Source organism: Mytilus edulis, chromosome 11 (assembly GCF_963676685.1).
Source record: "Mytilus edulis chromosome 11, xbMytEdul2.2, whole genome shotgun sequence".
Taxonomy (NCBI): Eukaryota; Metazoa; Mollusca; class Bivalvia; order Mytilida; family Mytilidae; genus Mytilus; species Mytilus edulis.
Genome location: NC_092354.1, coordinates 51,806,614 through 51,878,702, shown reverse-complemented (window position 1 = coordinate 51,878,702; position 72,089 = coordinate 51,806,614). Strand labels below are relative to the sequence as shown.

The 72,089-nt window shown below is 32.9% G+C and overlaps 3 protein-coding genes and 1 long non-coding RNA gene across 4 annotated transcripts; 2 read left to right on the top strand and 2 right to left on the bottom strand.

Moving 5' to 3' along the window:
* Nucleotides 1-16,264: 16,264 nt before the first annotated feature.
* Nucleotides 16,265-18,850, top strand: LOC139495788 (uncharacterized). The gene is made up of 2 exons (XM_071284161.1): nt 16,265-16,961; nt 17,662-18,850. Exons 1-2 carry the CDS (start codon nt 16,811-16,813, stop codon nt 18,666-18,668), a joined length of 1,158 nt encoding a protein of 385 aa, XP_071140262.1. The 5' UTR covers nt 16,265-16,810; the 3' UTR covers nt 18,669-18,850.
* On the bottom strand, nt 18,761-21,573 carry LOC139495789 (uncharacterized). The gene is made up of 3 exons (XM_071284162.1): nt 21,445-21,573; nt 20,990-21,116; nt 18,761-20,466 (listed from the first exon to the last, which is right to left on the bottom strand). Exons 1-3 carry the CDS (start codon nt 21,564-21,566, stop codon nt 20,122-20,124), a joined length of 594 nt encoding a protein of 197 aa, XP_071140263.1. The 5' UTR covers nt 21,567-21,573; the 3' UTR covers nt 18,761-20,121.
* Nucleotides 21,574-37,752: 16,179 nt separating this feature from the next.
* Nucleotides 37,753-51,160, bottom strand: LOC139495787 (uncharacterized). The gene is made up of 4 exons (XR_011657466.1): nt 50,877-51,160; nt 40,521-40,635; nt 39,800-39,877; nt 37,753-39,428 (listed from the first exon to the last, which is right to left on the bottom strand). It is a non-coding gene; the product is annotated as an uncharacterized lncRNA (long non-coding RNA).
* Nucleotides 39,821-45,588, top strand: LOC139495786 (uncharacterized). The gene is made up of 9 exons (XM_071284159.1): nt 39,821-39,898; nt 40,562-40,666; nt 41,131-41,235; nt 42,171-42,275; nt 42,412-42,477; nt 43,557-43,622; nt 43,975-44,028; nt 44,640-44,744; nt 45,195-45,588. Exons 5-9 carry the CDS (start codon nt 42,414-42,416, stop codon nt 45,452-45,454), a joined length of 549 nt encoding a protein of 182 aa, XP_071140260.1. The 5' UTR covers nt 39,821-39,898; nt 40,562-40,666; nt 41,131-41,235; nt 42,171-42,275; nt 42,412-42,413; the 3' UTR covers nt 45,455-45,588.
* Nucleotides 51,161-72,089: the final 20,929 nt, after the last annotated feature.

Here is a 72,089-nt window from a genome sequence, read left to right as displayed (position 1 = left end):
ATCTTAAGAATATAATCGATTTAAGGTACCATCTAAATGAATAATCTTATATGTGGTATAATTTACTAAAAATGTTACAATTTCGTATAATGGTGTCTTTGGTTCTAGGGTTACTTCTAATGCAATTATAAATACATATAAAACAAATTTCTACCCCCAAGGGTGACTGGGTCACAACTCTTTGAGGGGTCCGTAGGTGGCCTGTTGCAAGGCAAAATTTCTGTCCCTATCCACATACCCTCATTTTCTAGTGGCAGTCCAAATTTCCTTGACCATCATCCCAGATGGCCTCTTTTGTATCAACCTACCTATTGTATTTATTGTGAACTTGTTCTCGTCCTGAATATGCATGAAATATTTGCCACTGGACGTTAAGCAACCATCAATCAATCAATCACTTAAAACAAATTTCTTGATCAAATGACCGATTTAAGGTACCACATAGATGAATAATCAATTATGTGGTATAATTTACTAAAAATGTTACAATTTCATATAATGGTGTCTTTGGTTTTAAGTTTACTCCTAATACAATTATAAATACACATAAAACAAATTTCTTGATCAAATGACCGATTTAAGGTAACATCAAATACAATTATCAAAATTGTGGTCAAATTTACAGTGAAATGCAGAAAAATATCAAAATATCGATGGCAGGTTTGGTGTTACATTCCATACAATTATCTTAAGAATATAGTCGATTTAAGGTACCATCTGAATGAATTATTAAATATGTGGTACAATATACTGAAAATGTTGCAATTTCATATTATGGTGTCGTTGGTTCAAGGTTTACTTCTAATATAATTGTCAATACATACGAGACCGATTTCTTGATCAAATGACAAATTTACTACTCTTTGGGTTAAGCGAACCCCAAATTTCAGAGTAATATAAAGAAATAGGTTTGATCATGTGATCAAATAGATGTAGACTGGCAATAATTTTTGGATGTGAACGAGTAACATCTTTGCATAGTTAATAATAGCCTTTTATACTCTTTTTGTTCCATCCTGTCTCCCACGGGAGAAGACCCCTGAACAACAAATGGAAGTTTTTAACGACCTTGACTACCTATACTGGCACGGTCGGTAGAAGACCCCTGAAGCAGAAAATATAAGGCCTAAATACTTGTAGTCTGTACACATTCCAGTTGAACTGGAACTTTTTATATTTTACGAATTAAAAATCAAAGAATATTTGTATAACAATTGTCAATACATAATTACAGGGACGTATATAGTCCTTGATAATTATTAGATTCATTTCTTAAGCAAATGACCGATTTAAGGTAACATCAAATATAATTATCAAAAATGTGGTCAAATTTATCCTAGTACCTTTGATAACTATTTACAGTGAAATGCAGAAATATAGTTAAATACCGATGGCAGTTTGGCGATACATTCCATACAATTATCTTAAGAATATGATCGATTTAAGGTACCATCTAAATGAATAATCAAATATGTGGTATAATTTACTAAAAATGTTGGAATTTCATGTAATGGTGTCTTTGATTCTGAGTTTACCTCTTATACAATTATAAATACACATAAAACAAATTTCTTTTTATATTTTACAAATTAACAATCAATATTTTGATATTTTTCAACAATTATATTATGCTATTTAGCTAACGTCAACAAAAATTTTGTCGACGAGGCAAAAATATTTGCTGGTGCAACACAATATATATTACTTATATATGTATCTGTTTGATTTGTTTTAAACTAGAAAGTATAATGCCATTTATAGTTTGTTGTTCAGTGATTCAAGTGGACTTTTTAAAACTTATTGTTTTCAGCTTATGGCAGTATGAATACAAATTTTTACCTTTTATCCTTATTAGTTTTGTTTTACTAAAACAAAGTTACATATTTAAACCTAACATAATTAAATTGATAATATTTCATAAAAATACGCATTTTTAAAAATTATCTGGAACTATAATATTTTTTATGCAGTGACCCTGCAAATAGGATGGACTTCCGAAAAAGTTTCAATATTCCGTACGTACTTTGACCTGTAGTTGTCTACTTTTACTATACAAATTCTGAATTGAATGGAGAGTTGTCCAATTGGCACTCATACCACATCTTCTTTTTCGAAAATATATATACAGAGAGAGAAATTTGAAATGGATCAATGCAAATTATATGATAGTCAGGAGTAGGCCATTTTGACAAGTAAATTGCTTCAGGGAATTATACAACGTAGTATTTACCTGTTGAACATAACTAGTTGCGAGTTTACAGAATCAATTAACATTTTGAAGCTACTAAATTATTATATTAGTAGGATTTTTAATGTGTCTACTATCGATAATTTTCAGCATGAGCAAATGACTTTTGGAAATTAACGTAATGTATTTTTTGTGCAATTCATTTCTAGTACTCAAAATGTTATTAAAAAACAATACAAGTACAAGTACAAATACTGAATTGGCACAATGACAATGTTGTTTATAGTGTCTGTCTTCTTTGGATTTATGTGTCTAATTGTGTTACCATGCCCAGCAACATGTCAACTATTTTTAAATGCTTTTTTTCCAGTTGCATTTTTAAATATATGTCTTAACTGTTTTACCTGGGAGAATCTCCTCTCAACACCTTTGTTGAATCTTGTCCACGTGCCTTTCCAGTTGTTCTCTGAAAAGCAAATAATATAAAAATATGTAGATCTAAACAGACATATGCAAAGTAACACTTATCCAAGAAAACAGTTATATCGGTGTGTATTTATTTATGAAAGAAAACGCATATAAAATAACAAATAAAAAATAAAAGATAAATGAAAATTATATGATGTTCAGAAGTAAGCCAATTTGACAGGTGAAGTGACTCAGGGAATAATAAATGAATATTGTTTACAAATATTAATCCAGGTTTCGGGATTTTGCGAATTGTCAACTTTAAAATTTTCAATCTTTAAGATGGAAGACATATTAGATATGTTCATACAAGGTATGGATGTCCTTGCTGAGATTTCTAATGCTGCGGTTGTTGCATATGTCATTGAAACTGGTGTAGTAGATGGGTCTGGAACCGTTGTTGCTGATGGCAAAATTTAAATTGCCGTTGCAGTTTTGGCCGAAAAGTGAGACAGTGTCTGAAAAACAGGTATTGGGAAAGTTATTTATGTAACCCTGCAGTAGCAAAGAACTCGGGAGCGGTATCAAACAAACGTCGACTGAGCAGCAAGGTAAAACGACTAGGTCCGATGGAAAGTATTTAATTGGTCGAAACTACAAACATGTTCATATGTATACCATTCTATAAAAATGTGAATTAAAGTTATAATATGAATTGTAATGATCCCATTTACAAATCAAACTCGCCTTTACTTCCGTTATCAGAATTAAATCAGTTAAAGGAAAAGTTCAACTGGACATAATTTAGATAATCACATATTGATTAAAATAAATGTGGTCTTCCGTATTTAACTGGGCATAATTTTTGAATAAGTAGTTAATTGCAACATAAATTTTACATAGTCATTAAATCTCTCGCTGTAGTCTATAATTGTCTATATTTTATTTATATTTAAAATGATTATAATATGTATCATCCTTCTGGAACACGATAGTGTTACACTTACCGTCAACGGAGTACCAAAAATAGAAAAAGATTAACAGTCAAAATGTTCAATTTATAAAAGGCAGTATCTTAATTGTAAAGTAGTGCCTTTTTGCTGTAATACAGAGGTGATTTATAAAAATTTGTTGATTTCCATGTTGGTTGAAACATTTTAACACCATTCAATAATTTCCAGACTTTGGATAATGAAATAGATGGATAGATGATGAGATGGATACATGAACATTCTATGATATTCAGGAGTAGGCCTGTTTGACAAGTTAAATGCCTTGGGGAACAATACAATTATAGCTTACCTGTACGAAGTCCAGAATGTCACTTGGTTGCCGGAACGCTTAAGACATAGTTGATTGCATATTTCCTCTATACTCCGACATTCATAGTTCGTGATAATTAATACACTACGATATTGTACAATGTAATTTGTTTGTGAATATTTGTGAAATAAATTAGGTATGCATATATTTTTTTTGTTTTGGTGTTTTTCTTTAAAACTATATCTAGTTTTTTACTAATAATCCCCATTATATGTCATAAAGTTAAATGAAATTAGATATTATTTACAGGTATAACATTTTATAAAAACTCTTTATATAGCATGTCAAGATAACTTTATTTATATAAAGACATCAAATAATGGAAACTTGTGCATTTTATTACACAAATGTATTAAACAAGATGAATACAACAACAAATGTCTTTAGATATTTCAAAAAACATCCAACAACATAGACAATTCATTTTTTAAACCCATATATATGGTTTCTCAATTTTAAGCTCACCTGGCCCAATGGGCCAAGTGAGCTTTTCCCATCACTTTGCGTCCGGCGTCGTTAACTTTTACAAAAATCTTCTCCTCTGAAACTACTGGACCAAATTAAACCAAACTTGGCCACAATCATCATTAGAGTATCTTGTTTAAAAAATGTGTCTAGTGGCCGCCATGGCTAAAAATAGAACATAGGGGTTAAATGCAGTTTTTGGCTTATAACTCAAAAACCAAAGCATTTAAAGCAAATCTGGCATTGGGGTTTATTGTTAATTAGGTCAATATCTATCCGTCAGATGAATCGGACAACCCTTTGTTGGGTTGCTGCCCCTGGTTTGGTAATTTTAAGGAAATTTTGATGTTTTTGGTTATTTATGGAAGCTTCATTTTGTTCTAATGGTATTGTGCAAGATGTATCTATATCGGAAATGGTTGCTAAAATAGTATTATATCTGATAAAATTTCACTGTCAGTAGGATTACAAAGTTTGAACATAGCTCTTCCTCGTTTAACTTTTACTAAACATTTTGCTGCAATTAAATTCGCATTTTCTAATTGTTTTACTGGTTTCAATAATATAACTTGATTTTCAACACATTTTGAAATTTTTACTGGAATATCAATTTGATTTAAGGCTTTATCTTTAGGTTCTTTTGTGATCTTGCAAAACCTTTGTTTTCATTTATGGTACATACTGTAGCTGTTTCCGCAATATACAAATTTCTTTTTGAAAAATTCAATGAAACATCATATTTTTCCATAAAATCAATTCCTATTATGAATGAATGTTTCAAGCCTTGTACAATGTGAACAGGAAATGTAAACTTTTAATCAGCAATAGCAATTGGTAGAACTATTTTTCCCAGCAAAACTAATTGACGACCTCCTACTCCTCTAATAATATTAAAATCTGGCTTTTCTTACTTGTAATCCGAAAAAATAGTTTTATAAAAGAAATCGGAATGTGCTAATGTTAATTCTGACCCAAAAAGTCTATCAAAGCTGGGGTTTTTGAATTGCCTATTTTAATGTTTATCTTATTCTTTGCCTCAATTGATGATGTAAGATTTATATCCGCGACTCTGCCTTGGTGCCTACCCCGAAAATTATTATCTAGGATAGGCTCGTATCCTTAGCGTGAATTATGCTGATTTTGATAATTCGGGTCATATCAAAATAGCTGGGTATGATTGTTGTTGAATAGGATACGTTTGTGGATAATGATTTTGATTTCTTTTATATGCATTATTTGTATTTCTTGAACTCGTGTATTGTTGACCTCTATTTGATCGTTGCCCTAATCTACATGCCGAATCAAAATGACCTATCTTATTACAATTATAACAAATCTTATTTTTAGCTGGACACCTGCTGAGATCGCAATTTCGTCTATTACATCTAAAGCAAATAAAATTTGAATTGGTATTTCTTGGCTGACTTTGAAAATTATTTTGTCTGTGTGAAGTGCCAGAATCTCCTCTATTAATTGTTGAAATGGCTGCCAAAGATGCCACGCTTAATTTTACAGATAAATTTGCGATTTCAGCTTGCATCCCTACAATAGTTGCTGAAAGTGATTCATCTGGTGATTCAGTACATTTAATAGTTTTTCTCAGCCAACAAAGTCATTTCTCGCAACTCTTCCATTGATTTGGATTTCTGTGGCATTACTATTTTTGCAAGAGGTCCTCGTAAACCTTATATAGCAATAACAACAATCATTTTTGCCGGTATGTCACATTCAGCAGTTTGTTTGGTTACCCTTGGAACATAGTCATCCACATTTTCACCCGGTAATGCTTAATACATAAAACATTTGTATCAAACAACGTTTTGTCAGGAGAAAATCTATTTAAGAAAGCTTGTTTTAAATTATTCAATGATGTCCGAACACTGTCGTCTGAATTTAAATACCATTGTAAAACATTGTCTCCTAACTGAAATGGAAATGCTGCGAGAGTCGCTGCTTCTGTCATTGAATGGTATAAAACCCATTGCATAAACAATGTCCACCATTGCTTGGCTGATTGTTTTTGTTGTAAATTTTGTGAGTGAAATCACATTAGGCATTCTTGCAGCCTGAACTAATGGTTGATAATTAACAACCGGATTTGAATTTATCAATGGTGGGAAATTTGAATAATTAGCAGTAGACGTTGTTGGATGACTTTTAACAGTTGGAAAGTTATAATTCAATTTTGGTGGTACATTGTTAACATTAGGTATAAAATTAAATTGATATTTACTTTGAGTCTTGCTTCCAAACTCTACTCCTGCACCTTCTGTTACTGTTTCTGTTGTTTTCGGCACTGACGCTGCAGCTCCCTGTTCGTCTGGTTGATCCAGGTTTTCACTAGTATCTGGATGTGCTTCCTCCGTTTCTTTTTCTGTTATACTTTTGAGTTCTTTTGCTATCGTCCCTTCTCCAACTTTTGTTCCGGGTGCTGGTGATAGTGGGTGGAATCCTTGGAGGTTATTCATCTTGTTGTTTTTCCGTGATCGTCTGGGTGTCTTGCCACTTCAAAGCTTCATCCACCGGAAATGTTTCTTGTCCTGCACCACTTTTTATAGTTGGTTTCGGTGTTGTTTTGGGGTTTGACTAACTCGACTTGGTTTAGCGAGAGGTTGGATGAAACTTTGTATGATAGGCAGATAACCAGTACTTTTTATGCTGTTCGTGTTTATGACTTTATCATACCACAAGGGTTTCAGAAATAGTACATTTAAATAAAAACACGAAGTTCTGTTCAGCTGGAATTTACAGATCTTGTTTACTTCTTATAATACAATATAAAATATAAAAATAATTTGGGGAAAATGTTACGTAAAATTCTAAATTGTGTTATTTTAAAATCTAAACAGTCAATTATAATTTCATTTAAAGTTTTAAATCCTGCATTTTTAATGATATTTAAATAACCATTTAAATGGGTTAATAAATTTCTTTGCTCCAAAATTTCTCCATTTACGATGTAAATATCTTGTAAAGAAAAACTAAAATCATCCCAAAGTTTTTCAAAAAGATAAGTTGACATTTTTTCTATTATTGGCGTTGTCAACTGTACTAAAACATCTCTAACGCTAACACTATCTAAATCGATACATATGACTACTATTTTTTCTATCGTCATAAGTTCTAAAGTATTTATTGACATCATTTTTTTTTTTTTTTCAAAAGTCACTGTCTTCTTCTTCTGTTTCATCTGATTCTTCTTCTTCGGAGCTCTCCGTCTTTTTTGTTCTACAACCACCCCTCTAAAAAAATATAAGATACAAATAAGCAACTTTCATTTACAGACAAACGTATTATGATATTTTCTTTCATTTATTCAAAACATTTCAACATGAAAAGAAGTGAAGAAAATAATCACATGGATGTATCAGTAACGACGGAAAATGACAGTAACGATGATTTTGTTTTCCTCAATTCACACATGAAACTTATCAAGCGCATAGGCATATTAATGCTTGCATACACTACAGTTATATGTTTCATGGGATTTATACACATGGCAACAATACCATGCATTACATATGTTAAACAAAATGAAAGAGCAAAAAAGGATAGTGCATGTGTTATACAACACAGATTTCCTTAAACGGATAAAATGTACATTGGTGTTTGTTCTGATGATAAGTAAGTAAATCTGTATGCAGAGTGATTGATCATACCATTCAACTTTCACGACTTCAATGGAAATATCTAAAGAGGACTGTGCCATTCATAGATAGTTTGTAAAGATTAAAACGTATGACTTAATGAATACTTACTGTACTTTCTCCTGCTTCGACCCCCCTAGGGTGACTGGGGTATAGAAATATGGTCACTTGGTCTTCTCCCGACCGCCAGTAAAACGCTTGCCGAAGTGGGGCGTCCGTTTGGCTGTGCGGGATGTATCAAGTTTGCAGTCACGTCCGGTCAGAAGGGGGACGTTAAATCCGATGTCTCGTGTAAGGAGCGTGCCACGCTCTTTGCACGTTAAGAACCCTTGCAACAACTCTTTGAGGGGTCCGTAGGTGGCCTGTTGCAAGGCAAAATTTCTGTCCCTATCCAATATACCCTCCTTTTCTGGTGGCAGTCCAAATTTCTCCGACTATCATCCCAGATGGCCTCTATTGTACAGCCTACCTATTGTATTTATTGTGAACCTGTTCTCGTCCTGAATATGCATGAAATATTTGCCACTGGGCGTTAAGCAACCAACAATCAATCAACAATCAATCCTCTGCTTCGTTAGAAATGAAGGGGTTCTTCTTTGTTTTCTGTTAAAGAAACAACTATGTATCATTAACGTTTCATATGATAAAAAAAATATATAATATTTAGTTTTCGTTTTTTTTTTTTTCCATTACAAAAAAAAATATGATCGGTTAAATGAGAAGATGTAGATGTGTTTATTATTTTCGTTAAATCTTTTATTTTTTTCCCTTACCTTTTTAGTCTGTACTTCTTCTCCTTCTCCTGCTTCGTCGGAAATAAATGGGTTCTTCTTTGTTTTCTGTAAAAGAAACAACTATGTATCATTAACGTTTCATATGATAAATAAATATATATAATATTTAGTTTTCGTTTTATTTTATTTTCCATTACAAAAAAAAAAATATGATCGGTTAAATGAGATGATGTAGATGTGTTAATTATTTTCGTTAAATCTTGATTTTTTTTCCTACCTTTTTAGTCTGTACTGCTTCTTCTCTCTCTCTTCAACTTTGCGTTTACCACCTTTTTCTAAAAGGTAAAGAATATATATATATAAATGTCTAAGAATATTACTTAACACGCTAATATATATATATATATATATATATACCAAACAATAACATTCGATAATAAATGATGATAAAATGTTTAGTTTAATACTTTAAATTTTTATTTTAACTATTTATCAGAAAATATAACGGTTTTTTTTGTGGAATTAAAAGTTACACACACACGCAAACACTCACTTTTGATTCTTTCTTTTGTTCTTTATCACTTACTCTGTCCTGAAAACAAAATAGGAATTTATTAACGAATAAAGAATGGAAACGGGGCATATTTTAGTTGGGTAGATGACTCTTTGACATGTGTAAATGTCTTCATTTTAGAAAAAAATATAGAATTCTATCCTGCACAGAAAACTAATGCCAAACTAATTCTAGTAATCAAAATCATGTGTGACAATAAAATACTTTAACCGTATAGGTTTAATCTCTTACTTTAACTACTTTGTGACATAGATGGAGAGCTGTCTCAGATGCACTCATACCACATCTTCTTAATTATATTCCTTCATATTTTAGATTATTTTCATAAAATTAACTTACCCTTTTCTCCAGCTCTTTCTTTATTGTGTCCATTTTTTTCACTATGAGTGAAAGTTTGCTAAATTCATCCACTCCCAGACAAATCTCTCTGCCAAACTCTCCTTTCTTTTCCAGACATATATAAAAAAAATCCTCAAACTTCTTAACTTCTTGTTAAAAAAGGATTATCGAATTTTGATGAGAAGAGATTTTGGACTAATCATATTAAGAGTTATGCTTATGGACATTTCAAAATACGATTAAACTTTGTATGTTTTATTTTATAATTTAGTATGTTATTTTATTGTAAATATAATTTTATGAAGTTTTCTTAAAATTTTTAATGGAACGCCTGAAACAAACTCCTCATACAAAGAGTACAATCATTTGCTTATATCATTCAATAGGCTAATAAGATCACCAGGATAAGAATCTTCTGCTTTTCTTTATTTTTGTGCCGTATATGAAGGTGGGGGAGGCATTTCTGCTGATCCCCTTGAAGATGGAATATAACGTTCTGGTTTATAGGTTGGAGAAACAAAAGGTTCTGGATTAAAGGTTGTAGATCCACTAGCTTCAGTTGAGTTACTGGTTGTTTTATTCTCCTCCTAAAATATTTGTTTTATTTTATTTGTTTTCATTTTTTTTATATTCCTTAAGTGAAAGTTAGTTCTTCGAAAATAAATGTGCTTGGTAGAACAACTTTCAAGTCTGCTAAGTTATATAATAAGATCAACATTTAAAAAAATACCACCCCTCCCCTCTTAGCTGTAAGACAGCATTGACATATTATAAAAAATATTTTTTATTAATTATTAAATAAAAATCCAAAATTTCTTAACTTTATTTTAAAAAAAAATCATTTTCTCACTAGTCAATCACACCACATATTTTTTTTTATAAGTTTTATATATTAAAATATTTTCTCACTGGACAATCATACCACATATTTAATAATGTAAATAGACTTACTTTAAAAAAATTCCTCAGCATTTCCAGCTGGCTAACCAGTTCACTAAATTGGACCGCTTCCTCCAATGCGAGGGACAATCTACCATTAAAATTTGGTCGATTATCGTTTATGTTAATGAAATTCCCCATAGCGGATCGTTGCAAAACACCAGTTTTTTTGGTTTCCAAATCTGTGTGAAAACTCTTTTTTCCATTTCCATAAAGACAAATCTGGATCCATTTTGTGAAGACATGATGAGTGTAAATGTAGAAATTAAAAAAAAAATATGAGAAAATCTTTATATATGTACTCTCTGTTAGATGCAATGAAACCAACCCCTTGTCCAAAAACTCCACCCATCATAAAAAGCTTCATATCATACCATTAGTCCATTTTGAAGAATAAAAAATTGAAAAGTCAATTTGGGAAATTTACCCACCCACAAATTTCCCGCCAAGGTACCACAATTTATTCATACAAAAAAAATTACACTTGCACATAACACAACAAATAGCAATAAAGTATAACATTGACTTCATATCACATGAAATACATACCAGACGGGGAAAAAAGACAACGCAAGAAAAGGGGAACACTTACACAAAGCAGACGGGTGCACTCTGCTGAAAGAATATAATTCACCCCATGGTTTCCGCAAGGAAGAGTAGCCAACAAAAAAAGACGATGTATTCTTCCTGCTTGGTCTGTTTCATAGGCACCGCCGTATATGGCGGTTGTGCTGCCCTCTTTTGGGGTTGTTGTGGCCTATTTTCTTCAAGTGTTGGGGCAAGCAAACTTGGTTTGGATTGAATCTCCTGGGCAAGGAAACTTAGTTGGGATAGAATCTTATGGGCAAGAAAACTTGGTTGGGATTGAATCATCTGGGCATGGAAACTTGGTTGGGATTGAATCTCCTGCTGTTCATCCTCCTAAATTTTTTTTTTTACTTTTTCAATTGATTTTATCTATTTTTATGTAAATTTATTGATTTTTTTTTCTTTTTAACGTTTTATACGAAAATGTGTTCTTCGAAAAAAGAATTAGACTTATATTTAGAATTAGATTCATTTTAGAAGTCCGCTTTAAATCAGATTTTTAACTTGCCACCCCCCATCCCCTTGAATGCATTACTTTAAAAAAAAACCTGTCACGTTATGTATTCACTCTTGTTGAATACCTTATGGTATAGACCTTGTGGTAATATAGAGTGTCATATTCACTCTTGTTGAAAACCTTCTGGTAACAAAAAAAAAACTATCGGTAACCCCCTTTTTTGTCTTATTTTTGTGAATTATTTTATTTCTGAAAAATGTATGTTATAAAAAGACTTACTCGTCTTTTGGCGGCTCCAACCCCCAAGGGTGACTGGGGTATAGAAATATGGTCACTTGGTCTTCTCCCGACCGGCGGTAAAACGCTTGCCGAAGTGGGGCGTCCGTTTGGCTGTGCAGGATGTATCAAGTTCGCAGTCGTCCGGTCAGAAGAGGGACGTTAAATCCGATGCCTCGTGTAAAGAGAGTGCCACGCTCTTTGCACGTTAAGAAACCTTGCAACAACTCATTGTTGCAAGGCTAAATTTCTGTCTCTATCCAATATACCCTTATTTTCCAGTGGCAGTTAAAATTTCCCCGACCATCATACCAGATGGCCTCTATTGTATCAACCTACCTATATTATTAATTGTGAACTTGTTCTCGTCCTAAATATGCATGAAATATTTGCCACTAAACGTTAAGCAACCAACAATCAATCGATCAATTTAGCGGCTCCATTGCCTTCACAATTTCTGCAAATTCAAGACCTTCTTCATATGTCATTAAAATCTCTCCTCCCCCCCCCCCCCCCCAAATCCCCATACTGCGGCCTGTTATCATAAATGTTTAGCTAATATTTTCCAGCTGACGATTTCTGCAACACTACATTTTTTTTATTCCAATATCTTCGGGAAAACTCTACCCTTCCCTTGCGCGTATTTTGTAAAATTAACAGTCGAGATTGTGAGTCCATACTTGTTTGTTTTTGAGACAAGAAATTAATGACGGTTTAGAATACTTGTGCATTTTATAGACTGCACAAGAAATAATTTTTAAGTCCAACCCATCTCTAGGTTAACACCATTTGTTAACATGAATATATAAATTTTGGATGTCATTTTGAGAGATTCCCCGCCCCTAATCTCCCGCCAAAATAACCCACAAATCAAAAAACAAGAGTACATTTGCATAAGGTACGACAATCGCGTGTACATCAACTTCAAATTTAAAAAAATATATAGACAAAAATCAGAACATGGAAACAATTTAGGCTTAAAGAGAACTAAAGGCATATAGTAATAACTTAAAAACAAACACGAAATTATAAATTATATCAATAGATAATATACATGTTCGCAGTTATGAGGGATTTCCTATGGGGAGATGACGAAGAAAAATTACTTAATCAACTTTAATCAGGGTTTCCGTACGGCTACCTTAGCCATTATATACCATCTGATACCTTTGAATAAAATGTTTCAGATTTTCGAATTGTTTTTAAAATATTGTTAAATTCCGGATATTTTTCATTCGCCTATACATCGATTCACATTTAGTATCTCCCCGGCATAATTAACCTAATTTCAACCAATCGTAGTTTAATATTTACCGTTTTGCTACAACTGAATACCAATCTATAAAAAAACTTGGAAGCATGAAATTTAATTCGGACATTCGGACCACCACGACATGTAGTAGTGGTGGGACCTTGTATATTTTTGACGGTCAGGACCGACAGGACCTACGATTTTCATAAACACTTATGTTTTACATGTATATATTTGTTACACACAAGCATAGCATTTTTTTACAACTGTTATAGTTTTATACTTAATTGTTATGTTTTACATGTATATATTTTTCATACACTATAGTCCATTAGCTAGTTCTCAAAAGCGTGCTAGTTAAGGAGTTTGTGATACACCCCAGGGTACTGCGATTTTTTTGGATAGAATTCAACTTCATTTTCGTATTGATAAAATACAAGGTGTTAAGACTAAAATAAAAGTGTCCAAAAGAGGATTAAAAACGTCCCTTTCAATGGTCCCCTCATTTAGCAATCACGACTAAGTAATTTTTAATCAAAATTTTTAATATAAAGCGATTAAAAAAAATATAGGTTTAAACAACTAAAACAGATACAAAACTTTCATATAAAATGTAACTCGGAAGATTTATTGTATAAAAAGAAATGTTTTTTTACATTACAAACAATCCGATTTGTTGGGTTCAAATTAAGGCATATTTTCTTCTTTTATAAAGAAATTCGTTATACAATTACACGTTTTAGTTAATTAAACTTGAGAATTAATCATTATGCAATGTTTAAATCATTTGCAGTATTTACACATTGTCTAAAATATGAATTATTTGATAAAATATATGTACGTGCAAATACTGGTGAAATACCGGAAATCATCAAATTACCGTCTTTGATTCAGTATACAACATGCACAATGTATTCACACATAAGCATTGTGAATGTGAAACGAAATATTTATGAAAAAATGTAAATTAAGGGGATTTTTTTTGCGTTCAGAAAAGGTGCTCTCTATCGAACTCAATAAAGGTGTGCTTGATAACATTTTGTGTTTTAGCTATGTTGTGATTGACTTAAGATTGTTAAGTCATTCAATCCTCAAACATCGCTTTGAACGAATGTCAAATAGTCAGATTTTGGGATTTGGCAATACTTTTTACTTTCTTCGGATTCTTAGAGATAAAAAAAAAATGACTTTGTTGGTTTCAGTTTAAATAAAGATTCTGATAACGTTGGTTGCTAAAATTATGCCCATGAAAGAGCTTCAATATCCTTAATATGTCGAGATTTGGTAGGAATGGTTAACCCTGAAACATCCGCCAAAAAAGAACTCAGAAAAACTCGAATGAAGCGTGACGAAACTGATGTTTTGAAATTGTTTCTGACACTGCAAAGCTGGCCAATTCCACTATAACATCTGAGCAGTTATATGGCCTTGTTCACGGGTTATGTTGCTTCTTCGGAATTAATGTGCGACCTTCTAAACGCGTATGAAAAGGGAAAATTTGCTTCAGAAATTTTCATTACGGAACGGAACTCGCTGGTTATCACTGGACTAGGCTACTCTCAAATTGTGTCATTTACCTAACTAACCTAATATGTCACATGGTCAAATGTGTATTTTTTTTAAACAAATTTTAGATTTAGATTTCAGTCACGGTTATTTCCCCCCTTTTCATATTGAATATCTATACTTATCAGTCGCATTTTAATGACGAAAAGGATTCAGAGGTGATTATGTGACCTCCTTGTTTAAATAACTTTAAATTTGCAATATTAATGAAATAGATACGGACATAACTTTCATAATTAATTTTAACGTTATTTTCAATTAGAGGATTTTTTTTTTGAAAAATCCTCGTTTTTACACCTATTTGAGGCAAGAATTTATGATTCCCATGTCCTTGGTCTATCCTAGACGTAAAATTTCAAAAAGTGCTAATACTTTTTTTAAAGATTTTTTTTTAATTGTTCTCGTTCAAAATATTTTATTTTTTCATTTTTAATATCTATTTAATTTTATTTTTAATAACCATTTTTTTTTTATTAAAGTTGCAACATTTAACAAACAAAAAAAAACAACTGTAATTTAATCATATGCAAGAAAGACTTCCCTTTAATTTCAGTATAAAAAACATGTACATCTTCACTTAACGTAAAATCTAAAATAAAATGCTACTAAAACTCTTTCTAAATATTTTATTTTTAATTATTCTCGTTCAGAATATAAAGCGCATTGTTTACATGAAATCTTATCTCATATCTAGCACAGCTGGTTACATCGTTTGACTAATTAAAATACTACGCATGTAGGTTAATATTAGCAGCTTGTAATCGTGTGCAAGAAAGTATTATATAAATTTCAGATCATACGTAAAATATCTCTATAGCAACTGAAGATGCTAATGCATATTCAACAGATTAGTAAGCTATTGCGCATGCATTTGAAAAGTGGTCATAGCTATTGCGCATGTATTTGAAAGGTGGTCATGGAAAGAACAGAAGTGTTCCGAATAACATCCGGTGTTCCTAAAGACTACATCACTCGTCCAATATATACTGCGTAAACCCTCAGGGGTTTACGCAATAAAAAACGGCCTTATGGTTTAAGCACAGCAGAAGTATAATACATAAATACAGATTCAAATCAAACATATTGTACCTTATTTACACCTCAAAAACCCCTTGATTGATTATAACATGTATTTCATAAATTTACTATTTTATTTAATAATTTTATTAACCAGCAATTGTCGATTGGTTTATAATTCATTAAGAATTAATAATAATCATTGTAACACATTGTTTGTAATAGGGAAGTTCGCCGTGACGTCACGGAAAAGTCACGTGACTTACTGGTGGGCACATAAAATGGATGATTGGAAATCGCCGGTCAATCGATGTTTACGGCTAATTAGACATGGTAGCTTCATGTTGTGTTATCGGGTGTACAAACAGATTTGACAAGGACAATCCAAAAAGCTTTTATCGTATCCCAAAGAAGCCAGAGTCGCGCAAAAAGCTTTGGATTTCAGCAATCAGACGAGATCAGTGGGAACCAAGGGAAAATGACCGTTTTATATGTGGTAAGTCAATATTTCAATTACGAAGCCTTGTTTTTTCTTATATTTCTTGTTGTTCATAAGTATTTTTCTATATATCAAGGCATGTCAACCGGAGTTTCTGCTTTTAAACACCGAAAATGAAAAAAAGGGGGGGGGGGGGTGTCATTGGATCATATTTCTGTAACTTAGTGCAAGATAATCAGACAATGTCAAGGTTTTTTTACATATATTTTCATGATTAAAGATATTGATCTTGATATTTTCAAACTTAGTTTCTTACAATAATTGTTTATTTTTCAATCAAATATGATGACATACAATGTACATCATACAAGTACCACATACATGTATGATACAGTAAAAATGTCAGTATTTGGAAATTATCTATGACTGTGTTGCTCGCCGAGTACTTTCATGTCAGCTATTCGTACAACTTTGGAAATGTTTTTTATTTTCTATAACAAAACAACCTTGGTGTAAATTGAAATATTAATTATATATGTAAATTTCAGGTGTAAAGAGTAATGACGAGCACAACCCAGACTATGTGCCATCAGTTGACATGGGGTATCAAAAGTACAAAGCAAGTGGTGACCAGCGATACGCCCGGTTTCAAAGAGTTGAACAAAGACAAGCAGATAAGGAGAAGGTCCAAGTAGCCTCAGTATTGCTTGACCTCAGTAATGCAGAGAATATTCCAGAACCAAAATCAGGTATTTAATATGCATAAATCATTAGTGTAATAATATATACAAATATAAGAAGATGTGGTATGATTGTCAAGGAGATAACTTACTAATATTAATAATTTTGAATTACTAGAATAAATCTGTAACATTGTGTAATTTTTTGCATATTTTGCTAAATGTTCAGTATTTTATTTCACTTATTAAGAAATTAGAACAAAGTTTTTTTTAATGAATTAAACATTTCAATTATCTATTACTCATACTGTACCTAACAAAACAAGTCCTAATTAGTGAGATATAGAACACTCAATTTAAGTGGAGTGTTTGAATAGCAGTTTCTTTTAAGTTTAAATCAGAAATGATTGAACATGTAATTAATCTTTGGAAAACAATAATTAATAACTCCTTTCATCTTAATCAAGGAGAGGTCAAGGTTAACTTTAGCTGTATGACACATGTATAGATCTACAAACAAAACAATTGATTAACACCCTTGTAAATACACATTCAGCACCTCTTCATGCTCTTGCTTCACAGATTTCATGAACCTAAATCAATACCTGGAGTGACAGCAGAATATTTTTTCTTTAATAAAATGAGGTAAAGAAATGTTAAGGAAATGATTGCACATTTTACTAAGTTTTATTTAATGAAGGCTGTTTAACATGTTGTATAATATAAAAATATTTTTGTTCACATTAATAAATTTTCTCTTTTTTTTTAGTGCAGTCAGCCAAGAACAACCAACATGATGCTTGCATCAACAAGATTGCCACACTGAGACTAGAAAATATGAAAAAACTGTATGCTGAACTAGGTCGCCTTCAAACAGAAAACACTACCTTAAAGGCAAACATCAGTCAGATAAACGTTGAAACCCTTGTTACTGCCAGTGACCGTAAGATACAGTTTTACACAGGTGTACATTCGAAAGCTCTATTTATGTGGTTGTTGTCATTTTGTTCTTGTATATTGCCATCATGTAAAGTTATGTCACCAACAAGTGTTTTGTTATGCCTACTAATGAAGTTAAGACTGAACCTTCAACATGAAGATCTTGCCTATCGCTTTGGTGTGTCAAAAACAACAATATCAGAAATTCTTAATATAGGACTTCCAAAATTAGCCAACAAACTATCCTTTCTGATTCAGTGGCCTGATAAAGAATACCTATTAAGTAACATGCCATCTGTTTTTAAACCATCATATAGAAGGTGCTCCAGTATCATTGACTGTTTCGAAGTGTTTATTCAGCGACCAGGCCAACTAACTGCTAGAGCTCAGACCTGGTCAAACTACAAGCACAACAACACCATTAAATTTTTGGTATCAATAACACCTACAGGAGCTATTTCTTTCGTATCAAAGGCATTTGGTGGTAGGACATCCGACAAAGTTATTACCCAACGTAGTGGTTATTTGGACAAAATTCAGCATGGAGATCAGGTGTTGGCTGACCGTGGGTTTTTGATATCTGAAGAACTTGCCAACAAAAGTGCAACACTTGTTATACCCGCATTCACTAGAGGAAAAAAACAACTAAGTGCCAAAGAAGTAGAACAGACCCGTAAAATAGCCCATGTCAGAATACACGTTGAGAGAGCAATTCAGAGATTAAAAAACTTTAACATTCTAAGTTCAAACATGAGTATGTGTATGGTTCCTCATTCTGATAGCATTGTTATCATTTGTTCAGGAATTTGTAATCTCCAACCCAAACTTGTGTCTTAAGAAACTTTTTTACAGACTTGTATATGCATGTGTTGTTATTTGATAATAGAAAGATTTATTGCAAAATCAACAGGCTGTAGGAAATATAAAAATATGTATCAAAATAATTTATTTCACACAATGATGTACATGTATTACAAAAGAAATTATATCATATAATGTACAAGTCTATTGTTTTCAAACTGAGCATAATACTTTTCATTATTGATGCATTCACAAGATTTTTTGTTTATTCCACATGAACAAAGAAGCCAGTTACAAAATGTATATCTTATAATGTACATATTAAAAGATAAAATATTTTTACCAACTATTCTTTTTAAATTCAAAAAGGCAGAAGTAGCAAAATTGTTTCCAAATTTCCTTTATTATAGATATATATGTTGTTAAGTTTTAATTTTTCAATAATTCTTACATTTATTAGTGTACATTCCAGCTATTGATAATGTGTTGTTTGATTTAACATATACATGTTATGTCCATTTTTATCATCTATACATATATATTGCATAAATACATGAAATACAAGATGTTGATTGCAAATATTTTTCAATATCTCTGAATAAATAAAGTAATTCAATTGGTATTGTTTGTTTGTCTATATTTCACAGCTAGCACAAAACCACTGTCCTCTTGGTTTACGTCGTATGTTGACACATTTATAATGGAACCACTCGTAAGGACACTGGTCACCATCACACCTTATCATTCGGCCATACTCTGGTTCTGAACAAATACACCACGATTTCTCATTGGCATTGTTGTTGTTGTTGTCGACCCTGTCATTGTTGTTTGTTGTTGGCTCATTTTCAAGTTCTCTGGTGAGCAGTTCACGTATAACAAATGATTTAAAAAAGTTCTCACACTTGTGTATCAACTTGTGGCAAAAGTCTAGATCAATTGGGACGCGTACTATTACCATGCTTGCTTCAGGCTGACATTTGGTATATACAACAAAGTCACAATACTGGCAGTTAGTGATGAACATATGCATCTGGACTTGCGTAAAATATCTGTGGCTGGTCTTCAGGGTTAAATTTGCGTCGAGACAGAAGTTTTTATCACTTTTAGCAGCTTGTGGTACAGTTACATCTTTGTGTTTAAAAGGGCATTTGACCTCTATGGTACCTCTGCCACAGCATGTGCAGTTAACAATGCCATCGGGGCAGACTCCTAGGAATGGATGACTTGTGTGTATAAAGAAACCACACGGAGAACATGTTAGGTCTAGGTGGTGGTTCTGTTGGTGATTTGTGTATGCCTGTCTACATTCATCTTCGTGGTCTACGCCCCATTTGACCGACTGTTTTTTTGATAGGTCATATGTTGAATAACCGGCTATTCTTTTGACAAGGTTGGCTGCAGGAGTTGTTTCTTTACGAACTAGTACATCATGAGCTTTTGATGCTGTGATTCTACCCATTCTATGTTGATACCATAAGGAACTGATGGCTTAATTTCTAGTTGCTACCTCTAAATTTTCTGCCTTGTACTGTGAAACAGTATATGAATCTATGGTTTTATTACAAAGGTCATCTATGTCATTGTTATCGGTCTGTTGAAGTGTTGACAGCAATTGAGGGTACTTGTTGTCAGTTGTTTTTGAGGTAGGTGGATTATCTATACTTGGCGTCATAACTGAGGTAAAAAAAGCAGCGTTAGGTGCAATAGCATACAGTTCATTTAGGACTTCTTGGGAAGGGAGAGGTGCTGCCCCGTTGGCTTGGACACTTTCGATATCTTTTGTACGTCTACCCTTTATTTGCTGGAAAATGTCTGTGACAGTAGTTGGAGTAACCTGACAATAAAATAAATCAATTACTTAAAGTGGTGTTGAAAATTAATCATGCATTGAATATACATGTACATATATATATTTCAATAGTAACATACAAAATTAATCATTTTGCTGACATGTCATCTAAATCTTTGGTTAGCTGGTGTGCTTAGCAGTTTGTATTCAGTCAATCTCATAAACATTTCTAATTATAGACATAGTGATTTTATTTCAGTAAATATAAAATTTTGATTTATCTTCTACTTTACATGCCTCTGGCCTTTGTTAGTCTTGTATTATTTTAATTTTAGTTTCTTGTGTACAATTTGGAAATTAGTATGGCGCTCATTATCACTGAACTAGTATATATTTGGTTAGGGGCCAGCTGAAGGAAGCCTCCTGGTGCGGGAATTTCTCGCTACATCGAAGACCTGTTGGTGACCTTCTGCTGTTGTTTTTTTTATTTGGTCGGGTTGTTGTCTCTTTGACACTTTCCCCATTTCCATTCTCAATTTTATACATGAATATAAGTGCAAAAATGTACCTCTTTTCTAAATCTGTTGTTCCACTGACAAGCTTTACTGGTTGAACTTGATTGCGTGATTCCAATTTTAACAGCCATCTCCACCTTGAACAGTAGTGCCCCAACATGACTGCATACTTCCCCTAACCTGTAAATGAAGAAATTTTTAATACATGACATTTGGAAAAACGGTGCTAATGAAACCAAATGTAATACATCAATTGAATTGTTTCATATTTTCTCTCATGGAGGACCTTTTACAGCGATAAGGGTTTGTCTCATTGTTGAAGTCTGTATTGTTTGCTATATCTGCTTACATTGTACATCCAAATCAATTGAACTCTGGTGGATAGAATTGTCTCATTGGCTATTGTACCACATGTTATATCTCATATCAATATATTAAACACGATACATGTATATACAAGAACAATAGAATTCTAGGTCACAATCGAGTCACAGTACAGTATACATACCCTGCCATACAGGTACAGTGAGCACAGTATACTGTCCCGCTGCTCTTTTCCAAATACACCCATGGTTCATGTGGTTTATCTCGAGCTCTTTGTGACGGTGTGACCTTTGTCTTGAGGACCATGAATGGACAGTCGTTGTCAACTGGGTGAGAAAACACAACTTGTACATGTCCACTGATGACCTATCTGAAAAAGGGAACAAATCAGTATAGATGTAATAGCCAATAAACATTTAGTTATCATGGTTATGGACATGCATGTGTGATACTTATATATGTATATGCATAAAATTATTCAAAATATCATCAGCTGACAAAGTGACAAAGCATGACAATACTGTATAAACAAAAAATTTAAATCTTTAAATTTCTTTATAATTTTTTATATTTATTTTTAAAATGTTTTATTTTCATTTATTCCAGTTCAAATACATATCAAAATAAGCCTATCATTACATTTATATATAGATCACAACAAAATTAAATTATTAATCAATATAGATATGAAAAAATCAAGGTAAATTTAGTGTATCAAAAATGAAGGGTACATGTATGTGCACATATTTTGTGACACTACACATGCACAGGGAAAAATGGTCAAAATAGATGACAATGTTTATCTAATAAAAAAGTTGTAAATACAGTGAATGACATTGTCACAACAGGAATATACGTTTACCTGTGACCAGGTAAGATGACCTAATATGGCATTAACCACGTGACATAAACAACCCCCCTTTTACCTGAGAAGGTGAGATTAAAAAAAAAATTCAGCTCTTTCTTCATGTTAAAAGTCGTTTTAAAATCGCAATAATAATTCAAATACATATTTTAACACTTACTTGTATGCTTCTAACGATTTGTATGCTTTCATTGACTCCTTGGTGTAGATGGAAGGCGTGTCTATCAGGTATAGGTAAATATCACCAAAGGTCAGGTCGGGCCAGGTGCTAGGGTCAGAACTCCATTTTCAGCAATTGCGTACGGATCTGGCAAACTTTTAGTTCCTGTGTTATACAATAACTTTACGGAATATCTTTCCTTTGCTTCAACTGACAGGGAACTTGCATACGCCGATTAATTGTTGAGATAACTGGTAGAAGTGTTTGCTTTATCGGCCATTATTTTTATAATTGGGTGTTGCCCACTAATTTTATACGCATGCGCAATGTGACGTCACTTTCGATTCGGACGAACTTCCCTATTATACTGCTCTTTTAGGGCGTCCTTGATTGACAATAAGAATATTGTATTATTGTATTGTATTTATATTTCATTTAAGATATATCTATATGTAACGAATCGAAAAAAATGCAAGTGTACAATTAAGGTATGTCCAGGATAAGTATAACGACGAGATGCCAGTGATATAGCATACAAGACGACGAATACAAGTGATGCACCTTCGAAACAGGATTTTCCCAATGGATAAAAACTGGTAGCGCCTCCTTAAAGGAAATCCTGGTTACAAGAACAAGGAATACAATAAGTATATCCTTGAAAAATACGGGATCCTTGTGTAGTCTCCATAAACTAGATTGTAGATAAAGACACAAAGTCGCTGATAAATTTCAATACTGTATTAAAAACACATGTAAAGTATATACAACAACATAGTAGATATAACGAACAACCACTAATCGGACTCTCTATTTCTCTCTCCTCACGCACTAACTCTCTCTTTCCTTTTATACCATACTCTGCCCAGTTACATAACTAACATAAAGATATGCCCTACTAGGGCATATTATTGCTGAGTAATCATTTTAGTAGGGCTCTAGGGCACCATTATATAAACTTTACTAGGGCAAATAATTGCTGACTAAGCAGTTACAGGGCAACCGGGCACCATAATAAGGGCTCAGTTGCACCAGCAATTTAGGTTAATAGGTCAACATGTGGTTTAACTTATCATGTTTCCTTGAGAACAAAGAGATCAATCTAAATATAGCAATTACTACTAAATATATCAAATCTAGAATAATTCTGATGAAATTTCACTAGCACTGAATGAGCTTAACACAATTACTATAAAACTATATAAAAATGAGTATTTCAAATCTACGATAGGGCAAAAACATTACACAGCCCCCCTCTTAACACTGAACCTCCACTGTTCAGTACTTAACACCAAAAATATCATATAAAGCACCTTGTAAATCTCATAAAAAAAAACAATATAAAACTTGGTTCACATGCATGTAAATAAAATAAACAACATTTTATAAATCCTAACTCATGTAGGTAATATTATGCATAGATATACGTAACAAAAAAAAAAACAAACAAACAACCTCCATACAGTCATACTTTTAAATGCACATTTAAGATAAATGACCAAAAAGGGCTTTAGTTTTTAGACACCAATAATATTAAGGGTCTTAAGCACCAACATTATTAAATTATCAATTAAAATAATACATATAACAATAAGAAAACTGATTGTCCCCAAGGTCAATACAAAATAAATAAAAATAAAACAAAATATAATACTGACTTGTGTATTTTATGACTAGAATCCCATTTAAAAAACTACATATAACATAATACTACTATTCATTAACAAGGTACCAAAATGGCACATTTGGGACTCTGAACAAAACTATGGTCCAGGACGGAGCAATATAATATATACATCTGTACGAAAATAAAAGGGCTTGAGATCTCCAAAATTATCAGGGATCAAAGCGTTAAATACCTCCATATTTACCGTTATTAAACAAACTATAAAATAAGAGAAGGGTCTAGCAACACCAAAAATGAAAGGGTTACAGGACACCAAATTCAATAAAAATACATGCCCGAACATATCAAACACTTCTTATAAAATAGAGTATGGAAACAAAAAGAATAATAAAAAAAATTACAAACAAACAAACAAAAATTGTCTACATAAAAGTACATTGCAATTCGAAAAGTGTCTTTCTCCTCCCTTGGTAATCCTGTTCTGTGTTACTCGGCCTCAGCATTGTAATCTGATAGTTCCTCCACCTCTGCTTCTCTACGATGATCCTCTTGAGCGTGCTTAATTATTTCCTCTTGCACATCTCCAAAGAAGCGGTCCCAGTCTAAATCTCTTGGGTCGTGATGTAATGACGACTCAAACCTATGCTCTCTTCTTTCTGAAAGTAAATTGCCGGTACTTCCTTGAAAGTGTTTTGTTGTGATTAAGGTTATAGATATTGACTCTACAGTTTCAAAATAGTCACTAATTTCCTCGACCTCTTCATTATTATCAGCTTCATCTTCACTTTCTGACTGGTACACTTCTCCATATGATAACCCAGACGAGCCAGCAACTTGTTCATCTTCTGGGTGAATACGTACAGATATGGACGGCCCTGAAGTTATAGGGGTCTCATCAACAGGGTCAGATGTCACGTGACTACTTGAACTGTAGTTATCTGACAATTCCTTTAAACTGTCCAAAAGTTCTAAAAATGTCTCACCCTCTTGTTCAACAGAGTTTACTGACTTTGATTGTTCATCGTCGAATTCAGAACTGTCAGCATGTACTTCAAGAAAATCAACACACTGGACTGATTCAACTGTCACCTTTGACTGTGCTGGCGGTTCACCTCCCACGGCTCCTTCTGTATTGTCGATAGAACTGGGCCCATCAACAGACACCCCCACTGTTGAACTAGTGCAAGTAGCGCTCATCTTCCGAACTTTGCGGCGTGGTTCAAGTTCACTCCTGTTGCCTTTCTCCATCTTGGTTTGCCTCACTTTTTCCTTAGCTCCATTGTGGCCGAAACCATGGACACACTCTAAATGAAGGGCTAAGTATTCTTTTCGGTAATAGAACTTGTTACATCTGAGTTCTGGGCACTTCACATAACTGACCTGTTCGTCATGCACCTGATTCCTGTGCCTCCTTAAATTCCTCTTGTTTGCATACTGTTGCCCACAGTCCTCACAAATATGCTTTTCATTATTATTGTTATCCATCTTTGCTTCGTTTTCCTCTACCAAGTGTATAAAATCTTTGAATCTCGCTGGTATTTTAACTGCTCTTCCTTTGCGTGTTTGTTGTTTATGTTCTGGTCCAGTAATTTTCCCGCGCAAAGGTTTACATAAGTATCGGACACGTGTCCGGAGCACGCCCGGACTCCGGATTATACTAGGGCTGGTGCCCGAATCGTTTGGACTTATTGCATAATCAACATCTGGAGAATTATTTAACTCAGACTTTTCTTTGTTTTCAATTAATGGACTGGTCGGAATTTCACCTCCTACTTGTTTTTCCGTGTGTTGTTTTCTTGTTTGGTCTACTTTATCCTCGATGAAACGAGATAGGGTTGGAAAAACTGCCGGGACTTGCTTTCTCGGAATTTTTGCAACCCAATCGAGTTTCTTATTTCCTCTATATGGTTTTAAATTGTCTCCATGTATAATAACCGGCGGTGATTTCTGTGAATGTTGAATTTTAAAAATAACTTCGCTAAATTTATCAACAACTGCCCATGGGCCAGTCCATTGTCTAGAAATTTTTAATTTAAGTCCTGGTGTATTCTTTTTCTGGTTCCTCCAAACTAAATCACCTACCTCATAATTTTTAGGTTTCACACGGGCATTGTATAATAATTTCTGTCTTTCTGCCGAAATTTTCAAATGTTGCCTCGCATAGTCATGCGCCTTTCTCAATCTTTCTTCAAGTTCTTGGACGTAATCAGACGCAAATTGGGGTTCTTCCGTATTTTCATCTATAGGTTCCGTGATTATTTCTAAAGGAAGGCGTTTCTCTTGACCGTAAACTAATTTATGCGGGCTAATCCCGGTGCTCTCATGTGGAGTAGAGTTGTAAGCCATAGTGAGAAAGTCCAAATATAAATCCCAGTCTCTTTGGCATGATTTTATGTATTTGGAGAGCATATCATTGATACTTCTGTTCATCCGTTCTATCATCCCATCTGAACGAGGATGTAAAGGAGTCGTTCGGGTCTTATTTATTCCTAATAGTTGGCACACTTCTTTGAACATTGCACTCTCATATTGCCTGCCTTGATCGGAATGTATCTCCAATGGACAACCATATCTCTTAACCCAAGTTCGCACTAGGATGTCCGCGATAGTTGTGGTTAGCGTATCGGGTATTGCATATGCCTCTGTTAGCTTGGAGAAATAGTCCCCTATGACTAAAATGTATTTGTTCTTATGGTCAGTTATAGGAAAAGGTCCTGCAATATCTGTAGCGATTCTCTCAAAGGGGGAACCGACTACATATGATTTCATGAAATGCCGCTTCTTATTAGGCGGATTTTTGCGTTCTCCACATATCTCACATTTGTTTACATAGTTCCTCACGGACTCTTGCATATTTTGCCAATAAAACGGTGAAAGTTTCGCTTTTTCACAAGTTTTCTTTATCCCTACATGTCCAGCAGTTTTGTTATCATGTAAGTACCAAAGAACTGTTTCAGCCAAAATTTTAGGCAAACAGATCTTCCATCTAGCACTTTCCGTATTATCTTCCCAGTACATACACAAAACATCATTTTTTATCTCAAGTATTTCCCATCTAGCTAGCCAGAATTTTAAAGCCGTACCTTCTCGACTTATCTCTTCCCATTTAGGCTTTTCATCTTTCATTTTAAAATCTAAAATTTGTTTCAAGGTACCATCTGCTTCTTGTTTTTCACGAATTGAATTTAGACTTAAATCGATACTAGGTTCATCTTTATTCTTTGCTGGTTTTGGTCTATTAGGCTTCCTCTCCCTTCTTAGAGTTGGTGTTTCTCCGGAAACATCGTTACCCAATCCGGGCGTAGCGCCGTCTGAAATGTCGGGCAAACGTCGTGGACTAGGGCAACTTGCTTCGAAGTCCTCTAAATCTTCATCGTCTGAAACCATTCCTACAGTCTTACTTTCTTTCATATGCTCAATTTCAAACTCATTTGGTCCATCATATACATAATTTTATAAAATTATAAAATTAGCTTCAATGATTTTGAATATTTGCCACTTTGATCTTAAGTATTTCGACACAGAACCAGGAGATAGGAGCACAGAACCAGAACCGTTTAACAATCACCAGCACATCGTCAGGACAATTTCGTTTTCACAAATTCTGCTTTAAAAAAAATATTGTAATATTCTTTGCATGGTATTTTCGACGTATCAGAAAAAAATTAAGCTACAAAACGATTTTTGGCCGTTCCCATACAATGCAAACAAACCAATCAGCACCTGTCACCACCGAATTGCCAGCACAGAACGTTCTCACGCAGGCCAACCCTATCTACTTGAAATTGTTAATATGTTCAATTGCAGATTTCTTCTTTTTGTGTAATACACTGTGTTGTGTTGCGTACTACTAAGTAAATCTATTTTTTTACAATATTTCTTTTTATTTTTTTTTAAATGGAGGGGAAAAAATGCCCCCACCCAATTTTCCAAAAAAAAAAAACCCAACAAAAACAACAAGATATGGCCAAAAGCAATGTTCCAATTTCCAAATACATCAGAAAAGTACTTAAATAGAAAATTACATACATTACCATCAAATTAATATACCTTCATCAGCATTTAATAGTAACTTCTTAAATTAAAAGAGGGACGAAAGGTACCAAAGGGACAGTCAAACTCATAAATCTAAAACGAACTGACAACGCCATGGCCAAAAATGAAACTGACAGCTAAAACTGGTTTGTTATAAATTAGGCCGTTGGTTTTTATTTCGATTGAATTCGTTCGTGTTTTTCATGTTAGTGCCTTTGTAAGCAAAAAAAAGCATAACTAGACAGTTTAAATGTGAACAATCAAAATTATGACTGAAGCAAGTGACCGTTGTATTTTTTTTTTTATATTTACGAGTTGGCCATATAAAATTAATGATCTTTTGTTTACATATGATTCCTGAATACAACTCCATATATTATGATCTTATAACATATGCAATTTGTAATTCTGTAAGACAAATGACAATCTGTTATGTTGATTAGTCTATGAATAACAAACAGATAATGCATTGCGATTAAATAAATGCACAAGAGATTAGAACATACTAGCTGCCTCAACATATACTCCAAGATTATTTATATTTATTTCTTTTTTACGTCAAAAAGGAAAGCCTTCCCGTCTTGTCTGTTACAAACAATGAGAATATTTTGTTTTTTGTCAAAGTGAATTCCTGCAGGTTGACACAGTTCATCTGATTCTGTTAGAATGTCCCCATAATGTCGACCATCATCATATACAACAAGTACAGTGTTGGTATTTTCATCAGTCACATAGACATTTCCGTCATTATCTGTTATCACACGATTTAAGTTTCGATATTTCTCATTTTCAAACCTCCACAATAGTTTTCCGTCTAGCGCGAAGCAGTTGATTGTTGTGAGTTCTATACAAACAAGCCTGTCTCTGTGCACTGTAATGCCACGGATAGTGCCTAAAGGTAAAGTACGTATAACGTTTCCCGTCAGATCCATCACATGCATTTGCTTTATACTTCTACCAATGACAACGTACAGGTTATTATTATAATATGATATTCCCCAAAGACAATCACTAGTTTCGATTGTACTGGTGACTTCACCTGTGGATACATTTATTATCAGTATGAATCTGTCAAGTGTACAGGTTACTGCCACAGTAATACTGTCTATGTCTGTTATATAACATGGTCTATAAGGCAAAGGAATATAAAAAACATCAGCTACATCTGTTTTGCGAATAATGAGTTGCTTATTTAAATAGTCGGTAAACACTAGTGTATTGCCTATTTTCATACAGCTGCCGATGTTCATATATTCATTTCTTGACATTTTAACATTTAATTGTTGGCGCAAAGTAACAATCACAGGAATGTTGTGTTTGACAGGAGTTTGAGCTTGGGCGAATTCTTCTCTGGTTATTGTCTTTTCTGGAAGAGATAATGAAGCATCATATTTATTATTTGAACATATGATTGGATTTAATTCCTGTTTAGTTAACTGCTTAAATGGACGTATTTTGGATCATACTTTGTTCAAATATCCTCTGCAGGACCAAAATTTAAACCACCCGCACTACCAGTAAAGTGTTACTTGGCCTGTCTAGCTGGGCTCTGCGTATACCCCTAGGATTATGTGCACAACAGGTGTAAATATGTGTAGATATTTACCTTCAGGCTTGGTTTCCTACAGGGATTAATCTAGGATTCTCGTAGATAGGTTTATCGTGATCATCAAGGTCAGGAAGAGGCTGTATCCGGTCAAGCGTGACCCTTGTGTCATGTCTCCATTCGGGGTTCTCCAGTCTTCTACCAGACCATGCACGTCACCATTCGGGTCTCTCTGCTCTTTACCAGTAGATCACACCAGACAGAGGAAACCCCCTAGAACTACTGGGCAATTACACAACATTAACAAGTTTCTCTTGTACAAATAACGTCAAAATCATTTTCATTACTAAAATACTTGTATGGGATAATACCTAATGCTTCAAGCCAACTGTGCGATGGCTGTATAAAAACTTCCATATGTTGTAATACGTCAAAGTCATATAATTTTTAAATAGGTTACAGCGAGTGTGTTTCTCATTGATGTTTCCGATAATACACTAATGACAGAGTATACATTTGTGAGAATGACACTATTGGTAATGTATAACGACCAAGTACTAGCAATGACGAAAGTATTTACCTGTCACCTGTATGACGTATTCTAAGAACTATTTTCTTTATCAGCTAAGGACTGTAGTAAAGTAGGAGGGATTACGACGGTAATGGACTGAAATTCTCCGGATTTAATGTCTCAAATATACCTGCCAGCTGAATGACGTATTCTTAGGACTAATTTCGTTATCTGTGTAGTACTGTAGAAATCAGGCGGAGTTTTAACGACGGAAATTCTTAGGATATAGTCTGTAATGATGTGTTGTCAATTGTGTGTACACATTAAAGACTAAACTGGAAATATATTTTTATTTGAACATTTAATTATTTCTTAGTAAAGGTAAATGTTCACGATCCTTGATAAACGAGAATATGTTAAAACTAAGTCAGGCTAAGAATATATTTCTTGGCAGAACAAAACCATTTAATAACCAAGTCACTGTGGCAGTTTTTTTTTTTAAACTAGGATCTGATCATATTTAGTTGTTATTGAATAAAGTATGTAATAAGGCAGCAACCATTTGATTTTCTGGGGGCCCGGGGCTATGGGTTTTTTTCAGGACAATTTTTTTTCCTACGGCGAAAAACAATCTATGTTTTCGCGACAAGTCGAAACAATTTTGTCTTTCAATTTGAGCATTACATATAGTGGCAGCTGAGGGTGAAACAAACAATTTTTTTCTCAGAATCAAAAACAAATTATTTTTTTCTCCAAAAACAACTCTTTGAGGGGTCCGTAGGTGGCCTGTTACAAGGCATAATTTCTGTCCCTATTCAAGATAGACCCTCATTTTCCAGTGGCAGTCCAAATTTTCCCGACCATCATCCCAGATGGCCTCTATCGTATCAACCTACCTATTGTATTACGCGGGTAGGTTAATGCTGTATTCTCAAAAATCATAAGAAACTGACACAAAAAAATGCCTTTGCAAATCGGTCACTTTAAAATGTAATGCAGATGCGTAGCATGCCATCTTTATATAACGTTTAATGAAATATATGTCTACTTTCATTTTCCACCAAAAAAAATTCTAAAAATATTGTTTTTATCACGTGACATCAAAAATTCTATTTATAACAGTGAAAACTTTAAACTCAAAAGTGCTAGCGTGTAGACTGGTTTGTTTTCCTGCGTAAAGGGTGCAATAGACAGGTTGTGTAATAAAGTAACTAAAAACTTCTACTCGCGTCTATAAATAATTAGAAGAAGTAAATTAAACGGTATTTTCGAGTGACCCGTGTGAAATATGCTGTGACCTTCTGTTGTCATTACGTCTAATAAACACATTGAACATTTGACAGTATCCGAGTAGAAGTTTTTGATAAATACTATTATTTAGGAGTTTATCTATTCTTAAATATAGTCATTTCATCAAGTGTACACGCTAGCACTTTTGGGTTGAAGTCAACAGGTTGAAAACATTTCATATTGCGACATTGCTTACAAACGCATAGGTGACTTTCAAAGGGAGATAATTTAATGAAAACAAACTATGTTCAAGCGGGAATTTATAAATCATACGGAATAGTCGATATAATATGTTTATGTGCCTTTTTTTATGGATTTTCTCTATATACGATCGTTGAACAATAAACAACACTTTTCTTCCGTCAAATAGTTTTGTTTTTTATATATAAACATGTGAATAATACTGATATATCAGTGCCTTTTAATGGAAATTGCAAGCGTGAAATTACTTTTTATTTCTGAAATTAATTGAAATGTCCAAAGGAGTTGGCTTTTTTTTTTTAAATTATTACATCATCTGATAGTTGCGACTATAAGTTTCTTGTTGTGATCATTGGATTTCATTTATTTAACATTTGAATTGAGATAATAAAAGAAAATATCACCTACCCCCTTTTTCTCTATGCATGCACAATCCATTCAATAGTTCACAATACATTGATTTTTATACCCAAACAATGCTTTCTAAATGGTTTATAAATTATAGGGTTATATATTTTCTCCATATTGAAAACGATGCCCATATTGTAATCTGTTTTATACATACTAGTCCCTGTAAATATGCAATATTTTTTTTCTATATTAATAATATTGCAATATCTCCTTTTCAGCAACATTTTTTCATTCATGATATTTTTTTAATCTATATATCTTTTTTTTTTTGTATGTGGTTCCTCACTGCTCACCTTTATTAAAATTCCTTTATCAAAATTGTGTTCTTGTTTTTTTGTGAATTTCTTTGTGTTTTTGACAATTTTGCTTTCATTATTCTTGTAGTTCTTTGGTTGTGTAGCATTTCTTTTTTTCTTGTTTTTTTTTGTAATCTGCAGTGAAGATTTTATTCTGCACTATCATCATGGAAGCTAGACTGAGTGATGCAGCACTATCAGAGAAAACAGAAGAAAAACATTTCCATCTTTATTGATAATGCTTTATGCAAAAAAAACATGTCCATACAATTGATAACATTTAATTTTAACAAATAGTATCTCACACAAGTTATTTTTTATCATGAATTACTGCAATTTTGCAAAAGTCTTAATATCCAGGTCTACAAAAGACAACACCTCCATAATACTGTTTAACAAGGAAAACCGTGATCCTGATGAAATTCACAAGCCTAAATATAACACTACAATTTCAGTTTTGCAGCGTCATGCTAACTACCAGGCATTCGTACATAGGTATCCTAAACTACACATACCAAAGTATGAGAATTTTAAAAATGTATTGGCAAAGTTGACGAGTTACGTGTATGATAAAAAATACTATCAGAACAAGAACAAAAATGGGGAGAATGGAATGTTTTTGGACCAGTTTAGTCTCTACAATTGGCTTAAACTCAAGGAGAGTGAAAAAAAACAGCATGTTCTGGAGGACTGTCCAATTTGCCCAACAAAATACCTGAAGTTGTCTTTATTACACACTAGTGGCAAGATGCTATCGGCAGCAGAATGTAATGACGAGATCTCTACTAATTTAATTGAACAAGTTTCTTCAATTTCATTAAGAAAACCATCAAGCACTACAGTAGCAAAATCATTGGTTGACATTTTAAATCCTGTTTTTCAATCAAATTTTCAAACATCATTTGAAACAGCTATGGCAGAATCCCACAACCTCTCTCCAAAAGAATCTTCTAAAGATAAAAAGAAAAGTCTAGAGGCAATACTAAAGGATACAACAAAATCAGTATCATCGTGCACACAACAAAATGACAAAGATCTAACTGTTCTTTTGTCTTCTGGGAAGTCTTTTCAGCAGCATGACCGTGAACGCATGGCTTTCTTTATCCCAAAGGAAGAAGCCCTCACCAGGATGACTAACAAAATAGATCAAGAATTAAGTGGGAAAATAAAACCAAGACAGCCGTTTGGAAGTTATGATATGTAGGTTAAATAAAAAAATCTTACTTTTACTATTTCAGGTGACATTTATAAAGTCAAATACCTAATATCATAAATCATAACCTTGCCAATTATAAAAAAACATGAACTATGTTGTGTTACATCAATGCAATAATAGACAAATGTAAGGGTTCCACGCAACCAAGTGTTTCACCTACTTTTGCTGTTAATCACAGGCTCAATAAAAATGAGGGTATAATTTTGAAAAATTTCTCTCTATACCATCCTTTGATTATAAGCAGCTTCTGTCCAGGTTTAGTAAAAATCAAGGATAGAATTTGAATCTAACAAATGTTTTAAAAACTTAATCTGCGGACTATTTGTCCTCTAAATTGGAAGAAGAGTGCAGTTTTAAGAAAGATACCGATTAAAAAAATACAATTTTCACAAATTTCCTTCCAGATAATTATAGAACTTTAATCACAGAGTCCATTAAATTTTTTTTAAAAAACACCAGTTATAAATAGCATGTAAGCTATGTGGTGTTACACATCAATGATAGATTAAAACAGTGAAAATGAAAAACACTTCAAATATAAAAAGTATAAGCTATGTGATGTTAAACATTAATGAAATAATAATAAAAAAACCACCACTTATAAATAGCATGTAAGCTATGTGGTGTTACACATCAATGATAGATTAAAACAGTGAAAATGAAAAACACTTCAAATATAAAAAGTATAAGCTATGTGATGTTAAACATTAATGAAATAATAATAAAAAAACCACCACTTATAAATAGCATGTAAGCTATGTGGTGTTACACATCAATGATAGATTAAAACAGTGAAAATGAAAAACACTTCAAATATAAAAAGTATAAGCTATGTGATGTTAAACATTAATGAAATAATAATAAAAAAAAAACACCAGTTATAAATAGCATGCAAGCTATGTGGTGTTACACATCAATGATAGATTAAAACAGTGAAAATGAAAAACACTACAACTATAAAAAGTATAAGCTATGTGATGTTAAACATTAATGAAATAATAAAAAAAAAACACCAGTTATAAATAGCATGTAAGCTATGTGGTGTTACACATCAATGATAGATTAAAACAGTGAAAATGAAAAACACTACAACTATAAAAAGTATAAGCTATGTGGTGTTAAACATTAATGAAATAATAATAAAAAAAAACACCAGTTATAAATAGCATGTAAGCTATGTGGTGTTACACATCAATGATAGATTAAAACAGTAAAAATGAAAAACACTACAACTATAAAAAGTATAAGCTATGTGATGTTAAACATTAATGAAATAATAATAAAAAAAACACCAGTTATAACTACAACTATAAAAAGTATAAGCTATGTGGTGTTAAACATTAATGAAATAATAATAAAAAAAACCACCAGTTATAAATAGCATGTAAGCTATGTGGTGTTACACATCAATGATAGATTAAAACAGTGAAAATGAAAAACACTACAACTATAAAAAGTATAAGCTATGTGGTGTTAAACATTAATGAAATAATAATTTAAAAAAAACACCAGTTATAAATAGCATGTAAGCTATGTGGTGTTACACATCAATGATAGATTAAAACAGTGAAAATGAAAAACACTACAACTATAAAAAGTATAAGCTATGTGGTGTTAAACATTAATGAAATAATAATTAAAAAAAACACCAGTTATAAATAGCATGTAAGCTATGTGGTGTTACACATCAATGATAGATTAAAACAGTAAAAATGAAAAACACTACAACTATAAAAAGTATAAGCTATGTGGTGTTAAACATTAATGAAATAATAATTAAAAAAAAAACACCAGTTATAACTACAACTATAAAAAGTATAAGCTATGTGGTGTTGAACATTAATGAAATAATAATAGAAAAACCACCAGTTATAAATAGCATGTAAGCTTTGTGGTGTTACACATCAATGAGACATTTAAAAAGTGAAAATGTAAAACTCTACGACTTAATTAAAAGTATGTTCTTGCTACAAGTGGGCCGATCTTTGCTAGTACGCATACATACTTCTTTAGCAAGACCTAACAAATACTAATTTTTAGTCTTTGAATTGACACATAGAAGCTTAATATTTGTTAAATTTATTTGCCAACAGGTACACATTCGACAAGCAAAAGTTTATATATGAGATGAAATCAATAAACGAGGGGAGCAATGTCAACTGGTCTATGATTGCAAGAAAGTACAACATCGTGAACAAAGAGAACAAAATTCCTAAAAATGCCGGACAAATTGCAATGAACTTTGCAAAAGACAATGGGATAAATGTTAACAATTTCAATATACAAAGCAGAATCAGTGGTAGAGACTACTTAAGAAGAGTTAGGAGAGCTAAATCTCGATTGTTGAAGTCTAGAATTTCTTTATCTACCCCAAGACCATCAAAACAATTAAAAGGCATTGTTAGGAGTCAAATCAGCAAAGGCATTATAAATATTGGAATAAATATAGCACCTAAAATGTTCAAATTCAGCACCATCAACAAGGAAGGCCAATTAATAGAATTAAACAAACAAATATATGGAAGAAAAATACCTCTCCAGGACATAATTGAGGCGGAAAATAAAAGACTTGACAATGCTGGGGTACTTCGTGTTACATCTGATGAAGAATACAACAGTATGACTCTTAATAATATTCAAAATAGACTAACAACATTGGACATCAATGCAGAACATGACATTGAAACACTAAAAAAAGTGTTAAAAGATGTAGAAAGAACAAGATATTTAAAAATATGGCATGATCATTCAGACATTCTGAACCATACGTATGTCAATTTTATGGTCTCTTACATGTATGATCCAGCAAATTTTCTGACAACTGCAGAATTCTCTATAAAACATCCAACTATGAAGGAGATAGATGTCCAAAAAGTGGTAGAAAAGCCTCAGCTATATATATTAGGACAGTCAGGTATATTTGCTAATTATACAGAGTGCCAATAGAATTTCAACACATGTCAAGCTCCCATATGGTTTATTGTTGAATTACTGTGCGAAAGTGTTAATAACCTTCCTCCAATGTTTGATTGAACAACCCTTACCATTAAATAATTACATTAGATGTATGTTTCATTACAACACGTTATTCTGATTGGCTAACTGCACATTATGTGTTATTCCTTAAGCAGTTGTATCACTCAATAAAACTTCTCATTCATGATGACACGAGGTCCCACAATAAAGTGCACAGGTAAATGAAATAAAAACTTGATAAAAGGCGTGTTTTCATGATCCTATAGGTAAAAATGTAATTATAAGTATTGAATGCTTTTTTTTGTAACTTTATAGGGTTGTAAAAGCGTTGACCGTGCGCACATTTTAAGTATGAAGCGCTTCCGCGCTTCATACAAAATGTACTTCGGTCAACGCTTTTACACCCCAATAAATTTACAAAAAAGAGCATTCAATTCTTAAATAAAACAAATTGCAGTCATTAATCTTAAATAGGGCATAGAAACTCAAAATTACATCCAAATAAAAATAATTGGCTGACAGCATTTTGTGGATCAGCTGAAAGATATAATTTTGTCATGTTACTTTGACGTCATGACCAGTTTTTATTTCATTTACTCCTGTATAAAATGGAAATTAGAATTAATTTATAAAGAATGATTGACATTTGTTCCGTCTATTCAAAGTAAAATCAAACATGTGGTTCACACTTTGAAATAACCTGTGTGTGCACCACATTTTTATGTTACTTCTTTACAGACAGAACAAATATTGCAGTCCTCAAATATGAATATTAAGAAGACCTGAATATAAGCAGGATAAGTTTGCAAGAACTCTTAAATTTAAGACTTTCAAATGCTACAGTAGGCTTTCATGTTTCCTGCACAGAAAAATGTCAGGGTGGGGTGTTTCTATTGGCACTAAGTATGTTGACATGTATACAAAATTAAATTCATCCTTAAAAATATCGACAAGTATATATATATTTGTCTCTTCAGTGACAAAATTACAACATCAACATAAGAATTAAAACAATAACTAAATTCAAGTGATTTGGCATTTACACTATGCAGTAAGTGTATTCAACAAAAATACATTTTTATAGCAAATTAGACATAAAAAGTATGAAAAAGTTACATGATATACAGTTGTTAGCTTGAAAATATTGTTAAATGCATTAAAGCCCCTCCCTCAAGAATTATTAATATTCGGAAAATAATATTTACGACTTGCACTTAACATCTCAAGTGAAATTATAGTAACATGTTGACAAGAAAAATTGTATATATTTACAATACAATATTATTCAATTACAGTTTAAGACAAAAACATTGAAAATAATACAACTGCAAAATTGTTATAATAATAATGCCCCCCCCCCCCCCCCAAAAAAAAAAAAAACCACCCGAACAAAGTTTACAAACAACAGGAAATAGATCCTGATTTCATTTTACATTATTCACATAGTGAATTGAATTAATGTAATAGTCATACAGATTTGAAAGCATTTTCATCTTTTTCAAGAAGCTAAAATCTAGTACATACAAATACTGCAATACGCACTATAATTAATACTATAATTTATACCATTGACATGGTTATAGTATATTAAATAATAAATACTATAAAACTATTATATTTGAGGCCACTAAATGAACACTTTCTATATACCCAACAGCAAGTACTGACAAGGACCAAATCACCTACACTGAAACAAGACTAGACGACATTACAAAATTGGCAAATGGTACAATGTACAAGGGTGTCCACTTCTATGACAAACTGAGAATTTTTAGCGGTGACAATCCGGCTAGACAATTTGAGGCTGGTCACAAAAGGGGAGGAAACTACAGCTGTTTATGTGGAACAGCTTCAAAAAACCACATAAATCAAGAAAGTTGTTACCTGCAAAAACCACTCAGCCTTGACCAAAGAAGACAAACAGTTGTAAATGGGGTATGCTGGAAAAAAATGGAAACAGGGATCATTAACCCATTCCAGAATTTAAAAAAGGATGAACTTATTGATGAACTTGAGTATAGGGGTATTGACACCTACAATATGGACAAACCATCATTACAAGAAAATCTAAACGAAATTCTTCATGGTATTTGCCGCCCCCCAGCTTTAATGCTGCTTGAGCCAACCAAATCAGCTGAAGATCTAAATATTGGTTCTTATGAAGTATTGCAATGTGAACCACTCCATGACATATGCAATTTAGTACACAACATCCTGATAGAATTACCACACCATGCCGATTTACCAAAAACAAAACAGGATTTGGAAAGTTTTTCTAACAAGGCCATTGGTGAAAAAAATCAACTTAAAGGATCTGATGCCAGGTGTTTTGCTATCAAATTAGCCCAATATGTTGAAAAGCTATTTATTGCCAATGAAGTATCAAAAGAAATCCATGACATGATAAATATTCTTGTAGAAATTATTCAAATAGCCTACAGTTCAGAACAGAGCCGAACTCCAAAAAATATTCTGAGACTATTCAACCTAACTTTCCTTTTCGGACTACTCACAAAAACTGTCATTGGTATACCTGTCAAGATGTCAACCAGAAAATTCTATGGTAATCACTACCATAGTATAGCAACACATTTGCCCCAAATTTATAGAACCATGAATACCAAATCCATCCTTACAGAAGATGAAGAAAGATCATTTGGGGCACTACGCAAAATCTCAGAGGCAACTACCAATAGAAAGCCTGGTTTCATCGTTGATAATGCCATAATAAGGTACAAGGCTCAACAAAATTCGGATGACAGAGCAGATGCCCTTCAGAAGCAAGAATCTGAAATCAGCCGTTTGTCAAAACATCTGACAAAAATGCCAAATACAAAAATTAGTAAAAAAATGTTGACAGAAAAATCTTCTTTACTGCAAACACACATGTCCAGGATTGCTGATTTTCTTGTTGCTGGAAAAGGAGTATGGTGGCATTACGAGGGCTGTGATGTTGTTTTTCATGATGGTCAAGATGAGGTACCAATCAGACCAGAAGGTCCCCAAAAATCTCATTTTCGGTCCTCTTCAGTTTTGTCTGAAATTGAAAGATGTGAAAAAATTTGGCTCGATTGTTTGAACAAATTTGAAAAAAAAAAGTTATCACTGCCTCTCCTTAAAATAAGAACAAGAAATAAAGATGGAAAACTAGTTTTTCACTACAACACAAACAACTCAGGTATTAATACTATAGAGCAGATCAACAATTAACAACCCATTTCAGGCATTTTATCAAATATAAGATAAAGTCAAGTTATAGAAAGATATCATTGCCATATATGCTTTTATCTTAACATCATCAAATTAAAAAAAATAGATGGTATACAATCAAGAGTTTAATAATTCTAACTTAAATATCTTTCCAATTTTATCTACATTTTGTTAAGATATAAACAATTAATAACTTACAAATTACTCTTCTTTCAGACTTGGAATCAGAATCTGACAATGAAACTAGAACAATTGACTCTCCAGAACTGGAAACACCTGGAAGTGAAGAAAAACTTGGTAATACAATAGTTTTAAATAAATGTGAATACCTTTAGTTATATATTCAGTAAGGCATCACTAAAAAGAAAGAATTAAGGAATAAATACTGTAATTATAGAGTTGCCAATTGTCGATTTGACGGACTTTAGCTCTAAGATGTGATGGCTAAATATGACGTCATACAAATGAAAACTTCACACTTGAGATTATTAAATTACCTGTAAAATTTAAATTCAGAAAAAAATCACATTAAAACGGCTAATTTGGGGTAGATATTGTTTTATTTATTTTAGTTATGACTGGTTAACTGTGTATTTGACAGAAACTTTAGCCAAGGAAAACAGTTATTACATGCAATATGCATTAGAATGAAGGTTCTACATTTGTACAAAATCAAAAACTGACCATATAAACATAATATTTGTTATTTTGTTTGGCTGTTAAGTATCAAATGAAAATGTTAAAAATAACATCTACAAACTCTGTTTATTGTATTGATGGCAATCATATTTTATCTATTTAAGCTTATAAGAAATGAACTGTCATGTCGTGTTTTTTTCCCTGAAATTGTTGACATGATGTCTCTAAATGTTTGTGGACATTCAAATCAGAAAATAAAACATATGCAAATTATTATTACCATAATGCAAGTATAAAAGATCTCATTGCTTTCCTTTCCAGATGTCTTTGATCCACTGCTCACAGTTGAAACAATACAATCTGGCCATGACAGCTGCACAAATAGGTCAGCCGAGCTGGAAGAAGACAAACAACAAGAGGAAAATGGTAAATATGTTAATCAAACTTAAATCATTGTTGTTATAACTGTATTTTATGTACAAGGCATGTATTGCCAATTTAAGAATATTGTGATCATGTTGATAAATTTCCCTTAAAATTCTTTGACTGAATCATAATGTACCTTTAATTTTTTGCAATTTACTAACTTTCACAAAGGTTTCACAAAAGCATCTGTTTGAAATAAAAAAAACTTTGAATTGTCTCCACTTGAAAAAAATTTCTTCAAAATCATTCATTTTTTTTGGTGCAAAATATACCTGAAGTTGTCGTTACTGCACACTAGTGGGAAGATGCTGTCCACAGCAGAATGTAATCAGATCTCTGCCAACTTTATTGAACAAGTTTCTTCAATTTCATCAGGAACGGCAATTGGAAAAGTCTAGAAACCATATTAAAGGAAACAACAAAATCTGTATCATCATGCACACATCAAAATGATTTTTTTTTAGATATTGTCGCTCCACTGCTCATAAATGCAAGTCTGCAATCTGGCCATGACAGCTGCACACACAGGTCAGCCAAGCTTGAAAAAGAAAACCAACAAAATAAGAATGGTAAATATAAAAACCGAACTTTAATCATTGTTGTCCTTTGAGTCATTACCAGAAATGGTATAAATTAATTGATATGCAAAGAACATTCAAATGGAATATTATACAATTAAAGCCCTTACATGAGGTGGATACAAGGATATATACTGCAGAATTGCTATTTGAGCAGTTAAATTGCATTGACCGTATATTGATATGTGATATACAGTCACTAACTGTATATCCCCTGTTTTATGACATTGACAATGCATTTCCGTAGTGTTTTATTCATGACACCTATAAAACAAACAGGTTAGCCGAAAATTTATCGTTTCCGCGCAAAATTCAGAAATGATGGTTTTTACCCTAAATACTCCATTTAGAACAAAATATCAATGTTATTTGAACTCAGCTTGAAACAGGTAGAAATGCTTGACACAGCCTGCTTTCTACCTGCTTCTAAGTCTTGTACAAATAACATCGATATTTCGAGACAAGGTATGGTTATTCTATATATTGACCTGAAAGAAGTATATTAACTGAGGACAAAGTCTAAGGTCGATATACTTCTTTGTGTGTTATACCGGTATCCTGTATTGACCTGATAAATAGGCTATCATTGTTAAATCAATTATTTTTTACCATATTTGTGTCATATTCTTTTTTTCATTTTGTTGGAGGGAAATTTATAATTACCATTTTGTCTCCAAGACGTCATTTCATTTACTTCAAATTCATAAGATGACCCCACAAAGTACATGTATGTCATTGTTCAGATATTGTAAAAAATTACAGTGCAATATGCTTTTTACTATCTGATGTTTTTTTTATTTACCTTCCAAAGCATAGTTTAAAATGTGAATATCCCTTAACCAATCGAATTAGTTAAAATATACCAATTACATGTAATAATATTTGCAATTATACTGTTATAATTATACCTGCAAACTTTATTCCAGATGTCGTCGCTCCACTGCTCAATAATGTAACTCTGCAATCTGGCCATGACAGCTGCACAAATAGGTCAGCCGAGCTGGAAAAAGTCAAACAACACAATGAAATAGGTAAATAATGATACAATTCAAATTATTTTATGATATGATATTTGTTTAATTACTGATACTTTTTGTAGGGATAAAAAATATTATTTATCATATTTATTACTGAAATGAGGCAATATCTATTTTCATTTCTTTACAGACATGACAGATGCAAAGAAAATTCGCAATATAGATGTAAAAGAAATGTACAGGTCTTACATCAAAGGTAACTATTCTGCATCATAAAATTCTTTAAAAAAAAACATCAATAGGCTTTTTGCCAATTCATACATTTGACCCCTAAAAAAAGTCTCCCTTATGAGGGACATTAATTCTTATTTACAATAGAGAGCTAGTAGAAAGAGCAAATCTACCTGTGCGTAATGTGAGTAATTTACAAGGTTTCCAAATCTTTTAATAACATTAGTTTGTTGTCAAATAAAATACTATGGACATCAGAAATTATTTTGCGTGAAAAAATTGTTAAACCGCCAATACATCTCTTTTAATTCATCATGCTTTGCATTGGCTAAAGCCAATTTTGTCCGGTATGGAACCAGTCTATGATTGACAAAGGGAAGTAATTTGCTTTAAAAGTGTGCAATAACTGAATCACATTGGTAATTGGTAAATGGACTATTGAAAGGAAAACTTTGATTTGCATTTCACCTTTTTTTAGATGAACATTGTAAAAGATGCCTTAGTTTTCCTAGTAGTATATATATATGCAAAATACTTTTGAAATTACATTTTTCTCTATCTTTACCTTTTCTACCTTTTTCTGGCACCATTTTCCTGTGCCAGAAAAAGGTGATAAACATGTATAGCTTAAAATTTTGAAAAATACTAGTAATTCTACAGCAATTTTTATGTAACATTTTTTTTAATTGGCTAAAAGTTGCTGTCAAATCCAGATGTCCAGTATAACCATTTGTTACTAAGAAGGGACCGGCCATTTTTGAATTCATAGATCAACAAATGTTCGCTTAATACAATATTATCGAAAATAAAACAACACCTACCTCAAAATAATCGCTTTGATGTGATTTATCCAAATGGCATTGTCAGTAAAACCGCATTTGCAACCAATTGACAGTGAGAATTCTTCAACTGCAGTACTGTCAATCCTTTATTGAGTATGCAGTCAACTGAAAAGTTAAAGAATAAAAAAGGTTTAAGGCAGGTGCAGGAATTTATGAATGTACTATATCAACAGTGAAAGGGCTCTTATTTGTTCACTTTCAAGTTTATAATCCACATCAATCTGCACATACATGTACTTATGATTTACTGTTGTACTTTCAGTTTTACATTGGAATACAGCCAGTAATGAATGTGTAAGGCCCAAGCTAACGTGTATAAGAACAAACGGTAAGTTTAAAGAAAACAACTGCAACCAATATAAATCATTACTTAATTCCTTTGAAAATTGTAAATTAATACAACATAATGTATGTTATGAGAAACAGTAAACAGCCACTTTTTGTCTTTCTGCCATAGAAGGGTCCAAAATCTTTTGCACTTGATGGCAATTAGGAGTTGACTGATTTATGGATTCAATGTATGATTATCAAAGATTACGGTCCCACAAAACCTTTACATATACATGAATACATTATTCCTTTAACATGAATGATTCTACAAGTGTAAAAAAAGTTTTCATTACTTCCATTACTCGATAAAATAACAATCAAATTTTCTTTTCTTTTATTTAAATATGTAGGTGCTGATAATAGTCAAAAGAGTGTAAAGAGAAGATTGTTTCTACCTGGTACATGTAAGTCATGTTCATGCAAGTTCATTTACCAATAAAAATTACTGACGAGTGGTTGCAAAGTGATGCACATGAACTTGTTCATTAAATATGCTATTTGTAGTATGTATTTCATTCAATAATTGTTCAGATGTTCTCGTACAGATTATCGTTTTGTCAAGGAGAAGTAGAGAAAGGGGGAAAGCTACTTCATAAAATGGAAGTTTGCCCCTTCGGAAGTCAGTTAGTTACCCAACAATAGGTTGATAACTCCTGAGAAACTGGAGGCATTACATTGGCGTTTTCTAAATACGGGACCAGGACGGAAAAGTAATGATAAAAATATGTATTTTACAAAATTGAACGGCGATGATTGGGAATCCGTAACTATTCGACTTTGACCGTGTATAGCGTAGTTTAGATCACAAAATTGGAAAGATTATGAAAAACGTAATGGTTTGCATCTATAATACAGAATCTACAGAATTGCATTTATCTTTGTCAATAAAATGTTATATACATATACAATTGTGGTGCTTGATGTCAAAATTATGAGTTAAAATTCAAACTGAATTCTTTAATAGTTGTATGCAATATGGTCATGATGGTCTAGTTTTATATACATGTATTTGTAGGCAATGACTCTGACAATGATGACATTGATCCATTTGGCCTCAATGAAGAGATTGAAAATACAAACAATCCAAGAAGTGTATCTTCAATAAGTACTAAACAAACAGGTATTTTGAAATTTAAACTCTATAAGGTGCTATAATGATAAAAATGTTCCATGTGAACCAAGAATTTTCCACGACTTCCATGTTAATAAGGAATAACCATAAGTCCTCTGAACACATTTCTATTCTGTTTTGAGCTGGATACAAATAAAATTTAAAGACAATGTACTGCAACTTCTTGTTCCAAATGATTACTGACTGAACTGTATTTACAACACGTAAACTATTATATATATGCATCAGGACTAATTTTGTTACAATAACTACATATTTACCTAAGGTACACATGTATAATTTCATGCATGTATGTATATACATACCCTACATGTACCTGAAGCTTCTACCATTTATATCAAAACAAAAGATGTATCGCTAGGTGCAATAACAAAAAAAATACATTTCACTTAATATTTCTTTTCCATCTCATTAAAAAAACTTCATACAACTTTTCAGACAAAATATCTGCCACCATTCTTGTGGAGACACTACTTGGATCAACAGAAGACGTAAAAAACTTCCAAAAATACAGAAGAATGGCATCTGAACATGTGGGCAATAAACTCATACTTCAACAATATGAGACAGCTAAAGCAAAAGTTGGATTCAAACTGCTTGGAGTCTATAACAAAATGAAGTTATTTCCAAATGATCTCACCTTGCTTCAACAATTAAAAAATATGTTAGAGCATTGGGGAATCAGTACAAGGTACTGATAAAGTAAACAATAAAAAATGACTGCTCAATTTATGAGAAAAAAACGCAAAAAGAGTTAGAAAAGTTTATGTAAAAAAAAAAAAGAAAAAAAGGAAAAAAAAAAAAAAAACGCAAAAAGAGTCAGAAAAAAAGATGCAATGTTTTTTTTTAATATACTGTACATGTATTAATGTAGATATATATATATGACTATTTTCATAATTTATGTAAATTTTTTTTGGATTATATTATAATACAGTCGAACCTCAATACACCAAGGGGACCTGACAAAATAGTGACAACCTTCTCCAGATATAAACTACTAGCCTCCATATGGTCTTGAACAATGAGCAAGCTATGAAAAGACCACACATGACACATGTAAAACAACAGACAAATATGAAATACAGCAAAAAATGATTTCCAATAGATTCCTTTGCAGCTTCCTACTAGGAATAGTCATACAAATTTAATAACATCTTCTGAGGAAATCAGAGTTACTGGTTTGCTAGTTATATAAAAAAAGAAGATGTGGTATGACTGCCAATGAGACAACTATACACAAAAGACCAAAAGGAAACAAACATTAACAACTATAGGTCACCGTACGGCCTTCAACAATGAGCAAAGCCCATACTGCATTGTCAGCTATAAAAGGCCGATAAGACAATGTAATTATATGCCCATATTAAAATTCTGCTAACAAATCTAACATTGACAAGCCTCACTTTAAGTACCTTTTTTGCAGCTTGTACAAACAAATTTCTATTTTTCAAAAATGTACGAAAATACATTTGTGCATTTGTAATCAGTTTGACTTTATATTTATTGATACATTTATGTTTAAAATTAGTTTTTATCCATAAAAACCATATTAAAAGATCTTCAGTTACTGCAGTGTTAAATTGTTAACTTTAATTAAAATGTTTTATCATTCCAAGGATTATGGTAACATGTAATATCCCATCTGATGTAACAAAAATGCATCTCTTTTCTGTTCAAAATGAAAAAAATATATAACTGAGTGACACTCAACTTGTTACAGAAGATCTCATATAACACTATGCCAACTTATTAATGATAGAAACTCCTTCATCCAAGAAGAATTTAAGAAAGTCCATGGATTGACAAAAATATTTTTTTTCAACATAATGAGGTTCGACTGTATAAAAAAATCTATGTAAAAGGGTGGGTGGGTAATGCAGCCAAGCTAGAGCAAATTACAATTATTTGTTTGAAAGTAAAGTTTTATATTCAAACATCTCTTGACTTGCACTAAGCTTGCCAGTCACAAGCCTGGACAAAAACCACAATTTTGTTTAATTAATTTTAAAAAAAAAGTATACATTTGTACAAGTTGTATATTCTGACTTCAGTTATTAAAATTCTGCATTAATTGTGGTTTTTAAAATGCAGAGTGGCCATCAACTAAACTCATATGTATTCAATATGTATATAATTATTATATTTTAGTATAAGAAGTTGCAAATTGGAAATCATAAATAAAAATAAACTGTTATATAGATACATGTACGACTCACTTTTTTGTAGTTTCCATAATGTAAACTTGCCTTCGGCTGTTGTTTGCTATATGGTCGGGTGGTTGTCGCTTTGACATATTCACCATTTCCTTTCTCAATTTTATTTATGTTGCAATTAAAATAGCAACACTATTACATTTTCATGCAAAGCGCCAGTGTAGTATAAGAAAACAGTTTTTCCTCTTTCTAAAAATTTTGTTCAAGTTTTCAACTTTGCACATAAAGAAATGACAATGATAAAGCAGTCTTCAAGACGAACTGTTACATCTACAGAACCGGAGATCAATATGAATAGACAGAAAAAATATTAGTCATTTCTTATGATTTAATTCTGAATTCCATTTTACACCGTAGAAAACCATGAAAAAACTGATGACTAAATTATGTCTATAGGGTGATAACAAAATAAAGTCAGCCAATTAGAAGATGTGTTTTGCATATGTTATTGTATATAATATTGTTAGTATGCTACATGTGTATGCTCTCCTGGCGATCACAATTTGGTGAATAAAAATATTCTATTCTATTCTATTCATACCAAGGCAGAGTTCAAGTACCGCACAAAATCTTGTTACCTACTTGCATGTTTTTGACTACATGTGTGCAACTATTCCAAATGAAGTATCCAAGATAAAGTCCATCTATTTAATTTGGGCAAATGACGCAAAATTTTGTGAACCTGTACATTAAACTGTCATAAACAAGATATGTGTCAGTAAGGCTTAAAAATAAATATTGTCTGTTTCCCCAATCCTGACCGACCCTGCAAAAGCAGTGCTACCCATATAATTTTATTGTCAAAACTAAGTCAAATATTATTTTATTCATTTCCAATTCCCTGGCTTGTCGTATTGTACGATATTGTTCAAGCTTTTTGGAAAAATATAATTATATCCCTACCTACCTACCAACACCTGGCTTGGCAGGGTCCGGATTGGGGAAACAAACAATATATTAATTTAGGCCTAACTGTAAATCACAATATTTGAGAGCATGCATAGCAGATAGTGGTAGATCTAAAAAATTTCATAAGAGGGCCAGCTCCTGTCATACTTCAGTGATTCCCTAGTATATATTCAACCTAACAAAACCCAATAATGGGATAAACTGGAAACCTGGGTCAAACCCCAAGCCATAAGTCATCTCACGAGACATACGCGGATGTGAATTGTTTTGAAAAATATATAAACGCATGTATCAAAACATATTTATAATATTAATGGAACTTTTATGTAGCCCTGTCTGCAGGGGGCTAGAAATTGGTATTATCATATACTTAGACTAGATAACATATGATTTTTACTGTATGATAATAGCATTAAATTAACGTAAATTCCATATTTTTCGAATTTGTGCTTAGCGGGCTGATATGAAAAGTTTATCACATGCTTCGATTGTTATCACATGCCTTTCCGTAACGTTATCACATGGCAATCCGGTGATACTCGGCAAATTCCGGAAAATACTCCTCAATGCTAAATTTTCAGTGAAAAACATTACGAAATAGTGTACTGAACAATTATTTACATGTAGATACTGAAAAGTATATTGTGTAAAATAATAACAAAAAAAAAACACAAAAAAAAACAATCAAATTATTAAATAAATGCATTCTTTATAGTTTTAAACATAATATGTAATGAAAATTTATAGGGTATGGAAACTTGGGTGTTTTAGGACCCTCATATTCAGGGCCGACCATCTATGACTTAGTATTACATGGTGCTTTATGGTCCTAAATTATGGAGCCTGTAAACCCTAATAATACCCGGTACATGGTAGCCCTAATAAGTATGGTGTCCATAAGCCCTGGTGCCCATACGCCCGGTTGACCATAAGCCCTAGTGCCCATAAGCCCAGAAACTCTGGTGCCCATAAGCCCTGTATCCATAAGCCCAGAAACTCTGGTGCCCATAAGCCCTGTATCCATAAGCCCAGAAACTCTGGTGCCCATAAGCCCACATTGTAAGAGAAGGTATATAAGGGAATGATAGTTGGATACATCAGAGCTGACGAGAGAACGAGATTAGAGGATTGTTAATATTACTTCGTGTGCTACATCTGTATATACTGTATATTCTGTTATTACGTTATTACTGTGTATTGTGTTTTATGATACTTGAATACACTGTTGAACTTTACACAGCGACTTCGTGTTTATTTTAGTAAGTCAGAGAAAAGGTCCAAGCAACACAAGAATCCCTCATTTTATATACGCAAAAGGATCTTCTCGGGTCACGAACTACCCGTCGACAACACCACCGGGATGGTCCCCCGAATTTTTGCGTTACAATAATTTAGAAAGTTACTTTGAAAAGGTTGACTTTTCCAAACAGTGTTCGTCATGTATATTGTTGTTTTTTTGGGGTTTTTTTTGGTTTGTGACTTGTCGAGCCGTCCATATTAAAAATGTTTTCTCCTCTGTTGAGGCATATGGTAGAAAGATTTGATATCGAATGTACTAAATTTGGGTTCGACGTCCGTGAACTTTTCAATATTTGAACTTCTATTTGGGATCCACGTTAAAGGGTCAATATATGAATCTGTTATTTTTCTCCATTGTTGAAGCATATGATAAAAAGATCATAACATGTCATTTTTCATATCGCATGTTTTATCAGCCCTCGAGCCATGCCATGTAATAATCTGATATTATCAGTCATCCCACCAGTATAACTTAGACTAGTCTCAGAGTATTTTAATGAATGAACTTGTAAATCCGTTTTACAGTTCGTACATTTTTTTTAAATGAATTTCAAGCTGAATATATTATCAAAACAAATTTGTTTTTTATATTATAAATCCATCAAAAGACAGGTATCACAATAAGCAGTGATCCGAATTATTTTGTCATAAAACAATAAATTAATGATCCTTAATAAGCCATAAACTTTTAGATATTTCCATGTTTCCATAAATTTCAAGAATATATACCATAGAAATATATCTGATCAAGTTTATTCAACTTCAAGTCCCTGAATATTAATATTTTTTAGTAGGGCGAACGAACTCAGGGGAAACGGACCCAGGGCGAACATGTTACTAGGGCGAACGGTCCCGATACCATATTATACTTAGTTCATCTTGAAAGGCTTTTTCTTTTTTCCGTGACAAAAAATAATATAACCTTTTAGGGTTTTAAGACATTAGATAAAGATCCCTTTTTTATTTTAAAACTTTATAGCTATTTAGACTACTCCCTGGACCAAAAAACAATGCAGCATTTCACCTCCCTAATGTATGTTCAATGATAACAAAATCCGCATTTTTGACAAGCTTGCCTTATTTGTCATAAGGGGAGTCTGTACATGCACTGTACCTTAGAAAAATAACAAAGACTTGATATAATTGCAAAAATAGCACGAGCGAACTCTCTTTTCAACACAAAATCTTGTTTTGGCAGACACCACAAAAGGTTATAATCTATAATTGGATAAATAATTGAGGGCACAAAATTTCTAAATGGAATGCTGATCATGGTTATGAATTGTTTCATGAGTAAGTTGAACATACATCGTTAAATCACTTGCAACAAGAAATAAAAGGTCGGCAGGTTGCAAAAGAAACTGCAAACCTCCGGTAATTTCTGCAGAACTCGAGTCTCAAATTGATACATTTCTTGACAATTTAAAAAACATAAATAATAAAGACCGACCAAAGAAGCAACTCGCATCTAGTTCATGTCTTCCTACATGTACCTCCTAAAACCAATTTAAGATGTTATTTATCCGTTTTTAACGAGCAGTCACTCTTCTGGCTTCAATCTCTGTATTACACCTCGTGGTTCAAGCAAAATTGGCTTTCAGACACCAAAATCTTCGAAATCACAGATGTTTGCACAGTGAAATTTAACGCAATTGTATAAAATGTTCAAACAAACTATTATTAATTACTCTCTTACCGATGAACAACAAAAATCGGTGCTTAATTCAAGTAATTGTGTCCAAATTCTTCGTCCGTTGATTTCACTGCAGGTGCTCGTCTTCTCATGATTTCAAGCTTCCAATCGACCCAGCTAGTTTTTGATTGGTTATTTTCTACCGAAAGGCGTGGCCAATTCCCCGATAAAAAAACTGCTAAATCTGATAAACTTTAAGTATATTTGAAAAATTAATATCAAATATCTGTTAAATATTAAAAAAGACATCATACTAAACTACTTTTAACATCAACAGTGTATTTGCTATTAAGTTATCACCACATCTAATCTTCATACGCTCGGTCGGCCATTGCTGACGTCATGAATATTAATAAGGTAAATGGAGTTGTCTGCTCTTAGAAAAACTACGGGAAAAAATAGAGAATACAGCATTAACCTACCCGCGTAATTGTGAACTTCTTCTCGTCCTGAATATGCATGAAATATTTGCCACTGGACGTTAAACAACCAACAATCAATCAATCCAAAAACTGGAAACAGACTCTTTTTCCATAAAAAAAAATAGCCCCATTCCGGAAATTAAATGGTTGCTGCCTAAAATAAAAATATAACTCAAATGGTTTCGATGTTAAAATGAAAACATGAAGCAAAAATTAAGTGTGTTGAATGTTGCACCAGATAAAGTAAAAACATAGATAAAATTTATGAAGGCAACGTGGTTTGTTTAACAACCGCAAATGCTTATTTTATCAATGTAAGAATACATACCACTAAAACTATAGTTTAAATGTAGTGTTTCTTTATAAAATTGTGACTATAGGGGAATCTGTTGAAATGCATAGAGCCATATAACTGTTAGCATCTAAACTATAGTATATTTACATAGCGGCAATTATCAGCTTTTAAGTAAACAAAGTTTGTTTACATAGGCTAGAAATATAGGTCTACAGTGAGTCGTCCAGGCTACGTATTTTACAAACTGATCCAAAAGTAATAAACCGATAAAACAACAAAAAAAGGAGGGAGATTGTTTGTTGTTTTCTTAAAGTCCAATGGCATATATGTCATGCATGTTCAGGACGAGAACAAGTTAACCATAAGTAGGTCTTGCCATAAGAGCGGTCATTCGGGATCAGTGTCATATCACGATGGACGAAGTCGAAATGTAAATGTTTGTGTGTCAATTTGAGAAAATGGTTGACTTGATTTATGCCGATTCTATTCGAAAACCCTTCCAAGAAACAAACATATAATAAATAACAACATATTGGAAACAGTATATGACAATGTGTGTGAAAGTGAACTATTAGATTGTATTCTTGGTATGTTAACTGATATGCAACTTCCACTATCTATTTTTTCATTGTCTCCTTAAATGTACGCTGTCAAAAATGGTGGGTAGCTATTTATAACATCAAATCAATTCAGAACTCTCACTGGGAGAACTTTAAACATTCAATTTGCATTTTTAAGAAGTCGTTGAACAAAAGATGTTTTGCCACAACCTGAAGATCCGACAACAAGCATGGAAGTTGGACATTCAAAAGGTACAAGACTTATGATCTCCCACCACGACATCTTCATTAGTCAATCAAACAATAAACTGATTGAAAATGTAATACGTATTACTTTTTAAAGGAAACAAAACAATTACATGTATATTTATATATTTTTATTAGATAAAATAACATATCTTGGATGATGTGAACATAAAATACCAGAAACATCTGATATCTAATCTGCAAATTTAATGTTGATTTTTGTTTGTTTGACTACTTTACAATTGCTAAATATTTTCATATATGAAGGTTACTAAGTTTCTACATGTTCTCCGTACAGATTTGCATTTAATAATCGTCGATGTTGAGCACAAACTGTGTCGTGCTTGTTTTCTCCTCAAATAATTATTTATGTCTATGTATTTCCTTTAATTTAATCGTTTGAATTACATGTCTATTTAAAATTTGCAACATGGTCTTTCATTGCAAGATTTGCCTTTATTTCCCCTTCCTAACCCAAACGTCTCATCACATTTAAACGCATGTATTGTTTGACGCATGTGGATGCATTGCACTGACCAACATAGTTTATGTGTATAAATACCTTCAATTGTTGACATTACATATAGAGTGAAAAACTGACAGGGATATTTTTCAAAAAATATTCCGACCCTGATTTGGTAAAAACGATATATTTCTAGCAGTTGTTGTAGTTATTCGTTAAATTTCTGTTTAAAGATATACCTCCCTTCAAGGCAGTAAAACGCTTCCCAAAGTGAGATGTGTGTTTGGCTGTGCAGGATGTATCTAGTATACAGTACATCTGGTCAGATGCCTCGTGTAAATAGCCTGCCAGGCTCTTTGCACGTTAAGAACCCTTGCAACAAATCTTTGAGGAGTCCGTAGGTGGCCTGTCATGAAAATTGAGAGAATTTTAGGCACTAACTACAATGTATAAAATGAGGATTGAGACATTAAATCATATTCTTTTCCTTAACTGCATTGCAGAATGAATAGTTTGTAGAGGCATAATATCAGTTTTGAATCTCAATGATCCTGGTAGTTGCTTATTTTAAATGTTTTTTCTATAAGTGTGTTATTTCGTTGTTGTGTTGTGTTTGTCTTTTTATTGCTTTTTAAATATATATGATCAAGATACAAACAGACTCCCACTCAAACGGTTTTCGTATAGTGACCAAAAACTCCCGTTGGCGCCAATTTAGTTAGAACTTCATTGTTGTTCATCAACATATCCTTATTGCGATATACCTCTAACAATAAACCTCCGTCGTCACTTTTGGAAAGACTTAACTCCTAGAAAAAAAAATTAATCGCATTTTCCCGTCGATATGCACAACTACATAGTATGTCCATATTATCTGAAAAGGTTTCGTGAAATTCTGTTGTGAGGAGTTGCGATGACAAGAAACAGGACGGACGGACGGACGGGTCAAAAACATTATACCATCCGAAACTCGTTGCGTGGGGTATAATTAGACAAGGTACACAATAACGGCAAACTATGGCTGATCTGGTAAAAGTTTCTTTATTACTGATCAAGTTACAATGTGAACTGTCTGAGAAAGACAGTCCTTTTATACTTTTACCAACGTGACATAAATTTAGAAAGAATGATGTTTGTTTTTACCTTTGACAGGTACTTACTTTTAGAAAGCCAAAAGCGATATATAAATATGTTATAAACGGTGGTCATTACTTTTGCTTCCATAGCTTAAGCATTGAAGTTCATTTAATACAAAGCAGTAAATGTCAATTAACTGACCACTACACGATGACCTGCTTCCAAGAGTATAGATTTACCTTAAAGCCAAATAATGTACTAGTAAATACTAATAAAATTGAGAATGGAAATAGGGAATGTATCAAAGAGACAACCATCCGACCATTGGAAAAACAACAGCAGAAGGTCACCAACACGTTACGTTGTAAAACAATTCTATATCTGCAAGTTAAACTTTAATACATATTATAACTTTACTGTCCATTTGTATATGTCCTTTTGTATGTAACATTATATTTGAATATTAAAGTTATTATATAAGCACTGCATAGTGTTACATTCCTCCCAATGTACTGGAAATAAAGTTCAATTTTTCACTAAAGGTCGGTGAATATAACTTAAATAGTCTATACTACTTCTCCATTAAAAAGTCTCATTTTAGGGTGCATCCTTCTAATTAGTTTCACATGGTATTGTTCCGGAATTAAACTGAAGTAAACAGTTATTAAAAATGTTCTATGTTGACCAATAATTACAACAACTATCGTCACTATATAAAACTGACTAGACACATAAAAGTCTTGTCCTTAAATCAATGTCGCGAAGAGTTCATGGTTATTTCCCTGTACCATTAAATAATGGTAATAAAATCACATGCGTCTGCATATACACAGTTCATGATATAGTTGATTTAACGTTCAATATGGATTATGTATCTTAAATGCCTTCAGGTCACTACCATTCTGTAATCTGCTTTCTTCCTTCAACGACTAAATACATGTTATATTAAGTAGTTTATTTACACAATTATTTACAATATAGTACTTCTCAGTGTCCACTTTGATTAATTTTCATGTTGGATGTGATCGTATAGATTTTTTGTTAATTGTCAATAATCGGTAATTTCAGCACTGGGTAAATGTTATTTTGTGTATCTTCCTTGTGGTTGACCAGCATTGGTGCGTCTATATTTACATATAATAAACATAGCTAATCCAGCCAAAAGAGCCCCAAATAAATATATCCAAGTATATACCCAATTTGGTAATTCACTATCCTCAGTTATTTGACCCAAACTTTTTAAGGTGGTACCCAATACTTTCACTAAAATTAATTTGGCTCGTTTAATTTTCATAAAATTTGGTTAAAATATTTACTTTGACCCTTTAACAAAATTTTAAAAATTTTGAACCAACCGTTTTGTCAGAAAAAATACACTGGTTATATAGTAGTTTGACAAACTCCATTTTTGATCATTGAGAAGCTTAATATTCGCTTTACAACACAACGTAATTAAAACGTTATGCTGATTTTACAGAGTTATCTCCCTGTAGTGTTAGGTACCACCTTAAGTGATCTTTTTAAAGTGATAAATATGTTTCACCACGCTTTTAAGCGGCATTTTCCTACCCTTGACAAGACCGCAAATATAAGAGGGTCAAATTGATATCAGGGTTTTGTAGGAAAGTTTCAAAAGAGTCCCTCATGATTTCTCCTAACATATTCGACTCATGGAATACCCTAGCCTTAAAATTCCAAGTTTTGAAGATTCTTTTAATTATAGGAGGTTTTAATCCTTCTTCCAAATTTTCTTTGCATCCGGAATATGCTTTGTGGAAAAATTCACAAATGATTAAATTGACTTTTTTTTATTATTTCGGCCTCAACCAGTCTGTCTAAATCTTCTATTCCATCACCTCTCTACAAGACCTACCTATTGTACGTATTGTTATAAGCTTAACCTGAACATGTATGAAATATTTGCCACAAACAATCAATAAATTCTATAATTACCTTTTTATTTTTTTCATGTTTTATGTATTCCATAAACTTACTTCTTACTTTTCAATCGGAGCACTTCTTAAACTCAAGTACATTATACGTGAAATGTCATTACTCGAATAGCTTCTTTCATTACTGATGGTCCTCGGTGGCTGAATAGTCTTAAGTAGTTTCTTCTGTAATCATTAGCCAGTCAACACTGAGGTTGTGAGTTCGAACCCCGCTCATGCGGCTGCTCTCGACTCCAATCTTAATAAACTAGGATTGTCAGTTTTCCTATCGGAGGTCGGTGGTTTTTCTCTGGGCACTCCGGCTTCCTTCACCAATAAAACTGACCGCCACAAATTAGCATAAATGCCCTGCTTAAAAGTGGCGTTTAAACATCAAAAATCTTTAATTACGGTCTTGACTACGAATAACAAATACAAAACGTTTACTTAATGTATCTTTATACAATAAAGACTGTTAAACATCCGCTTTATCTGCAATTTCATAGACCTGTTGTTCGGAAGAAAACCTAGATGGCCAATTATACTCTTCTCTAAACTGTACAGCCAAAATGAATAGACAGGACCATAATCACGATTACAGTCAGCTTTGTGACAATGACGGTTCATACCTCTAAGGTGTCATTTCTTTCAGTATATACATTTAATGATTGCTTATTTTTAATATCAGCTTCATTGATGATCTTTGGTGAAATCAATTTACTTGCCAATATGAAATGTCTCCAAACAACAATATACCGGGTAGGAATTAAGTTGACAAGAGCAAATATAGAACATACATTCGTCCAATTTTCCATTGTTCTGCGGTTAAACCACCAGATGACAACATCTAATATTGCTGGTTAACGTAAGCCCTATGATTTTACTGGCTTCGTGTTTAATGTCACACTTTTGCATTATATATCTTTGAAATAAATTGACCCACTTGATGCAGCAATCTGGGTGATGTCACTATTCTGAGATAAACCTGTTGTTTCCAAATCTAAGATAATGAATTCTTCAAAATCATGCGAGAAGGTATTTGCTGAATATCAAATATTACTTCATTCACTTCGGTTTCATTTCCATATGTGGTTCTTTCCTTAACACGGGTAACGAATTCTGACTTCTTTTTCAATTTTGGAAGTTGAATCCTTCTTCTTTTGAAATATTCAAACTATCTATTTTATTAAATTAACACATGCAGGTTCAAAAATAAATAAATGAATTTTGTATTTGATGCCCTTCAAGTTCAGCAAAATACACTCACCCTTGCAGCAAATTAAAACAAAAAAATGCGTACTATTTGTGGTACTGGCACACTTTCCCCTGTTCTCTCTTGTCAATAATCATAGGCAGTTGGGCAATTGCCTTGAGTATCTGCTAATCTATACACACTAATAAAAAACGAGTATAAACATCATACATGTGATTTATTTCTAAATAATATCTGTATGAGTCAGCTCCCAGCCTCCGGATCTTGTACTCTAAAATCAGTCAGTAACTTTAACATGTTTAAAAAGTGTTCCACACAGAATGTGGCGCTGGACAGTTGCTTAATGTATGTTCTAAAAAAGATTGCGATAAAACCAGACCGTCTTATTTATGAATTCCGTTTTGATGAATTACTCTCCGTGGTTTTAGATTTAATTCAGTTCTGAAGAATTTTCTGTGAATTCAGCTTCCTTTAAAAATCGTTATCAAATATAAAAATGTGAATAATATTTCAGGGGTCGTGTCCGATAAAGGTGATGATGATGTAACCTGCTACGGCCTAAAAATGTCGTCATCAATATTTGACAATTTTGACTTTTCGAAAACGAGACAGCGGAATGTCACTGTTTTTTGTTGCATCACTGGTTAGTCTTGTGTGTACGAACGCGCGTTTGGCGAATTAAAGTTTAAACCTGAAGCCTTTTTTTAGCTATCATTCTTGTGTTTATCTGTTTAAAAAATGTGTACGATGACCTGTCCTACCAACCAAGATGGCCGTCATATTTAAAATAGAACATACGGGTAAAATGTAGATTTTGGTTTACATCTCTGAAAAGCATTTAGAGCAAATCTGACATAGGGTGGTTTTAATTAGCAGGTCAAGATCTATCTGCCCTCAAGTATCCAGACAAATCAGACAACCTGTTGTAAGGTTGCTGCCCCCGAATTAGTAGTTTTATGGAAATTTTGCAGTTTTTGGTTATGATCTTGAATATTATTATAGATAGAGGTGGACTGTAAACAGCAATAATGTTCAGCAAAGTAAGATCTACAAATAAGTCAACATGACCAATATTGAAAATCAATGATGGTATGCCTCTTGCAGTCTATCTTTGATAGTCATGGTATGGCTAAATCCCGTTTCTTTTGATGTTGACCTCCCTTTTTCCAATGACCTTGACCTATTGCTTATTGGCGAAATTGACTACACTATTAGATAAGGACAGGCTGGAGGAAAGCCGACTGGCTTGCAAAGCAGACAAGGACAGACTGGAAGAAGGCCTAGTGGCTTGCAACGTAGAAAAGGACAGACTGGAGCAAGGCCTACTGGTTTGCAACGCAGACAAGGACAGACTGGTGGAATGCCTACTGGCTTGCAACCAAGTTTTTTTATAAGTAGTTAAAAGACAAAACATATTTACATTTTCTTCATTTTCAACTATCCATTTAAAAAACACAAAAAAAAATTTGAGAACCAATTGACAATGTGAAGCCGGATAAATCACCTCAGCCAAAACAAGTGAACCTGTAAGCAAAAGTATAGGATCAACAGGGTTTTTAAGTGCTGAAACTGAAAACATATCACACCGTTGAGCTCAATCATGATGTGTGTGACGGCTGCCTCTTCGCCCCTATAGTTACCCAGGAAATACTTCATCTTGTGGATTTTCCTTTAAAGTTTTCTCATTTGGAACCGTCATTGAGGACTTTGCTTTGTGTCAAACATTTATTCATCTGAACTGGTCTAGGTAAATCTTGCATGCATAATAGGTTCACAGATACACAATCCAAAAAAGATAACCTCAATCTATTTCATAAGCATATGAGGACTTTTATTTGTCTCGTAAATCGTTTAGATGGACCTGTAACTTTGCCGTGGTTTGGCTGTTGGTGGACTGTTTTGGCTGTGAATAAAAGAAATGAAGTTTCTAATATTTTAATATGCCGCAACACCGAAGTCAAGTTGATTTTAGCCGACTTTCCATTGTGCTTATCCTTAGGAAAGCTTTTTATAGTGGCAAATTCCTTTCTATGAGGATTTTGATTTTGTGGATACTGATTTTGAGTAAAATGATTTTGTTGGTTCTGATGTTGCGAGTATTGATTTTGTGGATATTGATTGTATCTCTTAGCTTTTCTACACACCTGTTCAAAATGGCCATTAACTTTACAACACCGACAAATTGAATTTTGTGCAGGGCATGATTGTCTATTTAAACAGTACCTACCACATCCTTGACAAGATGAACTCGGTGGATGCTGGTAGTTTCGTGGCTGGAAATTGGTTTCCGGTCGTTGTGGATAGTTGTCTTTGGTACGGTCTATTTGACTGGTTTGCCTGTATGGCTGACATTTCGGCGACGCTACTGCTAAGTTTGTCCGTTAACATGGCCGAGAGTCTGTCCTCCATACTGGCTATGTTGGCTACCTACAAAGTCATCTGGACCGTTTTCTCTGCAATCGAGGCTGCAGCCAAAAGCTGTTGATGAGTCTTTGGTACTTGGGGCATTACTATCGCTGCGAGATCTGGCCTCAGTTCTCCAACACATGCTCACCGGGATGACTTCTGGAACGTTGCTGTCGGAAGTTTGTGCCAGAATTCTAATAATTTAGTCGTCGACCGATTTAGACTGATTTTTCTTAATGTGCTGGAGGCTGTATTCTAAGTTTCGTCTTTGGAATCGCTCCAAAAAAAACGCCTCCTTCAGACGCTGCACGTTCCTACGAACGCCTTCCTCCAGCAAATAAAACCAGTCTTGAACAGTGCTGGATACATGCAGTGGGAACACGCCAACTGTGTCGCTATCCGTGTACCTAAAAAATGAGCAATACTGGATGAAGAGACCCCAAAACTTGATAGGATGTTCGCCTCTTCCCTCGAACCTCTGCAGGGTCACGTTACCCATGTGCTTTGGTCCCCGTGATTCAGGTTGGGACGCCTGTGGCACTTGGGGCTGTAATTGGTTTAGCTGCATTTGTAGTTGTAGCTACCGTTCTAAGTTTTGCACATGCAACTTTAACTGCTGCCTTTCCGGGTCTTCTTGTGACGGGTGTTACTGCCGCATAGGTACTTGGTCAGGCGTGGAATTGCTTTGCGGCTGTTTCAATCGACTGATTCGATCAATCAGGGACGTGCCTTTCTCGGGTATATTCCCCCCTGACGCGTCATTTTCCACTGTGGATTTTGCCTCTTATAACGGACTAGGGTTGGTTGGCAATATGTTGCTGAACTCCGGTGGTATTGTGGATTTCACCGGTTTCTTGCTCCGAAGGAGATAATCATTCATAGTGTCACTGTTTCTATATTTGACAGAAGTTGACATGCTTTATCGGGACTTTCGGGCCTCCACCAAAATTATCAGGAATTTTATTTGTCTCGTAAGTTGTTTAGACGGACCTGTAACTTTGCCGTAGTTTGGCTTTGGGTGGGACTGTTTTGGCTGTGAATATTAGAAATGCAGTTTTTAATATTTTAATATGCCGCAACACTGAAGTCATGTATTACAATTAACAATACATAATAATATATATACAAACATAACAAATATAGATAAAGAATAATTGAAGAAGTTTCCATAATATGTTCATAAATAAGCGGTTGACCTTATGAGGTTAACATCTTAAATCATGTAAATAAGGTGTCCATTTAAACTTGGTAATAGAAAGAAAATTTATGTTCTAGTTTATTTACTAGTAATTAAATAGTGCATTTATTGTTTATCTGATATTGACACAACTTTGCATAAACATTTAATCCAAGTTATTTAATGATTTGAATTAACTTTGCTTTTGAATAAGTAATAATATAAGTACTCAGTTTACTGCTTAAAACTTAAATAAAATAATTCACCTAACCTGTGAATAATAGAAATGAAGTTTCTCATATTTTAATTTGCCGCAACACCGATGTGCCTAGCGTTGGGCGATACATGTTTAAATAGTACATCCGTTAGCAATAAACTGAAGCTCATTTAAGTTATTTGTTGAATATTTTTTAGTAGTGTAGTAATAAGGATAAGTGCAGGTGTTAAAAGTGGTTTTATTTGTTTAAGGGTGGTTATATATACCAGCGCTTAAGATGAGCGCATCTTTCAGAGTGGTTAATAGTGGTAGCTTTTTTTATGGTGGTTATTTAAATCTTTGCTTGAGATAAGCAAATCTGGTTATTTTCAAACATATTCAGTATCTTCTTTACATTATCACTGTAGACATGGAAAAAGAAATTCTGAGACATTAGTGTATTCTAGTAGCTAGCTATTTTCATATGACAAGAAAGGTAACTCTAGCTTCCAACTGAATTACGTTGATTCTACTAGTAACATAAATGATGACAATTATTAAACTGTTCAATAAATTTTATTAACATATCATACATTATATATAACACAAGCATCAGATTTGTTTTGGTATTTAAATGAAATACATATTGCACTTTAAAAATAAATAGTTCTAATTTTAAATCCCTGAGTTTTCAACATTATGAAATGATATTAAGAGAACGAAAATGAGGTTGTCATGATTTTAATTAAATTTGTAAATGAAAAATAAAAGGTCTGAAACATTATGATCTACTTATATACATATATATAAAACAAGCACCAGTTTTGTTTCAGATTTTAAATAAAATATATATTGCACTTCAACAATAAAAAGTTCAAGTTTTTAATTCAATAGGTTTTCAACATTTTTATGAAACAGTTACATAGTGAAAATGAGGTTGACATGATTAGAATTAACTTTGACAATAAAACATTAGAAGGGTATTAAAACATTACATTTATCGTTGTTATCAAAATATCAAAGTTTAAGTCAGATAAATGATAATTGGAATGTTTTGATCAAATATCTCCATGAGACAGTAAAATAATCAGGTAGCATGTGTAAAAATATCACAATCAAATGATTATTTTAAATATTGGTATCACAAAACAATCACATAAAAAAAGAAAGGGTAACATACATTGCATAGTAGATTTCAATATATATTTTACATCTCCTTTTAAATAAAAGCATTGAGACAATATATTAACCTTCATTTCTCATCCACATGAATAAACTACTTTCATCATAGAAGCAAACAATAAAGTAATATACATGTATATTAGATGTCAATCACCTTTTTATTGAAACGCATCAAAAAAGTATATTAATCTTCATCTCTAAACTATGTAAAAATAAAAATAAATACATATAGCACTATATACAACACAATACGTTTACCAATGCAATAAAATAACACTAGGATTTGATTTAAAGAAATGGATGTATTAACTTTTTTCCAAATTTAAAGACCTATCAAAATATTTTAGTAGGAATGTGTACTTTAATAAAATTAAACCATCTAATATAATGTTTTAAAATAATAAAGTGATAAGTCATAATATAAAAGTTGTTTTGCCAGCACTAATCTTTACTTCGGGATGGATTATCCCTTATAAACACTTCCTTTTATGCTACACCTTAAAAAACTTGAAACATATTGAAATCTCAATTGTTGTTACACTTTCGCCTCCTCCTTATAAAACAAGACTAAATTTTAATTCTTTTTCTAAAAATTTTAATTACATCCGCCTAGTTTAGAGAAACACTCCGTTAAGTATAAATCTCTAAACAAATTTTTGTTTGTTTAAATACATCCGGCTTTTACTTTTATTATCATTAACTTTATTCTTTAGCCTTGACATCAATTCCATCCACCCCTCATTTACCCTGATTTAAAGATTCTATTGTTATTAGAAAAAGTGATATTAATATCCATTTAAAATTGCTATTGATGAGCCTATTTCATAATGCAAAAAAAAAAAAAAAAAAAACTTAATTAAGTCATACATTTCATAAAAGACTTTTATTTATAAAAGGTTATGAAATTAAGGTTTTCATATATCACTCTTCACATTCTGTTTTGAATATATTATATTTTAACAGTCTTCAATTAAACGTCGAGTATGTATTTGTCTACGAGAACTTCTCCTTAACTGCTGATTAGGTTGTTCATTTGGTTGTTGATGGGGTAAAATTTGAGGATGTTGGTTCACAGGTTCAGGTTGTTGAGCAGGCTGCACTTGTGGAATAAGTAGTTATTTATATTAGGACCCCAAGGGTGACTGGGGTATAGAAATATGGTCACTTGGTCTTCTCCCGACCGGCAGTAAAACGCTTGCCGAAGTGGGGCGTCCGTTTGGCTGTGCGGGATGTATCAAGTTCGCAGTCACGTCCGGTCAGAAGGGGGACGTTAAATCCGATGTCTCGTGTAAAGAGAGTGCCACGCTCTTTGCACGTTAAGAACCCTTGCAACAACTCTTTGAGGGGTCCGTAGGTGGCCTGCTGCAAGGCAAAATTTCTGTCCCTATCCAATATACCCTCATTTTCTAGTGGCAGTCCAAATTTCCCCGACCATCATCCCAGATGGCCTCTATTGTAACAACCTACCTATTGTATTTATTGTGAACTTCTTCTCGTCCTGAATATGCATGAAATATTTGCCACTGGACGTTAAGCAACCAACAATCAATCATATTTATATTAGGCATTAGAAAACAGCAATATAGCAATAATGCACGCCATCTGTTTTAGCAATATCACATGTGACGTCATCAGCAATGTTGTAAGAAAGTCAGATGGTTTGATATAGTAATGTATGACACCTTTATAATAAATCTGACCTTATTAATTTGAATAGGAAAACAGCAATATTGTATTGCCAAGTTTTTAGCAATATCACGTGTGACATAATCAGAAAAGCCAGATGTTTTCGTGTAGTAAATTCTTATTGATAATTCTTTTAAATGAATTCATTTAATAAGAGGATATTGAACGACCAACTACTAAAATGTCTTCCTTAAATAGCTCACTTGAGGGAATGAACACCCTTCATGAATGCCATTCAACCCGAAACACAGACAGAGCACCTAGTGTTATTTCCAATTTAAGTTCAGTGTATAAAAACTACAAAGTTCATTTTGATATTCTCAAATTAACTTGTGTAATTGTTCTGTTTTCTGTCGTGACTGCAACCTTAACAGTAACAAGCAATCTAAGCAAAGCCAATAGGACGGTTAACAGTTCAGATTGTGTAAGGGTTACAACCAACGAAGTTGATACTGTTGAATTGAATTCTTCCCTATGTAGTTACTTCAAACAGTATCCATTACCAAACCAATATTATGCAACTATTTGTTCTTATCAGGGTGAAATCAGAATTGACTTGAGAAAGTTCATAAATAAACACCCATCAATTCTGGGAATCTATTTCAACATCAATCAATGGAACTACCTTAAAAGACTGGATTCGTTTCGTGATAATTCTATTAAAGAAGCCAGTTTAATTGACTAACCAATAGTTAGCAGTGGAACAGATCAGAATTTTCGATATGAAAATTGTGTAACATAAAAATAGCAACAACAACAACAATGACTTTCTTATTTGTAAAAGAATATGACCTTAACAGGGGATAAGGAGAAAGTGGGAGGACAATTTTCTAATGTGTAAAATTAATGATGAAGGGTAACAAAGCAACTACTCTGGTTACCAATTAATGTAAACTTGTAAATATGTAATAAAATATCTTGCAATTAAATTTGAGTCTCCATTTTGAAGTGAGAAACCTAAACCAACAAATGACCAGTTTTACATTCAATTAACAGGAGGCTCAATACAGACATTAAAAACAAACTTTCTTTTTTATATTTTTAATATTTAATATCATTTGGTAAAACCATAAAAACAACAGTGTAAAACATTACAGATTATACATCTTAACAGTATAAAAATTGGCACAAATTGAACACATTTATTGGAATGCAGTTACATATATATCTTTATAGTATAAAAAATTAGTAAAATATTTTCATATTTATTGGAATGTGGTTTAGCATGGTGTGTAAAAACCAAAGTTAACTGAATTAAATGAAATTTACTTGAGCTGAACACCAAATGAAACAACTAGTCTACAACTACATAATTACATTCTACAATGGAAAAAAAATAAAATAAACTGACATCATTTGGTAAAACCATAAAAAACAACAGTGTAAAACATTACAGATCATATATCTTAACAGTATAAAAATTGGCACAAATTGAACACATTTATTGGAATGCAGTTAAATATATATCTTTACAGTATAAAAAATTATCACATTAATTGAAATTTAGTTTGACATGAAACGAATAAACCAAAGTTGACTGATTGAAAATTACGTGAGTTGAACACCAAATGAAACAATAAGTCTACAACTACTAAATTATGTTTTACATTGGATTGCTTACAATATTTCAACATTGTACTTTATTACTTTCACAGAAAAATTATTTTCTATTAAATGTGTCAATAAGTTTTATGAAAAATAATCTTTTAGTTAAAGCTAAATTATGTAAATGAAAGGGAAATTAAATAGTTTTCAATCAGAAAATGTGTTTATCTGGTATTATAATACTCGAGATGGACGGATGACTTTAACAACCTTCACTATAACATTAAATTTTTAAGGTAGAGAAACTGATATTTATAGGTTTCATAACGAGTGAGAATTAGATATCGATTGATATCAACTCGAGTTATTTAATTTCAATAATAAATAACGAGAGTTGATATCAAGCGATATCTAATTCTCACAAGTTGTTAAACCTATTTCTCTTATGGCAAACAGTTGTATATGCGTGGCCTATTTGTTGCGAGTTGTGTTGCTACGGCCATTTTTCTTTGCAACGCGTACTGATCTGTATACTTTTTGAACTAATACGGTTTTATTTTATTCGCTCAAGGCTGATTTTATATATTTAAAAATGAGATAACTCAGTTTAATTCAAACGATATTGAATTATCACAAGCTGTAAAAACAAATGTTTTTATGATTATTTTCGTGGCGAGAGTTGTTGCTACGGGCGTCATCTGTCAGTTGCTAAGTATGCGCGGACTGATCTCTTATAATTTTATCAATGAAAGACGAGAGACCATGGCAGTTTACAGAATATAGAATGAAAGAAAAATGCGGTTGAACAGTAAAAACTTTAATGATTGTGTCATAAAACACTTCAGAAAATACACACATTTGATATCACAACATATGTCCTTTCAAGTAAGTAGTTTTTGCGCGGAATAACGAGCACAACGATATTTTACAACGGTGCTTTTACAACAACTTGAACAAGCATGGTCCATGGCGGACACTGTCATTACGCTTCGGCATCATTGTGATTGTCTAGTCTTGATTGTTTTGCCTGATGGAGAATAGACATTAATAGTGAAGTTCCCACCGTACACATTTCCACCAAATATGGAACTTATGTTAGATGTGCTGTTTGTTGTAGCGGAGCCAAGACGGTAACTCATAGCGGTGCTTGACTGCGAGAGCGGGAAGGCCTGTGCTTCAGACTGTTGAAACTGTACTTCACAATTTGGTGGTCTGTTTTCACTCTCGACGGGAGCAGCTCTTTTGACTGGTTTTGTTTTGTTGAGCAACCCAGAAATTTGTTGATGTTGCTCATTGTTTATTTTACGATACTCGTTGATGGAGGCTATGTTCTTGTGTCCAGATATCTGTAAAAGAAATTTTAGCTGTAATATAGTACGGATAAGTATAAAAACATTTAATGAATACATTTTGTTACCGCCGTTTATCCCTTCCATTATTAATTATGCCCCATATATATGCATCCCTTTTTCAAAATTAGTCCATATTATCCCCTCCTCCTTTTCTCAAACATCTATATTTTTGCCAAATGTATTTTTTGCATCCCTTTTTCACTTCTCGTCATATTGTGTGACGTTTACATACTTACTGGGACGCATATTTTATTTCGTTCATAAAAGACCTCATTGTTGGTCTGCGCTTTTCGTGTTTAATGTAAATGTACAAATATTTTTGTGGTGAATGTATATAAATTGAAGCTAGAGGTTTTGCTAGGCTAGCCATAGAACAAGGTTCAGCCCACCATTAATGGCATTATGTCCTGTACCAAGTTCGAAATATCGTTTATCATCAGTGAGTTTCTATGCAAATTGGCATGTTTCCTAGGTTTATATATGTTTTACAGATTTATTTTTTCTATCAAATTATGACTTTTGACCAGAGGTTTACTTCGATACCGTTGCCTTTATTGATATCAACTCTCATTATTTAATTTCAATAGTAATAATTAACTCGCCACAGGCTCGTTTATTATTATATTGAAATTAAATAACTCGAGTTGATATCAAGTGATATCTAATTCTCACTGGTTATAAAACCTTTAAATAACAACTGAGAATTAGATATTGCTTGATATCAACTCTTGTTATTAAATTTCAATAATAATAAACGAGCAATATTGCTTGATATCAACCCCAGTCATTTAATTTCGATATAATACACGCGCCATAGTCTTGTTTATTATTATTGAAATTATATAACGAGAGTTAATATCAAGCGATATCTAATTCTCACTTGTTATGAAACCTATACATAGCCAATGGAAATGCAGCATTATATTTTCAGGTTTAAATTCAGGAGGTTTTATTGGCCAATCAAATTAATGCATTTTTAGTATTTCTTTTTCTTTCTTTCAAGAAATAGATGGCCCGTACCATAAGAGAATATTAAAGGCCCGTATCATAAGAGAATATTAAAGTGATATCAGATTATGGCTCATTTGAAATCTATTAATGGTAGTACATATATATTATACTGTACATATACAATGTAAATAGAAATATAAATTTAATTTTGACCTGCATTATTTTATTGTCAGAAATATCCTCATCAGAAAGCTTCTGCAACATATATCTCCTTGCACTGTGGTTGGTTAACCTTCTACCTTCCTCTGTTAGACCTATTATAACACAAGTAAAGTATAAGGATCAATGTCCAAAAGACCCCAAGGGTGACTGGGGTATAGAAATATGGTCACTTGGTCTTCTCCCGACCGGCAGTAAAACGCTTGCTGAAGTGGGGCGTCCGTTTGGCTGTGCGGGATGTATTAAGTTCGCAGTCACGTCCGTCAGAAGGGGACGTTAAATTCGATGCCTCGTGTAAAGAGAGTGTCACGCTCTTTGCACGTTAAGAACCCTTGCAACAACTCTTTGAGGGGTCCGTAGGTGGCCTGTTGCAAGGCAACATTTCTGTCCCTATCCAATATAACCTCATTTTCCAGTGGCAGTCCAAATTTCCCCGACCATCATCCTAGATGGCCTCTATTACAACAACCTACCTGTTGTATTTATTGTGAACTTGTTCTCGTCCTGAATATGCATGAAATATTTGCCACTGGACGTAAAGCAACCAACAATCAATCAATCAATGTCCAAAATCTAGATACTGTACTTTTTAAATGAAAGTATATGTAAAAATGCACACTCATATAGCTCAGTGGAAGAGCACTCAATAATTGAGAGGTCCCAGGTTCAAATCCTGGTCTGATTTGTTTATTTACAACATACTTCCTGTAAGGGTTGAACAATTCTGTGTCAATAATATGAAATAAAGTTACATAAATGCTTTGCAATATTTTTTCCGTCATATTCTAGAAATGTTTTAAAGACAGTATTTCATTACACATTGTAAATTTTGTTTTGTTTATTGTAAATAAAGGCAACAGTAGTATACCGCTGTTCAAAACTCATAAATCCATGGACAAAAAACAAAATCGGGATAACAAACTAAAACCGAGGGAAACGCATTAAATATAAGAGGAGAACAACGACATAACACTAAAATGTAACACATATAGACAAAATCCCACGAGAATAACAAATATAACATATATATATAACATCAAAACCAAATACATGAATTTGGGATAGACAAGTACCGTGACACGTCTTATCGCAATGTGAATTTACACTCAAAAATAAGAGAAAACAAACGACACAACGTTATAATGTAATACACACAGAAACGAACTATAATATAACAATGACCATATTCCTGACTTGGTACAGGGCATTTTTAAAGGAAAAAATGGTGGGTTGAACCTGGTTTTGTGGCATGCCAAACCTCGCACTTTTATGGCCATGTGAAATATAACATCAAAATGACAACACAGGACTACAATATAAATAAATTGGAGAACACAATTGACAAAGAATCACACGAACAACAGCCAACAAAAGGCAACAAGTTCAAAATTTTAATACGCCAGAAGTGTATTTTGTCCACACAAGACCTATGTGTGACGCACAGATACAAAAGTTTGAAAGCCGAAACGAGTACAAAGTTGAACAGCATCGAGGACCAAAAGATCAAAAAGGTTGTGCCAAAAACGGCAAGGGTTTTCCGTTAAGTTACCAGAAAATCCCTATAATTTAGAGTAATTTATACTTTTGCAAACAGTAAATTTAATAAAATGAATATTCAAAAGATGTACATGATAAAGCTGAAGTATTAACTAATTACAGGAAACAACTGAAATACATTTACATAACCAGACATTTGAAACACAAAAGTAGACACATCCGAATACGTTTAAACCTCTACGCCAAGTGACGTCCTATTTGAAACTGAAAAATGACGAAAAAATGACGTCATTAGAATTAGTAAAACAGAGCATCAAAAAATGAAAAATGACGAAAAAATGACGTCATTAGAATTAGGATTAATTTAAGATTATACATTTGAACTAAATACTGATATTGCATTTAATAACAAAGCACATTTTAATTCTTATTAATATAAAACTGAGGTAGCAATTAACTATATTATAAAACTATGTCAGGTTTGTTATGAATCTAACTTCAAACGTAAAATATCGTACTGATTACTTTGAACGAAATCAAATCTGATAAATGAAGGCGGTGATTAATTTTCTTTACCATAACACAGAAATATAATAGAAAAGACGTCAACACATTTGACAAAATCCGATGAGAATTACAAATATAACATTAAACATTTAAACATTTAAACTAAATACATGAATTTGGGATGTATAAGTACCGTACCACGTCTTATAGTAATGCGAGTTCACACTCGGCAAAACAGTCACAATCGGGAATAAGTCACGTTTGGTAATTAAAAGATTAGACGACATTATGACAAAACACAATCTACCATGTGGTAAAAATGTCCTTAGCTAGTTTGGTCAACGAAACATCGTATGGATCCACCAAATCGTGATGGTGTCCATAAAATTTACGGAGTGTCAATTTTAATCTGTCCTCCTCATAACTTTGTTGGAGCAGTTTCTGCGTAAGGAGCACACTCCTGTATATGAAGTCCGTATAGTGTGAACAAGCACGTGAATAACGTATCAATTGTGATATGTAAACACCATACGAAGGGGCAGAGGGTATGTTACTGCTGAGAAATGGGAAATTGATAATTGGGAAGTTGAAATCGTCCCTTTTATCATAGATTTTCGTGTGAAGTCGTCCATCTACGTCAATATTGAGGAAAAGATCAAGGTATGAAGCAGTCCTTCTAGTATCAGTGGTATCCTTAATTTCAAGTTCACTTGGATATATGAGATGTAAGTATTGGCTGAAATATGGGTTATTCAATGATAGAACATCATCAATATATCGGAAAGTAAAATTAAAGAATTTCGCAAGGTGCTTTTTCTTTTTGTCTTTTAGAAGGTTCTGAATGAATTCTGCTTCATACGAGTACAAAAACAAATCAGCCAGCAGGGGTGCACAATTAGTACCCATTGGAATACCGACTGTCTGTTGAAATATAAATCCTCCAAACTCAACAAATATATTGTCGATCAAAAAGTCCAGCATTTTGATAATATCATCTTCTGTATATTTTCTGGGAGATTCAGTGTGATTTTTCACAAAATATGAATTATTGTAACCCAAAACAAGAAATTTGTATCTACGATTTCCATTTTTATAGAAAAAGCTCTGTTTTATGAGATGGTGTAGTCGATCTTTCAACTGAGCATGGGGAATAGTAGTATATAGCGTAGAAAAATCAAAAGTTTTTATGTTGCTGCAAAATTGCAAAGATTGTGATTGAAGGTTAAGCAGTAGATCTTTCGAATTTTTGAGAATCCACATCTGGTTAACACCACTGGTAGAATATATCTCCTCACAATATTTTTGAAGCCCATCTTTAACTGTCGAAAGAATAGTAGTCAGTACTTTAGAAAGATGTTTGGTTGAACATTTTGAAGACCCAGCTATGTATCGTTCTTTATATGGAGTTTTGTGTAATTTGGGTATCCAGTATAATGAAGGCAAGTTTTCTTCGTTTTCTTTGATGTTGATACCAAAAGAAAGAAGGACAGATTTATGATTTTGTAAAATTTCGTCCTTGGTAAATGATGTTAAAGAATATGTAGGATTACCAGTAGTTTTATCAATTCCAAGCTCTGTAGTGAGACATTGCAAATAATGTTTTTTACATATGAAGACAATATTATTGGAGGCTTTATCTGCTGGAACAACGACATATTTGTCATGCAAAGAGGATAAAGCATCCACAACCTCCGGATTCTTGAAAGGGTTAGTTACTCTTGTACTCATATTACATCGTAATTTTTGTATGCGCCTCTGAATGCATGATCGAATAGCTTTGATCCATTCAGACAAAGTATCCAGTTCTGGTTCGTCTGGTTCGCGCTTTACCCATTTTCTTGCATAGTCCTCAACTGCATCCATCAGTAACTTGAAATTCTTTTTCCAGTTGATGGGCTGGGGGATTCTATATTTTGGTCCCTTGGCTAACAACTCTCTTAGTTGTTCATTGGTAACGATGCCAAGGTCTCCAGTAATAATATGACCAGCTGGACTGTAATTGTATAGTGACGATGCACATGAGCAATCCGGAGGCTTGGATTTTGTATCTTTGAGGTTAAAAGCCTCTAAAACTCTCTTGTGGTTGAAAATCTTGGATGCAATAGACTTGGTGTAAGTATAAGAAATAACAGGTGTAGCTTTATTTTTGAAGTAATCAGGTATAGTTTTTTGTAACATTTTTACTCGTTTTGTCAATATTTTTTTGTTTGAATAGAAGATTTTGTTCGAGTATTTGAAGCAAGAATCTGATTTCAGTCCGTTATCAATAAAGCCACCACTCATTCCTTATT

Bases quoted from the DNA above. Each gene is read 5' to 3' on its own strand.
- LOC139495789 (XM_071284162.1), bottom strand. From the start codon at position 21,566: ATGGTCCTCAAGACAAAGGTCACACCGTCACAAAGAGCTCGAGATAAA. The intron at 21,117-21,444 runs GTATGTATACTG...CTTCATTTACAG, and splicing joins CACTGTACCTGTATGGCAGG to GTTAGGGGAAGTATGCAGTC. The intron at 20,467-20,989 runs GTACATTTTTGC...TTTTATTGTCAG, and splicing joins ACAACAGATTTAGAAAAGAG to GTTACTCCAACTACTGTCAC.
- LOC139495786 (XM_071284159.1), top strand. From the start codon at position 42,414: ATGACAGATGCAAAGAAAATTCGCAATATAGATGTAAAAGAAATGTAC. The intron at 44,029-44,639 runs GTAAGTCATGTT...ATGTATTTGTAG, and splicing joins ATTGTTTCTACCTGGTACAT to GCAATGACTCTGACAATGAT. The intron at 44,745-45,194 runs GTATTTTGAAAT...ACAACTTTTCAG, and splicing joins AATAAGTACTAAACAAACAG to ACAAAATATCTGCCACCATT.
- LOC139495788 (XM_071284161.1), top strand. From the start codon at position 16,811: ATGGGGTATCAAAAGTACAAAGCAAGTGGTGACCAGCGATACGCCCGG. The intron at 16,962-17,661 runs GTATTTAATATG...CTTTTTTTTTAG, and splicing joins TATTCCAGAACCAAAATCAG to TGCAGTCAGCCAAGAACAAC.